Consider the following 71,788-nt stretch of genomic DNA (forward strand, 5'->3'; position numbering starts at 1 on the left):
GACGGTTTTGCCGAACCACGTAAAATATTATGTCAGTGTGCTTCTCCTCTATATGAGCAAATATCAATATATCACCTGACGCAATTCCCAACAGTTCTCCTCAAACTCTGGTCAATAATTAAGAAATTCAGTTGTTGCAGTCAACACTGTTAGCAGATAAGGGAGAATACAGAGGAATTAGAGTCACCGGCAGCTTATCATCGAGAACAATTTGCACTTTCTAACAACGTGTAAAAGGCCAGGAACGTTCCATAGGAGATTTTGCTATAAGCATTGGCCCACAGCCCGCTTCACAGGCAACATAGCTCAATTGCAGGCTTTCAACATGTTGGGCCTGGTCATGGGCCTAAAGATACAGCTGTACCCTACACTTCATTTTCATTTCACACCTCTCTCTCATTCCGCAAAAACCGTTTCACGTTTTCTGCTCTCTAATGGCTTGGCGCAGTGGAGGATCACTCTCGCGGTCGCTCATGTCCGCCGCCAGGGCGCCGACCCCCCGCTCCCCCGCACCGCTCCCTCGCCTCCGTCCGCCGCCTATCTCCTCCCCCCGTTTCCAATCTCGCCGCTTATCCTTCGCTCCTTCTAGGTAGCCGTTCCTCTTAGATTTTTCTTCTCGATTTCTTAGATTAAAACATCATTACCCATTTCTTCTCACTGCATGTGGCTTAATGAGCTCGTTTGAGATGGAAGGTTAAGCATTGTGGATCCTTAATTTAGAAAATTGTCAATGCTAATTCTAGATTTTGTAAGAAATCAAGAAAATTTCATTTTTCCTAAACAATTTTTGCGTATTGTTCATCAATGGGCAGTTTTCTTTGTATTGTGTTTGTGTAGGAACTTGGGAGAACTGGGATGCACGCAGTCGTTGTTGCCTTTGGTGGCCTCGGGGCACTTGACATCACGTCTCAATGCTAATGTGCGGGCTTTCTGTGAGCTGTCTCATGGTACCTTCTGCCGTACTTGTCCGGATCGCTAATAGTTTCTTTGTGAGTCTTACTGTTTCTAGGGCACACAACAAAGCAAAAGTTGTTAGTGAACTGCTGCCCTGAATAACTTTGATTGGGAAGAGTAAAATTTTTTGAGTTTCTTTCCTCAAGTTTGTCAAAATTACTTTATGAAGTAGATTTGCTTTTGTTGGTTTCATGAAACCTGGTTAATGAGAGGAATTGGGATTGGGGTTGATAGGGAGGAATGGAAAAGATGGGTGATGCACGTGGACTTACTGTCAGCTAAAGGCGCAGAATTGATGCCACAATTGTAGGTTTCTCGTTTTGTTCTTGTTTCTTGTTCGTAGAAAACATAAATGTAGTGCATCTGTACTGAGTCCAAAGAGAAACCAGAGCCTTAAAGCTAAGTTTTGAGGCATATAGTCAATTGCTTCATACATTTCAAAATGATCATTTGCAAGGTTTTTATGTTTCTAGATTCTTATACTGGGAGATATATCTCTCCTGATCATTTAGTTGTTCATATTGAAAGGTTTCTGTACAAATCTGTTAATATTACTTGGGCTGAAACTTGTCTCCATTTGCTTCTAAGATAACAAACACATTGCTATTAGTAGCATTTTTCTTCATTTATTGTTATTGTTGTGTTTTTTTTTTAATATTGTCATCATAAGTTGGTTTGCAACCCACTTGTGCATATTCTTTTTTCTTTACTGCTGATAGAAAAAATAATGAGAAATCCTTTTAGTGTGTTAGTTTTCTCAGTATGGTTGAATGTAAGAGTCATTGCTTGATCCCATGAGAGACACATCTCAAGTGATGCATTTGGAAGTTAGAATTCAATGGATTCTCTTCTATCGACATGATAGGCCAGATTCAGATTTTGTCTTCCATTTTCTTCCTTTATTGTGTATAGTTTCCTGCAAATTACAAGCAAAAACCAAGGTGTATTCCTTTTCTGTTTTTATTACTTGACAGCTCCATCACAATGAAAATTGAATGTCCCTATAAGCCACTAGATTCTGTAATCTGTACTGGAAAGGCTGACTTCAAATCAATTAGCCAGTTTTCATGTGGTTATTAGCAACAAAGATTATTCCAAATTTCAGATTAAGATCTGAAATTAGAAATCTTTGAATTCAATACTTTGCTGCTATTGAACTCAAGTTTCTTGCTGCTTGAAGGAATTATGCCCCAAAAAACTACGCTTTTCTGATGCAGAATTCCTGCACGGATTTTGAACCATTTATGCTGTTGTTGCAGGTACTTGAAGAGCCTTTAGATTAGCACAACCAAGTGCAACATTGTTTGAAGGAAGTCGGTGAATGGAGTACCCTTTGGGATGTTAGGATGTTAGGCTTTTTGGCATGCATATTTAATAAAGATGTCATGTTCTATGCTACATCTGAGATCATTGTTAGATTTCCTATGCTCTTGGGACAATCAAATTTTATGGTTTTATAGGCAACTATATTTGCGTATAAGTTTATTTGCCTGTTCCTCTGATTTATACCTTGTTTCCGCAAGGTCCTGCTGTTGATGTTTCATTATCACTATCACTATCGGACCTCCTTTAGTTTCTGGAATTTATGTCCTTGTTTATTAAATGAAAGGGTTTTCAAGGGCTATCCGCTGCCCCTCTGTAAGTGCTCGATGATGTGTGGTGCTATCATGGAGTAGCCAAAAGTGCAGGGGAATTCTTGGGACGTGGCTTTAACATGGTTAAAAAAAAGCTTGGAGTTTTAACTGGACATTCCAGCATCCGTTTTCTTAAAACTAGATACTAGATCTTTTAAGTATGGTTTCTAGAACTTGCATTGGTATTGGTGAGATTTTGTTCCATGCAATGGCTGGGTTGCCCTCCAAGGAGAGGAGTATGAATTTCCCAAAAGTTATTGATGGTGACGAGCAAGGTACAGTCAAGTAGCATAAGGTTGAGATGCTGCATCTGAATTATGTTTACCTTTTGACTCTCTTGTGGAGGAACACCTGGTGAACGCATGGGATGCCACACCTGGCTAGTGTCTCATATTAGGAGCGTGTTTGGCAGTGTAGTTGCGAGTGCTTTTCAAATAACTTTTGCTAAAATGCATGCCAACGATGTTTTTTTATTTTTTAAAAATTATTTTTGACATCAGCATATCAAAACGATCCAAAACATACAAACCATATTAAATTTTAGCAAAAAAAAAAAAATCAAATTTTTTGGGAACGCGGCCGCAGCCGCGTTCCCAAACGGTGCCTAGTTGTAATCTATGAACAAACAGCACGAGGGCTGTCGTTTTCAGCTCGTGCACCAGGACCCCGCTCCATATTGGTGGTGTCAATCGTGTAGCACACTGTGCATCCATATTTTGGCTTTAATGTCATTGCATTTTGTGAGGATCTGAGAAGGTGCCACCTCCAAACACCTTCATTTTAATGTGACTAATGCTAGTCTAGAAGCTGAAAAGAGAGCTCTACTATCTTGAGATCAAATGCACGCCAGCTCCGTACAAGCATAGCTTTCCAGTCAGACTGTTGGTAGCTTTTGATTCATGGGAATAGATTGGGATAATACAATCTTACTCGTACTGGTGTTTTAGTGGATGGAGCCCACGTGGAATGCAACGAAAGACAGTTTTAATCATGTCTCGTGTCCTGTTTTTTTTCCCATTAGACAGTCTTATGATGCTCAGTTTCATTTGCTTATCAAATACATTATTGGGGTCATTAAATCCTATGGGCTTGCTGAGAAAAGTCAAGAAGTTTGACGAATTTGAATGTTAATGAGGAAGCTCAGAACCCGTCCTGTGCAACAAAGAAACAACCGAATAAACTCTTCAGATGATAACCACTCGTTCTCCTTTGTACAGGAAGCTTGTGCCATTCTGCAACAGCCCATTGGCTAAATAAAAGCTTTGAATCGATACTCGGTAAAAGGGTGGAATTCGGGGCCACATTCAACTTGTTAAACGTCCATATTCTGCATGAACTGATCCCAGGAAAAGGCAAGTCATGAATGAACATCAAGTGGTTGGTTGGCATTTTATGTTATAAGTAAGCCCTATTTCTTCAGGTTTTTTTTTTTGTGTTTTAAAAATATTTTTGAATTTTTTTAAATTAATATATTTTTATATTTTCAGGTTATTTCGATACGTGGAAAGTTAAAAATAAATTTTAAAAAGTTGAAGTTAAAAATAAATTTTAAAAAATAAATGATAGACATTTTAAAAAAGAACACAACATTTTCATTTCCAAACACACACCATGTGGTCCATGGAAGCAAGCCATCGGCCCATGAATAGTGATGGATCTCCTGATTGTCCCAATTACGTAAGAACCTTGCCTTCCAACAACAGAAACTTGTTCCCAGAAAATTTGCTTCTCTCTTTTTACACCGACAGCACATGAAATGAAAAGAACTTGCATCACAGCTGGAAGTGACACACAAGAGTAGCCAAGCGGAGCTTTAACCACGGAGATCCTTGTGTCCATCCTTTTCCACCTCCGAGCTAGTTCTTCCAAGAGAAACTAACGTGAGTCGAGTTTCTAAAAGAGATGGAGGTCACTTTGCATCACCACTATTCGTATTCCATTTTTATTTTTTTATGCACTTACAGTGGTACATTGATTAAAACCATTTTGTGTCGTTCTCGTTTGACCAATCGTACTGTTGAAGCCAATTCAACCATTTTCAATTGCTCTCCAATTAACGGATGTGATGTGTCACCAAATGATGCATGCTGGCATCCTCTTATATCACAAACAGATTTGATTCCTTTTTATTTTTGTGTTTTAAAAATATTTTAAAAAAATTAAATAAATTTTTTTTTAATTATTTTAATATACTAATATCAAAAATATTTTTTAAAAAATAATTACCCAGAACACCTTTGACCTAGCTATCAAGCGAAGCAGTGTTTCACAGGGGAGACGCCCAGATACAGCTATTAAAGTCCCAAAGCGAAGGAGAATTCTAGTCTCAGAAAGTCTAGAAAAGAGAGTGTTGTACGAAATCCCTTTGGCCGTTTATGTTTGAGTCTTCTCCGGACAAACCCTTCTTCCCACTTGACGTAACATCAAACGGGAAAATTTAAACCTGAAAAACTCCATTAAAAAAACAGTTCAAAAGGACTCAAAAGCAGTGTCCTGTGTAATATCAAGTGCCACATGAATAATGGGTAAGGAATCAGAAATGGACAGAATGAGAAGGTTGTGCGTTGGTTAGGAGTCAGAGATGATCCTGATTGTGAATGATAGAAAGTTGACTAGAGCAGTGTGCTAAACATCAAACAATAGACCTAACTCCAAAATTGTCTTTACCCAACTGTTCATTTCTACATCCTCGTGACGTTAGTGGAGCATGTAATTATGCATCGAAGGATAATATTCAGCACCGCATGTAGCTACAAGAAAAAACCAAGTTGCAAGCTTCATAGACCAAAAAACAATATACCTTTTCAAGTGCTCCAAATCCAAGGAGTATGGGACAATTCTCAGTCTATGCCTACTCATTTTAACTGTCAACGACACAACCCCTTATCCTCGGCCGGTTCCCACAGGTCTCTAACCTCTCTTAGGGCACGCTTCTCTCTAAGAAAGGGAGAACAAAAAATTGTTATATTATAACATTCCAAGCTCCACAATAAGTACAAATGGCTGGTAATGCACTTCTCTGTTTGTACATGAACATTGGCCACCAAGCGTTTAAAAAATCAGCCCGAGAAACTCCTAGACGAAGACCCCCACATGGATACTCTTGTCTAAAGGAAAACAATATTAAAATGGCAAGAGACCACTCTATCTTATTCTTGCTTTAAACACAATTATTGGCATTTCCCTGGGTCCCATCACGATTCAGCCCCCACCAACATTAAATCAAAAGGCAATTAGAAAACAAAGGAACCCTACCACCACTGAAATCAATATTTCCATAGAGCTTTGAAGCTTATCTCTTACTCACTTCTCCGAATAGGAAATGCATCTTTTCAATGTCGTTATCACATAACATACCGACTTGACAGCATTGAACACTACAAATGTCCCTCTTGGTAACTTGTGCCCACCATTATAGAAATATAGTGTTTACCTTAGATACGCTGAAGCAGAAAAGCATTGAAACAGATAGTTATTGTGAATAAGAATCATTTACTGGTGATCCTATCTGCAGAGGTGGATGGCTTGCTATCAACAAGGGGATCCAACTGTAATCAAAATCACTTGATAAATGGACACTTCTGCATGTTCACATTTATCTACGAAGGTGAGTAGATCCACCCATCCACCCATCATCTACATAAATAAACCCGAATCTTGGAACCTTTATACTGAAGACAGATAAGTAAAGCAATTTTATATGTTTACGTGATATAAGAAGCACTGAAGGCAGAATCAACTAATTGTAAGATCATGAGTTTGACGACGGATGGAATTATTGTTGATTGTCAACCATGAGTTTCCATAGCTACTCCAAAAGAGAACCATGTAAAGTTGGCTTGATTTGAGGAGTGAAAAGGTAAAGAAGGTGGAAGAAAGTGGGGAATCCTAAGCTTGACAAGGGCAACGGTAAAATGACATAAGCATTGTCCCATGTACACCAAGCCACTAGTGGGGTTGCTGAATTGAGACCAAATAAACTTATCTTCATTTCCATTGTTAAATCTATCTCCGTTTGTTTCCCCTCTCCTACTTCGATCTAAACCTTCAAGTCTGCCACGATTCTTCCACCCTTTCCCTATTCATCTCCCCTCCACACACCTCTAAGAAAGTTCAGATTGGTGAAGATATGATCTTCCAGGAAGAAGCAATTGAAATAAAAACCCTCAAACACCAAAATGAGATGTTGAACAGCAACAATAGCAATGAAGGCTATGATGATAACAATCCAGGAGAGTGGCTGAATCTGAGCCTAGGTGGAAATTCACCCTCAACAGCAGGAGATTATGACTCACAATCAAGACCTACTTCTAGCAAGGTTTTCTCATGTAACTTCTGTAGAAGGAAGTTCTTCAGCTCACAGGCACTCGGGGGTCATCAGAACGCCCACAAAAGGGAGAGGGGTGCAGCGAGAAGATACCACTCCCAGAGGATGATGACAATTATGGGTTTGCCAGTGAATTCTCCGATGGCTAGATCACTTGGGGTCAGGCCCCACACCCTTGTGCACAAGCCAAATAGAGATGGAACTGCTATTGCAGGGAGATTTAATGAAGCCAGTTCAGGATTTGATATGTCATGGATGCCCTTCACAGTTGATGATACAACGGATTTGACATGGCCAGGCAGCTTTCGCTTGGATCCACAACCACCAGAGACATCATCAGAGCCACTCAAGCTTGACTTGAACCTTCGACTCTAATCAATCCCTTTGTTGTGGTTCCAAATTTTCTTCTCGCAGAACAGTTTTTGACGAACCATCTAATACAGAAACTAATACAGGCGGGCAACCAACCTTATGAAGTGTTAAACATCATACAGATTCTGCCTGGTTCTAGAAGAAACATGGAAAATGTTCTGCCAAGTGTGCATGTCATGTACGAGAAACCTAGAAAATACCCCTACTCTTCAGTTCAATTTCTGGAAAAATAAATGCCAGATAACCATATTTATATGGCAGCTAACTATGGGGATTCCTTCAATCCTAATCATCAACTTCCAGTTTTGAGCCACTGTACATTTCTTTTTTAAGTGATCATTAAGTTTTTCTGGTACAATAATCATATCATTTCACGCCATCAGTTATTAAGCTATCTTTTTTAAAAATAATGATAATGCAGTTTAACATTATTAGACATTTTTACTTATTTTAATTAGAAGTTGTATATGCAGTTTTTTTTTTTGGTGCAATAATTATCCATTTTACACCACAGGTAATTATTCTTTTACACATATAAGTTATCTTAACGTACAAACATTGATTGGAACATCTTAACACAAACCAGATAAAATGCAAAGAAGGGAAGGATGATAATGGAAGGAAAACAATAACATCCTAACAATATGGCTCTCCATGTGGCATCTTGCATTTCACATTACCTTTTTTTTTCTGCTTTTATGTTCCAAAATTAGTAAAATATCACAAAGATCCATTTCGCTGACCCAACTAATTTGGGATTAAGGTTTGGTTGATATTTTTTTTGTATATGACCTAAAGATAACCTGGCATAGACAAAGTTAAACTGGCCATAAGAAAACAGCAACTACCTGAAGAAAGGTGAACCTGAATCTAACCTCTGTACAATACACCAATACTCTAGTCCATGGAATTGTACTACCCAAGAAGCAAAGTAAATTTGATATAATACATAAACTCTTCTGCTATTCATAATGGCACACTTTTCCTTGCCTTTATGGCCCATATCTTCTTGCGTAGCATGTTTAGCTTGTATCAGTTTCTCCAATGTTGCATACAACTCTTTCATCCAGTGCTCAAGTGTTTCGTTTGCAAATTCCATTCCAACATGCTCAGTTAACCATACTCGCTCATAGGCATATTTTTTCAAATACAACTCTATTTTATAGGTGTTAATCAGTTGAAAATGTCGATCTTCTAAGGCCCAACTTGATTTTCTCCATGAATATGGTCGGGAAACACCAAGTAGCAATGTCATATATAAGGGGATATTATCTATCATTGATGGTGGCTTGGTTTTCTTCACCCTTGTAAAGAGTTCTGTGAACTCTTCGCTTCCCTATTCTCTTGCCATCTGTGCACTTCTTATCCTCCTTCATTCACTTAACAGTTGTGATGCATTTCAGTTGACAGAAACACTAAAAAAGCTTTGTGGCCTTCTTATTGTGCTTCTTTTCTACACTCTAAACATGGCTCATATGTTCTCCTAGTGCTTATATATCTCAGTTTATCCTAGTCGCAATGTCATGTTCATGTATTCCAATTAGTTTCTACATCATATTCTCACCTGATTCATGGAAACAATTAGACAAACATGTACAGAGAATATCTTAAACTAATATCTTTGTTTATCCAGAGGATATTGTTTTTTTTTTCCTCTTTCCACAAATAAATCCATAAGATAGCTTGTTGATGTAACAAGAGTGACTTAAAAACCCACTAGGAGAACTGAATCCACCAGAAAGGACTTGATTTCTATATGACCTCAACATAGTAAACAATTCAAATCTTCATGCACATAGAAAATTTACAGCCTTACAAGTTACTGTGGACCACAAGCTTTTGAGTCTTATGCATGATGACAGGAAGCTTTTGGCTGATGATGCTTGGATCACTATATGAAGCAGCATCAGTAGGATATCCTTTCTGCAAAATAACATTACAGAAATAAAATGCATTAGGAAAACAGTTGTTACATGTTACACAAGTCAACCATGCAACAGTTAGAAATATATCTATGCAAGGCTCTAAATACCTACAGAAAAAAGAAAAAATAAAAGCTGATATCTTTCTGAGAACAGGAAGACAAATAAAATTCAATATTAGCTGATTTAGATAGCCTATGTGGATGCATCTTAAGAGATCTATATCCAAAAACATAATGAATTTCAGTATAATACTGTGATATTATATCAATGCAATATATTTACATGTGCACCAGGCCACACACTTCCAAGTAGAACCAACTTATGTGGAACTTTTGTAGAAATACCCAATAGTGCAGAAATTACAAGATTCAAAGATGTGTAAAGAACAGAAACATGTATTTTAGACAGCAGCATGTCCTGTGCCTAAAGTTTCGCAGGACATGCTAGAGAGCTTATTCAGTTCATCCTCTAGGGAATATTCTGTATCTGTCTTTTCTATCCAGATTTGCTTGCCTTTTCGCTCCTCACTCTTTTAGATACATTTTTTGAAAGCTATTTGCACACTACTGCTATTTTTATAACAAAAAAACAGGTGATCATTCCCATGATGACACTCAGAAAAGAATACATCTCTATCATGAAAGAGTATAAACTTGGAAAATAAAGCTAATGAAATAGTCATTCTCATGAACACATACAAGCAAGCATGTTCAAAGACACACATCTAGCCATACATGTGCTCATTATTATGGTTGTGTGTGTGTGTGTGTGTGTGTGTGGAGAGAGAGAGAGAGGTTACGGCAGCCAGAGCTTGAAAGGTGGCTTCTCTCCAGCAGCTTTCTCGAAGAATGACAGGATTTGCACTATCACTAAAAGCACAATGCATACGAGTATCCCTTAATCTCATTAACACTCCATCAACTCTAAGCTGTAACAGGGGGTGAAAAAGAGAGATTGATTTGGTGAAACAATGTAAAAAGTGAAGAAAAATATGTCCCCTTTCAGGAGAAAAAAATTGTTTAGAGCTTCTTTATACTAAGCATTGATGCATGCACACATGCAGATGCATAGAAATAGAGCTGTTTTTACTGCAATGGATGAGAAAATTGAGTAAATAATGACGATTAACTCACCCAGAAGCGCAAAAGAAGAAACCAACAACTTGGCATGACTCTCTACAAAATTCAAAGAGGACACAAACAGTTCTTTAGCAACTGATTATCAGCAGCATATCATATCAGTGCTTGGAACAATTAGTAAATATTTTAGCATTTACCACTTTTACAGTTAAAAGTGAAACCCCATTATCAGCCAGTTCATCTTCATACAAAACTACCTGTGGAATTAAACAGATTATTTCATCAAGATACACCCACAAATGCCAGGAAGAGAAAATGAATATGGTTTTATGAATTTATGATCCTAGTGTAGCACAAGGAGTCAACCTCATCATAGAAAAGAATAGGTTCTTTTGATGCAAGTGCAACCACATCAATTTGCTCTTCGCAGTCTTCCCAACAGGGGCTGCAGCTAGCCTCCAAAATTTCCCCACTGTCTTTCTGATCACAAAACCAAGGATATGATCGAATATTGGCATGAGGAAGAGGATAGCCATTTTTTTATATTTAACAAAAGCTTAATTACACTATATCTGAGCCAACTTATGACTGCTATTCATCAGAGATCAATCTCAGCCATAAATAACATAATTGTTTTATAAAAAAAAAAAAAAAACCCATCATTTCATAGCCTTTACAGTAAACCCAAACATCCTAAAAAAAGTTTTAATCAGGAACTATTTTAGAAGCTATCAACGTTTTGAAGGGAAAAAATGACGAAAAACAGAAAATTTAACATTAAAATAAAAAATTCAAACATAAAAATTCTCAATGAGGACATGAATTAATCCATCAAGTCCGCAAGTTGTGTTGAACATGGCCTCAACAAAATATTTTATTCCCCTCCAAACACGACACAACAAAAAAGTTTTTTGAGTAAAAGAACAAACCTTCTCCATATCTAATCCAATTGTTTCAGAACCACAATAAGGCGTCGTGAATGTATAATCATAATCCAATATCACCTGCTGGAATGGTTTGCTGCAAATTAAATTCAAAAGTGTTAACACAAGCCAAAAACAATCTCTCTTAGCTAAACTCTCACACATTACTAATCAAAAATTCAAACAATTCAACTGTCTATTACCGCAGTGCACTTCAGGATGCCGTACATTTGGATGTAATTAAATCCAAACAAAATGAAACAAATACTTAAAATTACCTTCTAAATTTCCATTGTGCAGCAGCAGGAACTTCAACCGGCGGTAAAGCCTCTTTTTTCCAGCCAGTCAGGGCATCAAATGCATTAAAATGAATTTTTGCACCACTAATTACATGTTTAAGCACCAAACAACTTTCTCCAAAAACCATCTCTGGTAAATGAGAAGTTTCTAGCTTCTCTTCCCATCTGCAGCGTTCACAGCAGGCATCAAAGACTCAAAAATTAACAATTTGTACTCAGGTGCTCATGAGAAACTTAAAATGATTGCAAATTTGAAACTAATTTAAAGAGAAAGAGAGAGAATACGTGATCACAGAGGAGGACTTGAGAATGGAGCCCTTGTAGGATACGATTTCCCATCCGTGGATGCGTAGTCCATGGTGGCCGTCGGTTAAAATCTCGGCGCCGGCGGCTTTAAGGTCTTTGTCATCTACTTCCAACTCCATTGCGGTGATTTTTTCGGTTGCTTTGCAGCTTTTCTGCTTTGCTTTGGCCTTTCTGTGTTTAAAGTTTTAGGCATTTCGGGTACGAGATTTGGCGGGTTCGGGTTGGGCCGAAAAAGAACATCCAATTTGGTAATATTTTTTAAAAGAATAAATTAGGCAGTTCATGTATGATTACTTTTCTTTAACTTAATTTCTTTAGTCACTTAGACTGTTTTTTTTTCTTTTTCTTTTTTCTTTTTTGAGAATTATATTTGCTTGACTTGGCATCAGTCCTTAACCCAATATGTAATTTGAAATAATATAATTAAAAATAGAAAAAATTGTACAATGAATAATGTCATAGAAAGAGTAAAAATTGCATGAAATGTTGTTTTGTTTTTATTGTTATTTTAATAAAATTGATTTTGATATTAACAAAATAAAGAAATGAAATAACAGTTAAGGGAGGCATTAGCTGGATCCGAGACGATAATATGAAAACTAATCTGCTTACTAATTCCACTCTTTTTTTTTTTTTTTTTTTTTTGGTAACCACTCTTATTCCATGGAACTTCGGGTTTGTCAACAGTGGTTCATGGTCTTAAAAACACTAGTTCAATCAGACTGGAAAGGCGAAGCCCTTGTCTAAATGATCTTCACCCAGGAATCAACATGTTTTTTAATCAGTGGGTAAGAATAACAATTCGAGGATGGAGAATGGAAAAGAAACATCAGTTTTTGTCGTCCAACTCAAGACTTCAGTAGGCCGAACTAGTCCTTTGGCACACGGCAGCTATACTACGGGCGGGCTAAATTAATTTTTTAAAAAAATATAAAAAAACACTAAGAAATGTTTTTTTGGCAATGCTATTAAAAAACAAGTAAATCTTCAAATCTTTTAATTTGGCTTCTTGTTTAGAGCGAGTTTTTCAGGGTAATTATTTTCGGTTTAGTTTGGTTTTTATTAAAAAAAATAACCAAATTAAAATTTTTTTTAAAAAAAAAACCAAAACTGGTTCAAACAGACTGATTTCGGTTCGGTTCGATTTTTTGAACAAAAACCGGTCAAACCAGTTTGGCTCAGTTTGACTCAGTTTTTTTCCGGTTTGGCTCTATTTTTTTAATCGGTTTTTTTCACGGTTCGGTTTTTTCGGTTATTTTTTTCCGATTTTCTCGGTTTTCTTAGTTTTTTTGGTTTTTTTTCTCACCCCTAGAATTTCCAATTAAATCATATAAAAACTAACTTTGTGTGAATTAGTTGATTTAATGGGTTCAAAGAAAATCTGAATAACTGGAAAAAAACATTGGTAAACTTATATAAAAAACCAAGAAATTTTTAAAAAAAAATATTAAGAGAATGGCATTTTAAATAACTCCGATCATATGCAACTCGCTTCATGAATATAGTTGAGTTTAATAATTTTTTAAAAAAAAAACCATTAATTTTTACTTAATTAAATAAATTTAAAGATTTATTAAGAGTTTTTTCAAGAACAAAACTATCAATTTACTATTAAAATACGCAATAAACATAGATTTATATACAGTGTTTTTCCACCAGAGAACTGTAGAATTACATCGAGCCAAAGCATTTATTTGTTTATTTTTGTATATTTGGGTTATCTCCGAAAGAATAATACTATTTCATAGGAAAAGAAAAACAAGACAGGAAAGTTATAAATCATTTGATCAGTAAAACCCACCAATAACTACTGCATTGATCACCTGGTTGGATAGCTGCTTACACATCTCCTCTTGTCACTCTTGCCAAAATGGGCATGCATTCTTCGACTTCGATCAGAGACAATAATCAAAACACCTTCCTTCATGTCCCCAGTTCAGGAAATAAAAGACCACTGATTAGCTGTTAATTGCCAAACATGACATTTCTAGGATGTTGTTTCTCTATGTTCTAGGTTGCATACCAAATTGCAAACTTGAAGCAATGCGATATCGAACTAGATGCAAAGAAATTGTGCATAAATTGGTGACTTAGAGATTTAACATAAGAGAACAAATTATAATCTCATTAAAAAATGAAAAATAAAGGTATTGATGATGAGCTGGACTCGCTCAACATTTTTTTATTGTAAAATTCCTTGTGAATGGAGTTGAATTAAAATAAGGCAACTTACTAATAAATGAAAACAGCAGTGAGCGAATCACCAATTACAGCACAACAGTAGCGTCTTGGGGTCACCTTCATGGCAGAGTTCGTCGTTGGCAATAAAACCAGTATATTATCTCCTAGCATCTTGTTCTTGCAGAAGGTAAATGGTCAGTTCGTCTACTAGGATCATAGAATAAAATGGATTTCCCGACCAACAATTTGCACAAGAGCTTTGTGCAAATCGAAAGGAGACCTCGGCTTCCTCAATTCTTGATTCAATAAAATATTTTTGAAGATCTACTTCACACTATCTCCTAGATTTTGGGGTGCTAGTTTTTTGTTTATTGCTCTTTTGGTTCTTCGATTCACTATCCCTCACATGCCCATCACAGCTACCCTTTCCTGAAGCACTTTTAGCTTTACTTGTACCTTCAGGTGATGAATGGTTGAAGCTCCAACGAGCATTCATGAACCACTTGTTAACCTGCATAATACAACTTCTATATTAGGAAAACCTGAAACTATGTTCTCTTATCTTTCACCCAAATGAAAGTTAATTTTAAAAAGAACAAAACAATTTTCCAGTTGTATGACCTGCTCAAAAGTAATTCCTAGCTCTTCTGCCAAACTTGCCTTTGCGGCTTGGTCAGGATACTGATTTTCCTTGAAGAAACTGTACAGTTTCTGCATACAAGAATGATCATCGCCTTAACCTTTGTCATCCTTTGTGTGTGTGTGTGTCAGAAAGAGAAGGAGTTGGGGGGGACCAAAAATGAAGTTGCAAGATATATTATTGTTCCAAAGAGAACACTGACAAGGGTATAACACCATGATATCAAAAAAATCTTGAAATCAGAAGCTGGCAAAGACTTGATTTCAACATTTTTCACATAGAAAATAAATAATAATCTCTCCAGTCTCCATATCAATCTTTGATATTTTTCTTTCTTCAACAACTAAATAAGCAGCTTTTGCAAAGCACTTCAAAAGTTTCTTATGTAATCGGATCATTTCTGAACCTTGCATGCACAAGTATAATTTGTTAAAGCAAACTTCGAAGCCTAAAAATAATGCCAACTCAACACAGACCAGCATGCAATTGAAGGATTAAAGAATAATATGAAACACGGAGGACTAAAAAAAATATTATTCATTTCGTTTTTTTGCTAAAAAGAGGACAAATAAATCATACTGCACATTTTCAATAATACCCAGCACCATGATGAGGAGATGATACCGAATAATGGCATGATATCTTCAACTCACATGAGGTTTTATGAGTTATCAGGTACTGTTGAGCATATTAAATAAATAACTCACAAAAACATACCTGAGTTACAGCTTCTCCAAGTTTTTTGTAAGCAGAGGGCCTAACTCTTTTACTGCTAGAACCAGAGAGAGATTCGCCTACATGTGTTTTTGCTGGGGAAACATTTGTATCTTGAAAGCTTGAGTTTTGGCGAGTTCTTCCAGAAGTATGTTCATTCTTCTTTAATTCCTGATTCATATTCTTGCTATTCATTCCATTCTCAGTAACAGAAGCATCTCCATTTGCTATCCCCATAGCAACATCTCCAGTGTTTTTCCTCCTCTTCCTTGGTGCAACAGTATCAGTGTAATCATCATCACTTGAAGTAGAAATGTTTCCATATGTTTCCTTCACAAATAGAGAACAGAAACAAGAAATCGAACTATTGAGAGAAAAAATCATATGATTAAAAAGTTGCATCATATCAAGAATAAAATCTTAATATTTGAAACTAAGTTTATACCTCTATGGGGACAGAAGGTGAACAAAATTTAATGTGAAATAATTCCAAGAAAGTTTTCGCCTGAGAAGCTTTATCTTTTTGGTTTAGGAAAAGAAAAAATTGCTGAAGATTTTGATATATGTAGCATTATCTATGATGTGGCACAAACTATTTTGTACACAAATGTGTGGGCACTACATTCGTACATTCATATGGAAGCATTACCGTTATATTTGCTTCCAAGAATCATCCATATTTGCATTAACATGTGACAAAGAATGGAAAATTCTGCTTTTATAATTATTGTAATTCCATGAGAGTATATAGTGCATGACATCTATCAATAATTCCTTCCCTATATTTGATGCTCTTCTCTGAAAAGGAGTGGAACAGACACTAGTCAGGTTAAAAATAGTTTTATTTATATGGAAAGAATCACAATGTCTTCGCTTCTCAACAAGAAGCAGGCAAAACACCTATTTGAAACAAAAGACCAGGATTAACTCTAATTATATGATCATGCTTGAAATAATAGCGTGTTAAGCAACAACTTAAAAAAGCGCCAAGACCATTTAATAGGAATCCTGTTTCATATGCTATAAGATCAGAGGCACTCACATCATAGAGCTTCTTGTAGTCCAATCTTTCAATATTTCTTTTTCCAGAAACAGGTGCAGACTTTTCTTGGTGAGAATCTGGTTCTAGCATGGATAAAAGCTTGCTGTTTAAAGAATGATTCTTCTTTCCACCAAATCTCGATCTTCGCCCATTAGAATCTTCATGAGGTTCAATAGGCATGTGGTATTCATCTCCTAAAGACAACCCATCACCATTAAGAGTGGCATCAAGATCCTCAGAGTCTGAAGTAAAATCAGAACTGGAACTTTCCTGCTTCAGCTTCTCCTCGAGAACTGGAGCATCAGGATCATAGTCATCATCCTCTGAATCATCAGAAGGGAGCCCCAAGTACTGTTTATCATCAGGTGGAGCCTCAAATTCATCAGACGCAGAACTGAAGCTGTATTCGTCAGAGCTTGATTCCTCCTGACTCTTCTCGTCAATATCTGGACCATCAGGATCATAATCATTATCATCAGAATCATCAGAAGACAATCCAAAGTTGTAGTCGAGTTTGTGTCCAGATGCTACTGCAGCTGCCTCGGGGAAAACATTCTGCACAAGGGATGGGAGTACAATAAGGAACAAACTCAAGTTTCTAAAAAATATATGTTAAGGCTGGGGCCGCATAATTACCTCCCAGCTGTCACTGATAGATATATTTGTTCCTTGAGAGTCATTAAGCAAGTCAATGCAGTCAACTTTGCAATCACATCCAGGGCATAACCAGCCCTCATCACCAGGAGGAACTATATGAAAAATGCAAAAAAGCAATCAGGAAAGTAGAAATCACCAAAGAGGAACCATTATTCAACTCAGGGCCATCAAACAAGTGGATAGATCATTACTGTCTTCTCTTAACAATGGTGGTACCAAACAGAATTGATGAAACCCTCGGTCGCAAGCACCATCACATAGTATAATATCATTATCAGCAGTCAAATCTTTGGATCCACATTTTGCACAGAATATCTGCAACAAATGGATTTAGTCTAAGTAATTACATTCCAAGAGATATTCAATGCTACAAAAACCATCCTAAACAGCAACAATTATGGATATAAGAAATTTTTTAACAAGAGAAGATGACAAAAAAAAAATATAATCCTACATCCTCACTGTCAATTTGTCCTTCAGAATCAAACAAAGATGCTGGGAACCTTCCTTCACCGCATAGTGAATCAATATGTTGAAATAAATCCCTTATTTTCACTTTGCGTCTGATGATTTCAGATGTGGCCCGTTGCAACTCCTTCTCAGGCTTTAACTTTTCTAGGCTGGAAAATTACATTAGTGGTCAAAGAAACAATTACAGATAAGCTCTCCAGTGGAGAACAGATCAATACACAAATAATGTAAAGAAACAGCTTGAGATCGCATCATTTTAAAGGGCAGGTCAAACTGGATTTCATTTATAAACAAAAGGGTTTTCTTCTATTTCTCATAATCATACATGTAAATTCAATTCCTTAGATCCCTCAAATTAGCCTCCTTGATGAAGATATTGATATATTTAGTCATGTACACCATAATATAGGCAATGAAAAATTTTTGGAGAAAAAAAAATTGGCTCGAGCGAGAAACTATGAGCCCACAGAGAAAGATGCACTAGAGAAGAGGGATATTACTTGGCAATAACACTAAAAGTTGAACTAATATCATCTTCAATTCCTTGTTTCAAAAAAATTAAATCGGCATCCTTTAAAAATCCCACTGCTCATTTATTAAACACTTCTTGTTATGGAATCAATTAACAATGATGATCATCTGGTTCAAAGGCCAGGCATCACATATGTTATCCAATGCGAATAACTTTTGCACTCCTTGCAAGTTTATCTAAAAAAAATCCCTGTTCTAAATTTTTGTTCTGACATTGGCTTCGCAAATTAACTTGTATTCAATTTCCAAATGCAATAAATCCTCGGTGGATAGCCAGCACTTAAATTTGGATTTAACTTTCTATACTGTAAAATTTAGTACTAAAATCAAAACAAAAACATTATGTGATGACAAAATTAACTGAAAACAAAGCACAAGAAAAGGCTATAGAAAAGTGAATAGTACACACCTAAGTCCTTTCCAGCCTTCCCCGGAATAAGCTGTGATCAAGCTTTGCTCATAGCTCATCCGATTCAACAAGTACCTAAGACGTGCCCTGATTCTGGAATATTCATCAGCCACTATACTTTTCCCTCTTCTCTTTTTCCTCCTCTTCCCTTTTTCCTCACCAGTGGAATTAACATTAGTAGAATTATAACTCGACTCAGGAGCTTTAGGTTTCTCTTGTGAGTTTGACCGGAGAACTCTATCGCTTTTTCTCGAAGAACTTATATTTTTCTTCCCTGACAATTTTGGAGTTTTCTTAACACTGGGTACACCTTGGCTAGTAATACCAATCACAATTCCAGATAGTTTTTCCAAATGTTCACAATCAGGGTATTTGGACTCCTTATCATGAGTAGGTCTTATTTGTTCATTTGCAGGAATGCTGATGTCATCACCAGGAGGCAAGCCTATATGTTTGATAGGACAACTCTTGTTCACAAGTTCAGTAAGCGGCTCCAAATTCTCGATAGAAATACCACTGGATAATCCAGTGCCAATTTCCATTGATTCATTTTCTGCAAGTTCAGAGCCGGGCTTCCGTCTTTCTTCCAATGGTTTACAACAAGCTCTGTCAGAATGAAACTCACGTGTCTGTCCAGACGTAGTTTGTTGAGAGTATGAACTTTCATCAATCAGGTCACTATTGCTTGCCTCTACAAGTGACAGTCCTGCATCTTCAGCACGAGAATCATTGGCTAGATCTTCAAGTGATGCTTGTGAGGTTTCATTTGCAATGCAGCTTGACAATTCTGTGTTGCTATTCCTAGGTTCATCCAGTAGAATACTAGAGTCAATTGCTTTTGATGATTCACTATGCACACAAGCAGTATTCACACTTGTAGCACCTGGCTCGAGTTTCTGATCCATAGCGGTTGATATAAGTCTTGGACTATTATCAAACGGAGCACTCCTTGCATTGTCAGGAGGTGGGTCCAAATCAATAAGAGAACTTTTTGTTAAATCGTCAGTAGATGGTTGCACAACTTCACCAGAACAAGATTGGAGAACTGCAGCACTGCTATCTCCAGCTTCAGTTTGTATGATTTCACACTCAAGCTTATGCCTCTCTTCCGGATATCCACCAAAATTGTATTCAGCACTGGGTTCGTGCGTATTTTCCAGTGTAGTTTGTGCAGGGCATGAATAACTTTTAGTATGAGAAACTTTTGATGGAGAAACACCCATGTGCTCAGCCTTGGACATAGGCTTTAAGTAAAATATATCAGCTCTCTAGAATTCAAAATCCAAATTTGTATTTGAAGGGTCTTCCCTCAAAACTACTGTGAAAAGAACAAGTCCCAGTCACTACAAATAGCATGGATATTATTCTCCTATCTATTTTCCATACACTTGCAGCATACATTAAACATCAGGAAATTTCATTGAGGGAGAGAGAGGATCAGATCTCAAAAAAATAGTCCAAATAAACAAGCATGGACAAAGCAAGGCAGTGAGCTATATATGACTAGACAATTAAGGAATAATAGTTACACCAGATTTTTACTTCGTCTTCACATGAGTAGATTCAAGCAAATCTTCTCAAGAACTCAAGTCTGTCATCGTCCCTTCAGTTGCACTAATTGTTCACTAATAGACTGCTATTAAGCAAGTTCACCACTATAATAGAAAGAAATGGTTATCTGGAAGCTTTGAACTCTCTCCCTCGCCTCGAATGGCAACATATGCATTCCCGCGTAAACGACATGAGTCAGTAAAAGAAAACTTAGCAGTGCACTTGCAACACTTTGCATCAAACACGTGCATCTTTTCTTTTTTTTTTTCCAATTATTAAAGTTGTGCAAACCTAGCTAGCATCAATTAACAGGATAAGTGATAAATTCTTGAATATAATAAATTCTAGCCTCCATGGTCCAAAACCTCTACTCTCACTCCATGGCAATTATTCAGCACTAAGCTGATAGGACCTTAAAAACATATTCCCCTGCTCTCTCTCTTTTTTTCTTTTTAATGCATAATTTACTTGGCATAAACTAAATTATATGTAGCTAACTTAAGCATTAGATTGCAAGGCTACACTTTTTAAAAAAATATATATCAATTTAATTCTTCTTTTCTCTCTCTTTCTTTTTTTTTTAAGAGAGAGAGAAATCTATCAAAGAGCTTCTTCTTCACTCGGGCGACATTTCTACGCAACATTCCTTTTAAAGCTCAAACAAAACAAAAGCATGGAACACCAAAACAGGTTATATCTTCTCTCTAAACTTAACTTTTATCGAAGATTTTAGTTTATCTTCTGCAGTTTTCTAGAGAAAAGGCGAATAAAAAGGGGACATAGAAAAATGAAACTGATATAATTGTAGTTTAGAGAACTGACCTTAGCATTTTATTTTTGCTGCATATAGTAGCAGTTTCTGCACAGTAGTTTTGATTTGGAAAGAGAGAGGGAGAATTTGTGACGAGCGAACAAGAAGAAGAAAAAAGCGGTTGATTGTGGTGGTGGTGGAGAGTAAAAGAAGCCTCTAAATCAGGGCCACCGTCGCTAAGAAAAAAAGAGGGCTCTCCGTTCCTGCTATTGTGCGCTTTCGGTGATATTTGTTTTGTGTTTCCCGGTGTTCCCTTTTATGGGCTGGGCCTTTGTTTTTAATATTTGGACTCTTATACAGAAGGCCAACTGTGGGCTGATCTGTATTTCTGTATTAGGCCAAAAGCAGATAAAAGAAATATGGCAATTTTTACTCTGCTAAAAGTCTGCGCCTCTTCGATAGCCTGCATGGGTGGACTCACGCCTGTTCTGCTAAGTTTATCTGTTTGTTTATTTCTTTTAAAAATATTTTAAAAAACAATTAAAAAAATTTTTTATTTTAAATGAATATATTTTTAATATTTTCTAATTATTTTGATATGTTGATATTAAAAATAATTTTTAAATAATTAAAAAAATATTATCTTAATATATTTTTAAATAAAAAATATTTTAAAAACTACACTTTCAAATAAACCTATAAACCTATAATTAGTAAACATTGCCTAAAAATTTGGGTTCCAGCCTTTAGTTGGAAATCGTGAATTCAGCATCCCCACTTTGTCAGAATCTCTGTTTAAATTCTCTGTATGCGGATTCTATATGTGCACTTGCTTAGAAATTGATTCCAGCCTTTAACTATTTAAGATTGGATTCCAATTCCCATTTTTCTATGCCATATGGGTTGTTTTTTAATCCTATAAAAAGATAAAAGGAAGCTCAACCTTGAATTTCTTACCTGTTGAATTATCATCCAATTGGTTTTTTTTTTAATCATAAATGTTCAGGTCAATTTATACGTATCTTAATTAATCCTTCAAAACCTTGAAGTTAATGACCATATAAACCTTCAGCGGTTCTAAGATTTGTGATACTCAAACTGATAATCTCTAAAAAATAAATTTAAAACTTGACCAATTGGGTTATATCCATTATGGTTCCAATCGGTTTTTATCATTGGATTATAGCCTAAGAGTGTTTGTTATTATTATTATCATTGCAAGTTAGTTGAATTGTTATAGGTTATAGCATAGGTTTTTTTTTTTTTTGAGCTTTCTAGTTAGGATATATGGTGTTTGAGGGTTCTGATAGTGCTTTTCCACTCTCACCAGTTTTAGCAAAGGTGCCAATGATAAATTAGCAAAGTTTGGAATTAAAAGTAGGAACTAGGAAATAGCTACTTGGGTTTTGTATCTCCCTACCGTCTGGATTGAACTTGCTTCTGTGAACAAATATAGCTGGCACTCTCTTTGAGTTTTTTTTTTTTTCCTCCTCCTCTTTCTTTTACCCTCAGAAAAACTTATCCACTCTCGAATATTCTTTCATTAGAAAATTAAGTGAAAAAATTAAAGCATGCCAGTCTTGATGCCTTAATGGTTCCGAAATAGGGTCACATGACTTGCATACGCATGCATGTATCACATGAAACTAACTTATAGGCTCACGCTACGCTACAAATCGAAGCAAGTTATTTTTCAAGCATTAACAAAAATTTAGATATTGTTATTGTGTCCTCTATATATATATATATATATATATATATATATATATATATATATATATATATATATATATATATATATATATAAATCACATGTATATTGAATTATATTTTTTTAATATTGAGATAGAAACACATTAGATTTACATAAGTCAATCCAGGTTGATATACAATACATGTAGGGATAATCTTGAAGAAAATAAACTAGAAATCAAAATCTTCAACTAACTCAATATTGAAAAATAAAATTAATTAAAAAAAACAAAACTCTTTAAAAAAACCACGTGATCTCAAGTCAATCAACCAATCTCGCGACGCAATTCATGCATATTATCGGATTCAAAAAAAAGTTTATCCCATAAATTATTTTGCATTAGATAGATTTATATGACAATAAAGCGCATGAGAATTTTTTATATGAAATATTTTTTAAAAGAAAAAAAAACCATTACAGTTGTGTTGGGACTGAGATAACAAAAGCAAATTATTGATAACAAAATGGTCAGACTATATTTTTTTGGTTTTAAGTTAAATAAAAAAAAGATAATCGATAACAAAATGATGAAATTGTATTTTTTTTCTTTTAAATTAAAACTGCATTAAAAAAATAGACTAGATGTTGTGGCTTAACTCGTCGAACTCACATTCCGTCATATAAACTCTATTAGATTCAATATTTTATTTTTATAAATTTACAGTTAACCTAAATATACTAAAAAACAAAAACAATCAAAAAAATCCCAACACCCTCAGCCTAGGAAAGGAAGAGCCCATACATGTCCGCTTTTCATTTCATGATTTGGTGTGAATTACACTCTGCCTTCATAGTTTGAAAAATTATACTTTACCTCTTGTAGTTTATAATTTGAATAATACTTTACATCCATTTAAAAAAATCAACAAAATTTGTCTATATATTTATAAGATTGCTATTATTTTTTAAAAAAATAAAATATAGTGAAAATTATCACTCTAATTCCCCGTACTTTTACCGGCAACAATAAGCATCACATTTTCATAACCAACAAACACTCTTTCATTTCAATCCACTGCTAACAAAAAATTATAACCATTCCCCAACCTTTGCCAATCTTTTTCACCAACAAATTTTAGTCATTCCCAAACCTTTTTCGGCTATGATCACAAATAATTCCCAAACCTTTTCTAGCTAATATGTAACAACCTCAACAATTTCATACATTTTAAGCTTTGTTTCCTATAAAAAAATCTCTAATATTTTTGGTGAATTTTTTTATATAAGCTTAGTTCTATGAGAATTTTATTGAAATTTTGACAGAACCTCCTCTATACTAAGAGATCTCAAGTTATCAATAAAATACCCATAACACTTTGACATACTCATCACACACGCAGCTCAATCATTGTCCAACCATCCTGGACTCACCATTTCACTACACATGTAATCACAATCATTGCGATTCATTTTAATATCATATCATGCATTTAATTATAATGTTCAAGATTCAATTCAAAGATCTATAATTATAAGTTATATGGTACTATTAGTCTAAGCAACGACAAAAAGGTATAAATACATCAGTATATACTACCACAAATAAGTTGGAGTTATAATTACATCATTTAAGAGAAATTGATATTCAGTTACTAAAAGATAATTATTACAATCATTTACAAAATTAACAAAAGATCCCTAGATATCTATTACGTTGCTCGAGGCTAAAAAGGACATGTAATTATTATACAAGTGACCAATTACGTATTATAACAATATATTACTTAAACAATTAAGATAATTGCAGTGGTATGTTTAAAAACAACTTATTCTACAGTCTTATTTTATTACTATTCACACAATTCATCTTTAATTTACATGGTTTATTTTTTTTGTCAATATTTCTTATTTATCATCATTTCTAATACACATTCTCTTTTCTAAATTAAAAATCTCAATATTAAGCTCTTTTCAACTACTACTCAATATGGGGTAATTCCTGTTTCTCCCAAGTCTATATGGTATTTCCTCTTACAAAAATCTAAATTCTCTACCCATTACTAGGTTAAACTCCCACATCCAGGAATCTAATTTTCATTCCTTCATACCAAAAATTAATCCCAATACCAGAAAGGATTAATTCCTTATATCCATTACCAGACTTCGTTTCTATTATCAAGAACAAATTTCTTCTACCCTTTTACCGGGCATTAATCCCATCACCATGACCAGTTTCACTACCCCTTACCGGGCATTAATCTCATCAACAAGAAATTACTTTCTTCCTCAATATATACTTTATAGATTAAATATACAAAATAACATAACATATCAAAAACATTATAACAACAATCTAACAAAAACAAATGTTAATGTATTGGACACTTACCTGCAATTGAAGATTTCAGAGTGTCTCCTTGTTGTTGCATAACTCTCAATGCCTCTCATGTATCAACAAGCATATAAAATTTTCTTATTATATTCATTACCAAATAAATTCTTATTTCTAGACATTTATCTAACAATTTAAACCTCACGAATTTTTGTTCAATGAATAATCGACTCTTAACATTGTTTTATGTTTTAATCATAATTGAAATTGTAAAACTCTATTTTATGCATGTTTTATTTATATGGAAAGATAAAAACATATTTATAAAACTTTGATGAGAACATTAAACTCAGTTCTGTCATCTAGACACCTAAAATCACAAATTATAGCAGTATATGGAAATTGCCATGTAAATCTCAGTTTACACCTTTCTTTGATTTTTATTTCATATTTGGAGTTTCATAACTCCAATTTAAATGAGACCAATACTTAATACTAATTGTCCTCTGGGTTCTTAATTAATTTCTTCTTTCCATTTATCAAGTGTCTCGTCACTTTTATTTCTTTTCAATTTCATTTTTAAAATACCCTCCCTATTTTTTTATATTAAAAATTCCCTAAATCTTAATTTAATCCACTTTATTTCCGATTAATTTTATTTACTATTTTATTCCTTTATGTTTTTAGTCGGGATTTTACACACTATTACAAACAATTTGTAGACATTTCCCTTATAATTTCAACCATTTCTCCCAAAATTTTCAACCATTGCAATTAAACAACTCATCAAAATCATTTACAGCAACAAGTTCTTGTCACTTTCATCAATATTCTCAACCATAATCTAACATTTTATTTCAATCATTTTTTGTAAACATTTTCAACTATAACAATCAAAAAACTCATCAACATCATTCAGAGCCAACAAATCCCAACCATTTCACTCAATATTTTCAAATGTGTTCCTCAAACATATCCTTTAAGACATTATAAAAGCATTTAAAATTGAATAAAAGCATGTTTTCTTGACATATAAAAGCATGTCTTCTTGACATATAAAAGCATGCATAATCATTTAAAATTAACATATAAATAACATAAGCATGCACACAATAAGTATCCATAATAAAAATCTACAAACATGGTATTTTAAATGGCTAAATTATTGTAGTCTTGCCTACAAAATATTCTTCACTGAAATGGTATTTTTTTAGTTTTTTATTTTTAATTTCACCCTTTAACAATCCAATCTTTTTTTAATTATTATTTTTTTCCATTTTATCCTTCAATATTAGTTGTTTGGAAATTATGCTATGTAATGTTTTCTTTATTTCTATTTGGTTATATATCGGTCATATTTTTTTTTCTCTTGATTTCAATTTTTAACATTAGATATGTTGAAAGTGGGGTTTTATAATTTTTGTATATTAACACTAAAAGGTGTGGCTAAATCAATATAGCCACACTCATAAATAATGTTTCATGTTTTTTTTTTTAATTTCATCACTCAATATTAGTTGTTTTGGGAATTGTGTTTCGTATTTTTTTTTTGTTGGGTTTTTTTCGTAACACAAAGGACCTGTAATTAAATATTTAATGCATCAAATTAAATTACAATTGTCGCACCCAATATCGTGGCAGCCTTAAAAATAAATAAAATAAAAAGAACAGATATCTGGCATCTTGTTCTTTTATTAAAAAAGTTCTGGTTTAAGGAGTCGCTACCTAGTATTATGGTCCCTAAAAACCCTAACTAGTCAACAGAGATTTTATGGTACGAGACTGGTTTGTGACTAGAGAATGTATTAACACCCCTAGCACACCTTATATGAGGTAAACTGCATTGCTGGTTTTAAATTGCTAAGAGTTTGTTGATTTATGCTATGATGGTTTATCTATAATATTACTGACTCTGGCGTTAGTGAATATTCGATTACGGATACTTCCAACTCTAGCATTGGTAAATATTACGTAGCTAAAAACAAAAATAAATGGTATTCCTGACTCTGGCGTCAGTGAATAAACCAATAAAATGAATTTAAATCTATTCATGCATATTGTTTTTTAAAAAAAGGTATAGTACACCAAATTTACATTTCACAGTAAAAATCCACAGATTAATTACACAGTGAAATACTTAAAAAAATACAAGAGACTTATAAAAAAATTCAAAAGGGCCCACAAATATTTTTGGAATTATATATATAAAGTTTTTGGCCAAATATCAAAACAAAAAGAGAATAAAATAAAGGGGATTAGGCCAGTTGGGCCTGAGACCCAACCGAACTTTTCTTTTTTATTTTCTTATTTATTTTTATTTTTTATTTTTTTGGGGTCAGGTCCAGCTCGGCCTATATGGCGGGGCTGGACCTAGTTCTGGAGAAAGGAAGCTGATGGTGATGCTGACCTCCTATGCTGGTTTCCTGGTTCTGGAAAAGAGGAAGCCGATGGTGACTTAGCTCCTCTGTTCTCTGTGTTCTTTGCTTTGCCGTTTGGTTTCTCTTGTTTTTGTTCCTTTACTCCTCTGTTACTGTCTCCCTGTGCTGCCCAATTCTCCTTAACGTCTCCCTTTGTTTCTTTTTATTCTCCTTTTCTTTGTCCTTTAGCTCCCTTCTCTGCTCCTCCCCTGTTCTTTCTTTCTTTTTCTTTTTTATGTACTCTCTCCTCTCTCTTTTTTTCGTCCATTCTCAGCTCATGTGTTGTTCGTCTCTCTGTGGTTCTTCCTTTTCTTCTGGTTTTCTATCTGTTTTCTGTTTCCCGATGTTATGTCCTCTCTTCGTTTACTCCCCTGTTCTCCTTTGCATCCGTCTGTTCAGGGGGTGTTACAATCGGAGACAAGGCTAGTTGGTGCTCATTCGTTGGCCGGCAATGCTTCTCTCTGTTTTTATCTCATTTGCTTCTCCAGTCTTCCACTAGTTTTTTTTTGTGTTCTTCCCTGGGTTACTCCTCTAGTTTTTTTTCTTTGGTTTGTGTTTTCGGCCCCCTCTCTCTCCTACCTCTTTTCTCCTGTCTTTTTTTTATCCCTCTTAATTGTTCGGTCCCTTCGCTGGCATTTATAGCCAGGGAATGCATGCATTTTCCCTGATAATAAAAACATTTAAGACCATTATTGCAAGAGTAATGGTAACAGTCGGCGATGGCAAGGGCATCCGTTTTTTTTCCTAGCTTTATAGCCAAATGAATGCCATACATTTTAGTAACGTATTGCATTATGGGCAACTGAGGCTAATTGTTTCTTCTTCTTCTTGCTGAAACGGCTTCCCTGGTGCAATTAAAAAGGTGATGAACATTGTCCTTTGAAACGGTGTTGTTCTAAAATGTGAAATGGTCATTTTCAGTTTGGTCACTCAAGTTCTGAAATTTTGTAGTTAAGTCCTTGGATAAATTGTAATTGGACCCCTGAACTTTAATTTCTTTCAAATAAAATCTAAATTGACTTAAAAAATAATTTTTCTTACAATCAAACCCTCCATAAATTCAATTAAACCTTCAATAAAATTTAATTGAGTCTATAAACATCTGATTTTGGACTTTTCTTCCTCAAATTGAATTTTTCTTGTCAACATGGCTCTCATCAGTCAAAAATATACTGTCAAATTTCAATCCTTGTATTTATGAACCTCCTCAACTAATTTCTAGCCATTTTTTAGACACTCTAGCATCCACTTCTCGCTGCTACTATATTTTTTTTTGTTTTCTTTCGAATATTTTTTTTATTTTCTTCTTTTTTTCTTTTTTGTAAGGGGATCTAAAAATGAGTAACAACAACAATATTCAATATTTATTATTGAATTACAATATTCAGTACAAATTCTCTTGTTCATCTTTAATATAGTCATGGTGTCAGCGTCATTAATTTCCATATTTACCAATAATTCATCTGGCAATCAAACTAATGCCACTACTCTAGTAACACATCAATCTGGCAAGAAATGTGATTGCTAATAATCTGGTAACCCCTCATAGTTACCAATATTTTCGGCAATCCATTTGATTGCCATTGAACCGATAACTCCTCACGGTTACCTATAAATCCAGCAATTCCTATTATTGTTAATATTCTGGTAACTCCTCATGGTCACCAATAATTTTGGCAATCAATCTGATAGCTATTAATCCAATAACCCTTCATGGTTACCAATAATTCCTACAATGCATTTGATTGCCAATATTTCGGTAACTCCTCACAGTTACCTATAAATCTGGCAATTCCTATGTTTCATTATTCTAGTAACTCCTCATGATTGCCTATAAATTCAGCAATTCCTCTGATTGCAAATAATTTTTTAACCCCTCATGGTTATCCATAAATCCTGTAATTTCTCTAATTGTCAATAATTCGGTAATCCCTCATGGTTATCCATAAATCTGTTACTATTTTTATCCTCTTAGTTTCTTGTGTGTGTGTGTGACAACTAGGGGTGTTCAAAAAAACTAAAATACCGATTAAACTGAGAAAACCAGAAAAAAATAACTAAAAAAACCGAACCGTGAAAAAAACCGATTAAACCAATTAAAATATTGAAAAAACCGACTGGTTCGGTTCGATTTAAGTTTTTTAAGCCTGGAACCAAAAAAACCGAACCCGAATCGAACCGAAAAAACCCGGAAACAAACCAAGCCAAACCAAGCCAAAGCGAAAAAACCGAGCCAAACCAAAAAAACCGAGCCAAACCGAAAAAACCGAGCCAAACCAGTTTTTGTTCTAAAAAACCAAACCAAACCGAATCAAAACCGGTTGGTTTGAACCGATTTCGGTTGCGTTTCGGTTTTTTTTTAAATCGGTTTGGTTACTTTTTTTGATAAAAACCGAATCGAACGGAAAATAAACACCCCTAGTGACAACACATCTAATAACTGTAAAATTTAAAAATACAATTATAAACATGAATTCCAAAATTTAAATGAGGTGAAAAACACCTATTTCCTGCTCGCGACGGTCCAACTCCTCCTACCCGAGATCCTATCCTAGCAACCTCTCCTGGAATAATAGAATTCTGACTTATTATAAACTTCTTCATAAACTCAATGTGCTTAATTTCAAGGCACGATAAATTATTTAATAAAATTATCGCCTCAAATAGTCCAATTACTTATAAACCATATCAAAAAGACCATTTCATTATCAATCAACATATACTAATTCATTCTAAATTCTAGTAAATTTCAAAACATCATCAACATGTTTACATTAACAAAATAAACATGATTTCACCATATTCATATAATTTTGCCTTGGTTAGTTCATCATTCATCATACAACAATTCACTTAACTATTTAAGTTCTCATTTCTTCTTCTTCTTTTTTTTTCCTTTGAGTAACCCTTATTTTTTAGTAACAACTTCTCTTCATCACATTACGTAAACTATTTCTTCCTCTAATACAACTTCATCTCTTGCTATAATTCACTCACATTTTTGTCATATACAAATTTATATCAAATGTTTTCTATTTTCACCTACCATGATCCTCCCCCTTCCAATAACCTTAATTTTTTCTTTAACTTTTTTAGATTTACACATGTGTACACATTCAAGACATACTAATTTAATTCACTCCTAAATTTCTTCGTTCATGGTCGGCTATACACCATAAGACACAACGATGAGTTTTGTCAAAGTTTGTTATAATTTCATTGGTAGCAAAACTATATACAAACCAATAGTCCTAATTCAAACTCATTTTTTAGAAACCTCAATTCATCCATAACAAACCTTAAAGACAACTTGAGAATTTCAACTCAATTTATTTACTTTTCATGTAAATTTGTTAAAATTAAAGGAGAATACCTTACCAAAAACTTGTACACGCCTTAAATATGCTCTAAATAACTTCATAGATTTTCCTTTCTCTCCTCCTTCCTTGTTTGGCCTTCTTTTCCCATTTTCTTTTACCTCCTTTTACTTTATTTCATCTTAATTTAGTGTTTAACACACTTAATTTCTACTAATCTTCAAGATTTTCTCTCTAATTTTCACTTTCTCCTAAGTTTCCCTAGAATTCTATAGAGTTCTCTCTTTTTCTCTCTTTCTATGTTGGCCGGCCAAGCCTCCTCTCTCTCTCTCTCTCTCTCTCTTTACACACACATCATAATTTGATTAATTCCCTTTATGTCCCACTTTTCAACCTTTTATTTTCTGGGTAAACTTTTATCCATTCAAAATGTTGTTTACACTAAATTCATTTTCTTAAAACCCTTTCACCATAATTTTGTTTAATTTCTCCCATCAATAATTATTCCCACAAGGTAAATATTTATTTCCATCATTTAACTTATTGTTTCCTTTCTTAATTTTATTAGTTTATTCACAAGGGTTTACATAATCCATGTCTAATGGATTAATTTTTTTTTCTTGATTTCAAAGATTGGATCTGTTGAAAATGAAGTTTCATATATATTTTTTTAAAAAAGTTATTCCGGACTCAAGATCCAGATCATGAGTTTAACAAGTTAGTTAGGTTGACTCGAATTTTTTTTCTTTTTACTTTTTAATTGATCTTTCTTTTGATTTCATCATTTATTGAAAATTGTGCTTCATAATGTTTTTGGATTTACTTTCTATAGGGATGTCTAGATCTCATGACCCGGGTCACGGGTTTGGCTAACACCCAGGTTGACTTAGGTAGTTTTTTTTATCATTTTTAATTTCATCCTTTAATATTGGAATAATTAGAAGTTGATCTTTATAATTTATTTTGATTTTTTTCTAAAAGGTTATCGCAGTCTCATCGCTCGGGTTATAGATTTAGTAGGTTAACTCAAGTCAATCCAATATATTGTTGTCTCAATATTTAAAAAAAGTATCATTTAATATATTACTATATTAATATTTAATAAAGATTTTATTCAATATATGTTATTTTGAGTTCATGATTTTAATGTCAAAGAATCATCTCAACCCAATAGCTTAAGCTGTTAAGTGAGGTTCCATGATATGATTTATATTATTCTCTAACACATTTCCTCAAGTGAAAACATTTTAGGGTTGAAACTTGCACAGTCTCACAATATCTTATGCTTAATTTTTATCAAATAAATAAGGATGGTGAGATTCGAACTCGTGACCGCTTAGTGATCAAGGCTTTAATACTATGTCAAAGAACAAATTTAACCCAACAACTTAAATTTTTAAGTAAGATTTCAAGATATAATTTATATTATTCTCTCACATTTAAATTATTTTTAAAAATAATATGGCTAATGACACAACACAAAAAATAATATAATAATCATACTTATTATGCGAACTCATAATCCCTGATTGATATCAAAAACTTTATGCCAAAAAGGAAATGCGAGGAGCAAACCCCACTTCTAGGTCAAGAACTTTTGTAGCCGAACTTTTCAATCTATCACGAATATGATTTTGAAAAAACAAAAAGAAAAATTATTCATCTTTATCGTTTGATGAATTGACTACTATGCTTGCTAATTACAATGCACCTACTTTTGCAATGAATAATAATAATACAACATGCATACATTGAAAACACTAAAAAAATGCCATAAATTGAATAAACTCAAGAGATTGGATCGCACAGGAGCAGGTGTGATTTCAAAGATGGCTGGCTAATGAGGAGGGTCCGTTGTGTGATCACTACGTTGGACAAACAATGAATTGTTTCATGACAAACCCAAGTGTACCTGGACTCCTACAAGCGTAAATAGTATGTGCCCGTTTGTCTTTGTCTTTAAAAAAAAAATTAAATTTTTTTATTTTTTCATTTTAAATTTATTTTTATAGTATTTTCATATTATTTTAATTTACTAATATCAAAAATAAATTTTAAAATATAAAATAATATTATTTTAATATAATTTAAAACAAAACATATTTTAAAAAACAGTCACTAATATAATTTAACCACGTGATAAATATGAAGCAGGTGAGAAATGTAGGGATCGTTTTGAAAAGGCGGTCCAACCTGTGATTTTTAAAATTTTAATTTTTTTTGTTAAAAAACCTTTTTTTATGTTTTTGAATCGTTTTGATGTGCTGATCTCAAAAATAATTTTTTAAAAATAAAAAATATATTATTTTAATATATTTTTAAATAAAAAAATATTTTAAACCACAACTATAATTATAATATCAATCAAGTCCATAGAGGGAGTGGTCCAGGTTCTCACCAACTGCCGATTAGAGTAATATTGGTCTTGTTTAGGAAAGGTCCGACATATTTTAGGAGTTCTAGCCATCGGATCGATGAAGGTAGAGAATATGATAGTTGTAATTTAAATATTTTTTATTTTAAATTGTATTAAAATAATATATTTTTTATTTTTTAAAAATTACTTTTTAGATTAGCACATCAAAATAATCTAAAAATATATATATATATAAAAAAATTTTAACAAAAAAAATTAAATTTTAAGGGAATGTAGTTTCAACCGCATTCCCAAACAAGATCTAATACACTAATAGTTATCGACCAGCAAAATAGTTGGGAAAACATGGAGCAAGGTGCTGCAAATTTTTTTTATTATTAACGTGGAAATCTGGGTCGGTTTACACGCACCTCGACTAATCTCACGAGCTCTGAAGTTAACGATCATGTAAGTCACCCGTAGCCATCATATTAGTAACCACAGGGCTCGAACTTGAGATCACAAAAAAATACATCTCTTAATTCTAAGCTCTTATCACTAGTTCATCTACTAAATGGTTAGGTATTGTAATTTTTTGTTAATATGGGCTGTTATAGTTCATGTATTAACTAGCTTGCCTTGGCTTAGAGCAGGTGCGTGTGTTTTTTCCTTCTTTTTTTTTTCTTTTTTTTTAGTGTGGTAGTAAGAGAGAAAGGCAACAGTATCCATTTATATTACTTGCTTGGTATGATCAAGGGGCCTTAAATCTTAGATTTATTGATTCTCTAAGCTGTCATCCACCTCATTTCCATGGCCAATCTATTGGCAGACAGTCTTGATAATTCACTGACAAAGGCAAGGAAAGAAAAGTTGAATATAAAGTGAATGTTTAATAATGCAGTGTTTCTGTAAAAGTATATTTTAGTTAAAAAATATATTTTTATAAATTTTTTATTTTTGTTATTAACACATTAAAACCATTAAAAATAAATTAATTTTTTTTTGACAAAAAAGCATGTTGAATTGAAAAAACAAACACATCTCATATATATAATGGTAACTTTCTCGGCAATTTTCTTAGTAGAAATATCACGTTATCGTATAATTTGTCTTTTTGAATCTCACTGTAATACCTTCTGTAATGTCGTCAGTATATATCGACACATGTTTTTCATCGGCATATTTATGCATTAATTTTACTGTTTGGTTAATTTTATTGGTGATGTTATTTGTAAAATTTACATGTCATTGAATATATACCGTAATAATATTTTTGTTGGTTTTTATTGATGAATTTAATGATGAAAAATTCCGTTAATAAATATCACTATAATATATTAAAATAAATTATTAATATTTTTGTTTATATTTATTAAATTTATAGTAATGATGGAGAGAACAAGTGATTAGGTTAAAGTCTGCCTCGTGAATTTTAAGAGCTGCCTCCTGAATTTTAGTGCCGTTGAACATCTATCCAATTATCCTAAAGCAGACAGAAAAAAAAAAAAAAAAAAGTGGACATCATAAACTTTTTATCTTGACCTGGCTATAATGTGCAGCTGCTGTCGTGAAGCAGGGTTTTCATTAAAAGTAAAGTAAATATCCTCTTCTAAAAGTTTAATAATACAAAACATAAATCAAAATAAAATTATAAATAATTCCTAATTTCCTAAAAATCAGCTGTCTTATTGAATGAAGCTAACGAAATCCTAAAAATATATTGACAATTAAATAAATATTATAATAAAAATAATTAAACATAATTTTATTTTTCTTTTTTTTATTACTTTCTCAAAACCAAATTCTCTCAATAATTAGTGGTTATTTTTAATTTTTCATACAATCTTATAAAAAATTAATGATTATTTTTCACATTTTTTTTATTATTCAAAAATGGTGATTCTCCATATAACTAGTTTACAAAAAGTAATGATCGTTTATCAAGAAATTTTACTATAATAGAGGTTTTGATGATTGATAATTAATAATTCACCATGTAATTAGATGCATTACCACGTTCTTTTTTAGCTGGTATAATACTTGTCATCGATGGTTGGATGATTTGTCACTAATGAGTCTCTTTTTTTAATTCTTTTTTTTTCTTTTTTTTTCTCTCTCTCCACTCCTAAAAATCACAAATTGGTCTTCTTCTTCTTCTTCTTCTTCTTCTTTATATGTGATTAAATCATTTTTTTTATTTCTTATTTTTATCCTTGACTCTTTAATAAAAGTTTTATTTTTTTTTAATTTAGTCATTCAATTCCAATTTTTAATATATTATACATTTCAATTTGAACCTTATTATTTTGATTTTTTAATTTCTTTAGTCTACCCTTTTATAAAAGTTTTTTTTTCTCAATTTCACCATTCAATCCAAGTTTATTTAATGATATTGTTTTCAATTTGATCCTCAATTTTTATTATTTTTTGTTTGAGTTATTTTTCTCTTCAATTTAACACTGCAAACAAAAACTTGTGTCCTTTTTTCTTGTAATTTCTTTTTTTATCATTTTTCCTTTTGTATAAGTGTTATTTCTTTTCAATTTAATTCTTCAATTTTAATTTTTCAAATATTCGTTTTTTTATTTGGTACTTAACCTTCGGATTTCTTATTTTTTTTCCTTATTTCTTTTATAAAAGTTTTATTGGTTTTTAATCTTACCCTTTAATCCAAGTTTATGGTGTGTTATTTGTTTTTTCAATATTACCCTCATTCTTATTTTTTTTAGTTATTTTTATTTTCAATTTAACCTTACAATAAAAAAAATTAGTTGCCCTCTAATTTACTTTTTATTTTGATTTTCATCCCATTCTTTTAATTACTATTTTTTTATTTTAGATTCTTTTTAGTAGTTAATTCTTTTTTTCTCATTATATTCTTTAGAGTTTGTTGACCTTGCCAATTTTTTTTTAATCCAATTTCATGCTCCCATTGTTTTTTTCCAACGTATCATGATTTTTGTAAAAACATTTATCCAACTAATATCATTGTCTTTTCTTTTATTATCTAATTAAAATAAAATCAACTTATTAATCACAGTCGGTGTTATAAATCGAATAGTTAATATCTCTTATTTCTTTAAAATGTGTTTTCATTGTAGCAATACACTATTTATAGTGTAGAGTGAATTGCTATAATGAAATTATTTATTTACCTTTAAGGGAGAAAAAATTAGGCCTTGAGGCTTGGGTTTTTTTGGCTTTTTTTACCAGGGCATTGGTCATTGAAAGATTAGGGGTGTATGTATCTTTTTCTTTTTTCTAAACAATAAAAATATTCTTTTACCCCTAAAGTGAACAAAATTTAAAATTGTTGACCAAGGGCTTTCTTGATGTTTTGAAAATTTCTTAACAGTAAAAATACTTATTTGCCCTCAAGATCAAAAAATTATTGGGCTACTGAACAAGTGGTTTTTCCGGTTTTCTCATTGTCTATGTACAGTACAAGTACAAGTACGAATTTAACCTTAGATTAGACAAAATAAAAGTAGCTTTGCATTTGAGGGTATTTTTATAATTTTTCATGAGTATTTTGTGTAATTAACAAGGTCATGAAAGGGTGTTTTGGTATTTCTCACATTTACTTTTGATTATTTCAATTAGAAAATTGTTGGCAAGTATTGATAATGCGTCAGCGAGTGGATGACATCTGTATCATTTAGGCGGCACATGTTACACCATCCAGTGACCAAATTTAGCCTTCTGTCATCTTCTTGGATGCGCAATTGGGTCCTCTTCCACACGGAATAACGCGTGTCGGTTTATGGTGGTCGGATTTTCACCAACGATCGTTTGTTTTTTTCTCCTTCTTTTCTCTCTCCTTACAAATAAAGTAAACATTTATCCTCTTTGTTTTTAATTTTTCAATTTTAGTCCTCATTCTTTTAATTTCTTATTCAATTCTTATTCCATTTATAGTTTTAGTTCTCATTCTTTAAATTTCTTATTTCATTCTTATTCTTTTTAAAGAAGTTTTTTTTTTTAATTTAGTCCTTCAATTATAATTTATTATTTTTTTTAATTTCAGTCTTCATTCTTTTAATCTCTTATTTTGTTTTTATTCTTTTTATATAAGTTTTTTCTTTCTTTTCAACTTAGTCCTTCAATTATAATTTCTCAAATGTTTTGTTTTTCATTTCAATTCTTATTTTTTTATTTGTAATTTTTTTTCATGTGCCCTTTTTTTGAATTTTTTTTTGCTTTCAATTTCATCCTTCAATCAAAGTTTTTTTTTCAATGTAACCCTTATTCTTTTAATTTTCTTTTTTTTGTTAAATCTATTTTTCAATTCAATTCAACCCTCCAATTGAAAATGTTTATTTGACCTCTAACTAATGTTCTTTTTTTTCACCCTTAATTTTTTTTATATCCTTTTGTATAATTAATTTTTTTTTCTGGTTTCATCTTTCGATATTTGTTTTGTCGAGGATTCGACTTTGTGCAATATTATCATTCTGCATTAGTTTTTTTTTTAAAAAAAAATCTATTGGTTTTGTGATTATCTTTAATTTTGCTTTCCAATAGATTTATCACAGTTTTATGGTTTATATCACAAATTTTGCATATTATTTTTTAATATAAGTTTTTTGAGAATTTTTTTGTTTGTGTTTGTGTTTGATTTTTCAAGATATTATTTCTAAAAAAAAACATTCTTTTTTAAATAATATTGTTGATGTGTTGGGCCTTGCATGATATTTTTTAAGGGCATGAGTTTATTTAATTAGTCTTATTTGTGATTATCTTTGATTAGGTCATGAGTTTTTTAGTATATAGATTTATTTTTTTATTGATTTAAATAAACAAGTTAAGTAAACCTAATCAAATGTATATTCATCTCTCATTTTTCTCAATTTTCTTTTGATTATTATTATTATTTTTTGTTTATTTATATAAATAATTATTAATTTATTTAATTAGATGTTTGCATATGTTTTTTTATTTATACTTTCAAATTTTTTATATAAGAAAACACATCGAAACAGTATGCATACTTATTATTATTTTTTTTTAAAAATATAATCCACTGATAAGCGCGGATTAGACAACTAATATTATTATATTATTATGATTAATTAATAATACTCATCCAACGCCCGAATCTCTACAGATGAAATGGTGATTTTGTAACTTCTTGCTGTAATATTTCAGACCTTTCCTTTTTATCTTTTCACTTCACTTTCTTGGGAGACCCACAGAACATTGAAGAAATTACCCAGAAGAGGACCATATATATTATGGTCTATGCTCTTTTGCTTTAATCTCTGTACTCTAATAGTCTTCTATGCAATCCGTTCCTGTCGGCATTTACTGAATCGATCATCGGCATGTTTTCGCCCGCACGAAAATGATATAAACATGTCAAAAACGACAAAAAAATAAAAAAAAATACACGGTCCACCGCATCTGAAAGAAACATTTCATGCACTAGACAAACATCTCAGTCAAGGTCAGATCATTTCCACAGGTTAGCTGAACCAAAACACAAAACCTGACCCTGACACATCCTAATCAAAATGCCCTTTAACCTTTTGTCACAAAAGCTACTCCTCATTCAAATGAAAAAAAAACACGCGCGCACACACACACACATTAAGGATTAATCTAACATTAATAAGTACTCTAATATTATTATTCTACACACCAATGGAGACTTGATTTTGGTTGGTGCCCAAAGAAATCACCTTCTTCTTTCCGGTGTCCAGTATGGCAAAGCTGGGCTGAAATGCTTGGATACAACCCTTGAATCAAGCAACTCCATGATTGGAGTAAAATTGACGCACCTTGGAACCTTATACTGATTGATGGATGCCCCTCTTGAAATTGCATAATCCATCAGCTCCTCAAATGTACCATTTTTTACCACACGTATCTCGAGTGGTCCAATCGAGTAATCTGCAACTCGGCCTTGTCGATACACTGAGTTCAAACATTCTTCCATAGCAAGGCAACATTGGTTTAGCACTTCGTCACTAGGAGAGTTGGCTGAGTCTTTGACCAATAATTCCCAGTAAATCACATAGTGTCCAGGAATTGTCTTTGTATCAGCATAGCTAGTGTATTCAACAACACTTGTGTTGAATTCACGTAGAAGTTGTGATGCGTTCTCAACTGCCTTTTGTAACTCAGCTTCATCTGTTTTGTCCGAGTCAATACTAAGCAATACATTCTTCCTCCTTACGAAATGAAATTGAGGGGCTGAGTTGTGGAACCCGGTAACTCGAAGGATGTCACCAACTTGGTACCTGTATAAACCGGCATAGGTTGTGATAACAAGCTCGTATTCCTTACCCAACTCAACATCAGCAAGGTCAACAAGTTTTGGAGTTGAATCATGAGTGAACCCAGCAGGATCGTGGGGTAAAAACTCGAAGTAAGCCATATTTGGCATGATTGTGTAACAAACTTCTGATGGCTTGCACATTGGATTCAGGTTTAACCCAAAGTAACATTCTGATGAGGCATACATAGTGCACGCCAAAGGTAAACCACCACTATAGTAGTCGAGGGTAGGGATATATTGGGCCATGGCTCCAGTGACAATCACATCAAGATATTTGGTGTTAGGCCAAATTCTTGTAATGATCCCTTCCCAGTTTTCCTTACTACACTCCATTCTGACAAACTCTGCAAGCTTTGGGTTTGGCTTCAGAATCTTTACCATGCAAACTTTGACGGAAGGGTCAGTTATTTCCTTGTTTAGCATTCCTGACTTGATATCATCAGCAAGTTCCCGCCAATGAAGTTGGAGAAATCTTATGGCACGGAGAAGGCCGGAAGCAAAGACTGCACCGACCCTGAGCACTTGTTCACGCTCTAGAAGGCCACAGAGCATCTGAGTGTACATGCTCTGGAATGAATCTGCACAAAGAATGGCCTCATTTGGGCTGGTGTACACATTGTAAGGATCATATGGACGTGTCTTGAAGTGGTCACTCTTGTAATAGCTCGTAAGCACCGGACGAGCCAGGAGACCTCCTGGGGTTCTTGTTTCAGATTTCACGAACAAGAAGTATAAGCCTTTGCCTTTGTCTAAGCCAGGCACGTAACTGGTGCATAAAAATTGCAATTTTATAAGTAAGACTCACACATGCATGTGAGCTGGAATTAAATGAAGCCCGCATAATTAACTTGAACGCGTTTATTGGGATTTTGTTTTTGGAACTTACAGGTTCATTACTGGCATGAGTAAACTATACAGTAATTGGCGACGATCCAGCTCTTGCTTAATTGTTGGCATGAGCTTTCTTTCGCCAGCAGATGTCCCAGAACTATAAAATTTCAAGAAGACAAAAACTTAGGCCAATAATCACAGTAGACTTTTTTAAAACCCAAACAGGCCAATTAATCAAGGAAACTTTATAGTATTATACTTGTATAAAACTCACCTAGTAAGGAATTCTGAGATGGGGTGAGTTGATAAGATGGAAGAGCGATCACCATTAGCAATTCGTTGGATTTCAGGCTGAAGATCCTCGTATCTGATCATGGGTAATTTAGACTTAAAAGTCTCACGGTCAGTTGCACCATCAAGGTTGAACCGTTTTAAGTACTCGACCTCAGCGTTTTGGATCAGGATTTTAGCCAAAACATCCTCTTGAACCGAGTCAGTATTTCTAGTTATTTCCTCAATGAATTGAAGAGCTTTAGCATCTTTCTCACACGCTGGAGGACCCAAAGGTGATGAAAGAGCATTATCAACAGCCATATAGAAAAAAATGAAAGATTTTTGACGAAGAAAAAAATTTGTCTTTGAAGAGAGGGATGGGGTGTGCTGCAGTAGATTTAAGAAATTGAGAGATGAGGAGTGAGGAGGGAGGGTGGGTTTGTTGGGCTTTATGTATGGGAAGCAAGTCAGTCAGCACTGGCATTACGTGAAGGAAAATGGTATGCCACGTCATGAGCCATGTAAGAGTGGGACCTAGTGGTGCAAAAGAGAGCTTGGAAGGAAGCTGACGGGTCTGTGTGGGACGGGAAATTTGGACACAAACAAACACTTGTGCCTTGACAAAATGTAGGGGTAATAGGAGACAAAGCGGGTCCTACAACTCGTAGACATGGCTAGAAATAAGGCAGGCATGTGGGGTTAGGTGACCGCCATGTCAGCGAAGAGTTGTGGGGCAAAATGGTATACGCGTCACCTACCACGCGGCTGCTTTGGGGGCATGGATGTGGGTCATTGATGGTGACGCAGTGCCGGCGTGAGAGACAGTTTTCACCGTTATATTGGCCTTGCCACATGAGACATGCTTATAATTTTCTTCAGTCCGCGGTCTTCTAACCACGTACCGTACATGTTACTATAAGTTTTGTTTAAGGTTATTCTCTAATTATTTTTTATTTATTATTAAATTCCGAGTTGTTAATCTATTCACAAGACTTTTATGTTAATATATATATATAGATTTAGATTTTAGCTAGGCAAGTAATTCATTGACCTTCAAATTATAACATTTCATGTCAGAATTTTTTAACATGTCAAAACATTATAATATTGAAATTGAAACGATCAACGTTAATTGCAAACTCCAATTTCTAAAACTTGAAACAATAAAATTAATTACTAGAGATATTTGTGTGCACTTATTGTATTTATTGTATTTGAGGTTGAAAAGTTTGTAAATAAATTTAAATTTATATATATATATATATATATATATTTTAGATTAGTGAGCAATGATATTTAATTTTTTATAATAAAACATGTTAAATATAAAAAAGCTTTTAAAAAAAGTCTACAGCTCATATAATTTTAAATCTATAAGCATATAAAATAATAACTCATGATGAGAAACATGTTTTCAATATAAATATAATACTAGTATATATACGAGACATATATTCAAACTTATAATTTATATTAATTTAAAGTTCTAGCATATATTCCAATAATAAAAATGTATATGCTAAAATTAAAATACAGAAGAGTATTTACCTCGTTGAAACACTTTAAAGCAATAAGACTTTTATTGTTGGTAAGGATGAATTTTTTATTTTTAAAATTTTAATATTCTTTACTTATACACCTAATATGTTTGTAATGTATCTCTCAAGATTTCAATAACATCAATTATATTGGTTTAGATACACTTCTAAATAATATTTTTCTGAATCAAATATTATATAACTCAAAAAATTTTAACAAGATAATTTTAAGTTCTAAATTAAAAAAATGATTGTTACATTAGTTGTTCAATTAAAAAAACAGTAAGCGGCATATACCTGTGGCCCTGCTGCTTATTTGGTAGACAAGACATCCTATTTTTAATTTTGTGTGACTAAGAACATGCTCTTTTTATTAATCCAGCTTGAACGGAAGAGTAACAAAAAAAAAAAAAAATCCTCAATTACGGTACCGTGTTGAGCAATACACAAGTTCTTAGTGTTTGAAGCATATTTATCAATCCAGGTACGGCAGACAAAGAGCTCATTGAGACATGGCAGAGATTTAATTAGGAATAGAACACCGACTCCACGAGACTCCCATGATTCCCATATTGTAATACAACAGGGGCAGCCACGTGTGTCTTATTTCCTCTTAACTTCCCTGGCTTCTTGTTTGAATTTTTTGTTTCTAACACGGCGACGAGGAATTGTTTTTTTTTAAAAAGCTACACACATGTTGTTTAATTTGATAAATTTTAAATTATTATGCAATTATAATTAATAAATCTTACATGTTATAGGATGAAGTTGAAGAACATTGCAGCACTGGGATAATATTCATTGAGGGTTTTATTTTCCCAATATTAGAAAATGAATTCAATTATAACTTGGACGTCCATATCAAAGTCTACATATCAGTTGGTCATCACATGCGTGCTTTTAATTTTATTATTTTAGTGTTTTTAAATTTTTTATATGCTAATATCAAAATTAAAGTTTTAAAAATAAAAAATATATATTATTTTAATATATTTTTAAACAAAAAATACTTTAAAAAACAATAACCACCATAATACCAAACACTATAATTGTCAAAGAACTATCTCAACCCAATAGTTTAAGTTTGTTAGGTAAGGTTTTAAGATATGATTTATATTATTCTCTAACACATCCTCTCAAGTGAAAGTCCTTTGAGCTTAAAACTTGTATAAGCCTACATTATCTTGTGCTTAATTTTTATCAAATAAATAAAGATAGTGAGATTCAAACTTGTGACCGCTTGATTATCAAGACTCTGATATCACATCAAAAAAATTATTTCAACCTAATATTTTAAATTCATTAGATAATATTTTAAAATATAATTTATATTATTCTTTATCAATAACTAATATTCCTAGCTCGCCAAGCAAAACTTGCGTTGCATATGGCATATCCATCTATATACGGTGACCAGTTGCCTAAATTAAAATTGATAGGTGTAAATATTGCCGTGTATCATTAAGCAAAGGATAAGTAAAGGATAGAGTGTGTTTCTTTTGGAACCACAGGAAGGATTGGAATTATTATTATTATTATTTTTTTTGTCCTTCTAATATGGATAGATTTAACTTATATTCGATCCCTTCGGTCAGCTAAATAACTTATAAATGTTGAGATAATATTTAATGATTCTTCTCTCTCTCTCTCTCTCTACACACACAAACACACATTTATCCATTAGTTTAAAAATATTCATCCTGTCTCTTATCCATTCTACCTGATAAAACATACCCTTTCACAGTTTTTATGATTTTGAAGTGGGTAATTGAAAAACTCAACTTCCCACCCAGCTCGTACTGGACAGGCAAGAACACAGCTTGCATAATTGTCATTTAATATATGTAATTAAAAAGAGTTGTATCAATTTATAAGGACAACTGCTACGACTGTACGTAGCATCTGACAACCATCCCAGGATGTGAAACATTAAGAAATATGATGAATCTGATATATAATAACACCGCCAAATTAAGCTGCATCATACCGATAGTTAATTTCCTATATATAATGCATGATTCCTCTTTGGCGAGGTCACCGTATGCCAATTAATTCTTAATTCATATGAATTGTATTTATTTATTTTTCAACTTTGAAATATGCTTATGCTGGAATGACTTGTATTGCGCGTAAGAAACTCTCCTTTTCTTAGATAATCCTACTTAAATCTTCCACTTGGTGTAACACGACACGACATTATGGAATAATGCTCCACAAAAGCTATACAATGTTAAAATATACAAATCTAAGAAAGGGGTGTTCGATTTTTAGATGCAACTGGATGAGAATGGACTAGAAAGATTAGCTAGGATTGGACGAATAATTAAGTTGTTCCATGAGAATAGTCGGAGCAACAATTTAAACATGGAATTAATTAATAATAAAAAAAGGGAAATTAATTCCCAGTTGTTTTATTCTTAATTTCTTGTGTCAACATCAAATATTGGTACAAATAAACTTGTTATATATCATGCGTATGCAATCAATTATCTAAAAATAGTAGAGTTAGTTTCTTGTCAAGTCATCTCCAAAACGAATTCTCCCACACCATCAACCAACGTATTTATCTGTAATTAATTGTTTGTGAAATTCATGGTAACGTGTGCCGCCTGCTACGACATAATTTCTTTTGTTATTATGACTACGACCCGAGTTCTTGTTGGTTTTGAAGAGTTCATTGTCAATGGTCAAATGGAGACCGAAGAGTTTGGATAGGAAGGGGGAGCATAGTAGGTATCGCTCCTTGTTCTCTGCTTAGGTTTTTGTGGAAAATTTCGCTTTAGAGACCTTGACTTCTAACAATAATCCAAAGCAATGAGTGGTATGTAAATGTTTTTTTTTTAATTATTTTTTTTATTTTTTTTGCCTCCCTTCCCTCCGTCTTCAACATTACACTGGTCTACTGGTAAATTTATAGGGGCTTGCATGCGTAAAGCTCGCGTCATTTTCCTAAACTATTGATTAGTACTGTTGCCAACATATAAATTTTATATCACTGTAAAATAAAATACTTGTAATTATTTGATTAGAGAGACGTCGGATGCAAGCAGAGAGTGGATTAAAAAAAAAAGTTAAAGTGAAAACATTCCATTCATTTTAAATGTGGTCAAACATCATGCTTTATTCATCTTTATATTTATATATTTATTCAAAGTAAATCTATAAAATAAACACTAATGATTACACCTCAAACAATATAAAATTTCTCAAATAAAGATACAACTAAATACATAACTGATTGATTAAAATGCCATATAATAATAATAATAACAATATATGTTTGCTGATGAGGAGCTTGATTGAATTTACATTAATTTAATGACTCGTATATATAATTATATAATACAATTATAAATAAAAAATTTTATTTTAGTGGACGATCATCTTCATCAGCATAAATAAATGGAAATCATTACCTGGTTTCGTCTGTAATTAAGAAAATAAACAATTTTTGTGTAAAAAAAATAATAAATACCTCCAAGATTCAATATGATACTTATATATTTGCACAAGTCTTTAATATATTTCTACATTTTTAATTATATCTACTACATCTTTATATAGTTCTGATTCTTTAATATATTTTTTTGTCAATTTTTTTTAACCAAAATTGATATAACTATTTTTAATTTCTTTTAAAAATATTCTTGAGTTAATATAAGAACATGATAAATTAAAATTTTGTAAAATAACTGAGTTTTTTTAAGAAATAAAAAGTTTAAGAACTACTCAACCATTAAAATTTAAAAAAAAATAAGTTTTGAATTTTTAAAAAATAAAATTATATTATTGTATAGCTAAGGATAATTTAAAAAAAACATAACTATATCAATTTGAATGGAAGAATTTAAAAGAGGGATATATTAAAGAATCTAATATTGTGCAAGAACATAATAGACACAATTAAAAGTATAAGAGAATATTAAGGATTCGATCAAATCATATAAAAATAAATTGAGTTATTTAATCTCTCTTTCAATAAACTCACTAAAACGTGGAGCTAATTCGGAAGGCTGGCGGAAAGGGAAAACCGACCTTCAATTTGCCTCACGTTTTTTAAGTCAAAAACACATGCATGCCTTGCTAATATACATGATAGATACAAGGTGCTGCGGTCTCGTCTAAGATTTTGCACGTGAAGGTGGATCAGAGGGGACATCTTGCACCCCATGGGAATCAAGATTCAAGGATGGTTCCTGACTCCCTGTTTGCTAATTCACGTTATACAAAACTGGCAAGACCTGTTACGTGCACGCATGGTGTTTTATATAGCTTATGAGTTCTTAAAAAATTCAACTAGTTTTTTTTAAGATGTCCAATTAGACCTTATAGCCCATCATTATTACTCTTTGATGGAGGGGAGAACTAAAAAGTCATCTTTTTCTCATAACCTTAAAACCACTTATGTGTAAAAAAGAGAGAATATTTTTGACTCATTAAAAAAAAAATATCTCGTGGTTTAAAATGGAGCCTAACAAGATTGCTAGAGCCTCATGTATTTGGGCTTGGCATTTAGCTGAGCCCGAGGTAATGGGTCCGACAGCTCTCCAAATCCATTTGTGTGTGGGCTTGACACTTGGCTGATCCCAAGGATGCTAGGTCTGACAGCTCTCCAAATCCATTTATATGTCGGCTCAATACTTGGTTGAGTTCAAAGATATTAAGTCTGACAGCTTGTTAGACCCATATATATTTGGACTCAATGTTCACCAAACCTGTATATGTTTGGTCCCGGTGCTTGACTAAGCTCAAGGATGTTGGGTTATTACTCTGCCTTTGATTCCTTTAAACAAGGACACAAGTAAAAATAAAACACATTGATTCATCAGTAGCCCCTAAAGTCTTTGTGTATTTTTTACACAAAGATTTTGAAAGGTTATCAGTAGTAAATGAGGGTTTTTTTACCTTCCCCATTGATTTTATATATGAATCAAGTCGAAAGACTTTGTTTTGGGGTTCCCCGAAGCCCCTGAATTGTTTTTGCCAACGAAATGAATGCTTCGGACCTGGAAAATGTGTAACGTTGGGTCGAGGTTTAAGATTTGGTTGTCCTATAAAGAACTATTAGGATTCTTGTGGCTAGGTAGGTGTCTCTTAGGAAACAAAACAACGACTTACATTTAATGCAGTAATTGAGTAGATCTCTGGAAATCTAAGATAACATGAAAAGTTATTCATCCAATAGTGAGGATGGAAAAAAGTTTCCTCTATAACCCTAGTCGTTCTTACCTCTACCTTTTCTTATACTTTCTGTAATTTCTAAAAAAACTACTCTATTGAAAACCCTAGACTATTTTTGTTCTAATCCAAGAAGAAAAACTCTTTTTAGGTTCTTTTCACTTTAAGCTTTTTTTCCTTTTCTACTTTAAATAGAAATATAGACGCAAAAAGAGTCAAATCTATTTCTAAAAAGTGGGATGTCACTACCTCTAAAAAGGAGTTCAATTTCTAACCTGAGACTGGAAGAAGCATCAAAGGGTAGGGTTCCATTAGACTGGGCTATAGAACTAAAGGGGGTGACATCCTGATGTCCAGTTTTAGCAGAGGGAAAGTAGTTCTTCTCACAAGATTCCTTCTCTTGCCATTACTAGGGAATCCCAGGAAAGAGGAAGCTTACCTCAAACCCTTTAGGATGATGTTCTTAGCAGTTTAGGTATAGAGGACATAAAGTTTGTTTCCATTACTGAAGGATTCCTCCCCTTGATATAAACAACAAAGCTCGTCTAAACTCGAATGAAGAGAACACATGTGTTGTATTAGCCTCAACTTTGACTGAGTATAAAGTCAATAGGATGACGAAAGGATATTATCAAGTTATATTACAAAGTATACCGCTTTTTTAATCTTTGTTTTCTTTTTAGGTAAGTTTATTGCTTACTTCTATTTTTTTGACAAGACTAACAACTGAAGGAGAATAAGAAACTTCAGCAAGGTCTATAAAGGAGAGTTCATAAATGAAGTCCTTTTCTCATATCGTGGGCGGAGGTAAGGCTGAAGAAGTGATGAAAGGCTACCCTATCATTATTGTAAACTCTTTATTCCTAAGAAAACAGTGAAGGGAGTCAGAACTCTCGTAGAAAAAAAAGTTAAGGGCGGTTGTACTCTCTCAGCCAGGGGTCAAAAAGCTTTGAGTCCTCCTAAATTGATTATAGGCATTATTATTCATTTTAAGAAGAAAAGGGTCTTTACCTCTATGTAGTTCGATGTTCTAGTCTCAACTATAAAGGCTTTTTTATGGCATTTTGTCTACCTCAACTTTCAGCTTTGCTAGTAGTAGTTGCAACAATTGGGCCCTCTACTTGGGCTATTCCCAAGAAGGCTAAGTTCGAGGATGCTTTCACTAACCTAACTCTAGGTTAAACTCTTTTTATTTTTTTTACCCTAACCAAGGATAAGAGTTAACCTATAGAGGATGTTGTTAGTGTAAGGTTTAGCGTTAGGAGGCTGACCTTAAGGTGATGAGACTGCTAGAGAAGATCCTCACCATCCTATCAATCATCACAATGTTTTCTGATGAGAGCTACAACTATTTTTTGGCTTTAACTAGTCAAATGACATTTAATGTAAGGAACTTTCTCGTTTTACCTTTTTATTTGGTTTTATGATTGTTATTTTTAACACCTGTTTTTCGTATACTTTCATGATATGTGCCTATCCGAAGAGACGCTAGATAGCCAAAATGAACCATGTAAGGGAGGTCATTGCAAAAAATACAACAAACCAAGCTGGCTTTAAGCAGCTAAAGGAGAAAAAAGTTATTGTAAAGGCCAAACTGAAGAGCTTTAAAGTGACTTACTCATCACTGAAGGAATAAATACAAGGCATTCTTCTTTAGTTGGGCTTCACTGACAAACTACTTCAGACAATCTATAACCAAGTGGATACCCTGAAGCAAGATATCCTTGAGGTGAAGACCACCCAAGATGGTTTAAGGGTTAAGCTTCTCGCGGCCATGGATGAAGCTCAAAGTTCTCAAGCTCAGTTGGAGGCTTTGATGAACTCTGTTAAAGAGTTCCAAGAATGTTTTAAGGGGTTCGTAGTTTTAACCAAAACAGTTAGGGACAAGTTCTTTCTTTCCATGTCCAACCTGTATTCTTTAAATTAATTAAAGGAAATGCAAGTAGACTTTAGTGTTGCCTTCTATTAAATCATGGTGCTTGATTTTACATATGTCTAACTTGTATTTTTTTGTCATGTTCAACCTGTATTTTTTCAATCAATAAAGGTGGAATGTAGGTACACTTTAGTGTTGCCTTTCATCAATCCCAATGCCTGATTTTGTGGACATGTTTCCCGTTAAGGTTTCTATTGCCCAACATGATGAATAACTAGCTGAAGAGTCTAAGCTAGATATCTAAGCTTTTTTCCCTTTATCCCCTTATTCATGTACACAACCTATGTCTTGTGGGGTTTATTCATGTAACATATATCTTTTATTTAAAAAAAAATTGATTTTTTTTACTCATGTGTATGGATCCGGTGCCTATAGTAAATGTTTCATGCATGGTTTAAGACGTTTAGAAAAAAAAAATTTGAAGTTTTATATAAGTCCAATGCCCATACTTGGAAAAACATTATAGGAATTTCCTAAACAATCAGTATAGGTGTGACACCCATATTAAAAATTTCCATGCAGGGTCCAAAAACCTTTAGAAAATTATTGAAAATTTATGTATGGGTTTGACGCCTATACTTAGATTTTTTTTTATATCAATTTTGGACTTTGAACTTTGTCTAACCTTAATCAATATTTAAGAAGTATCTGCCCCCTACAAGGAACTAAAAAGAAATATTAGTTTCGAGTATATTCATGTCAGTCAAGATGAATTTGCAGTGGATTGTTAAAAAGCCTCTAAGCAGGTATCAGGTTAATTTATTAGTTTTGAGAATTTGATCCATTCTTCTTAGTCAAATTGGCTGGTGGTTGGTATCTGATATCAATAAAAGGTCTTCTTTGGTGAATTTAGGGATTCTCTGATGTTTAAGTAAGTATCTTTTTTAAAGAGAAAACAATGATATTTTAGAGAGAGATTCTGAAAATAAATATGTAATTGAGAAAAGAGATTGAAAGCCTTTTTTTTATGGATCTTATTGGTCTTTATAGCCCATCATTCTTACCTTTTGATGAAGGGCAGAACTAAAAGTCATCTTCTTCCATAGCTTTAAAACACCTTATGTGTAAAAAAGAGAAAATATCTCTGACTCATCAGAGGGAAAATATCTCACGGTTTATAATGGAACCTGACAAGATTTTTAAAGTCACATGTATTTGGGCTCAACGCTTAGTTGAGCTCGAGTGTAATGCGTTTGGCGGCTTACCATACCTATTTATGTGGGGTGTTATCGTTTGGCTAAGCCCAATGATATTGATTTTGGCATCTTGTCAGACTTATTTGGGTGTGGGCTCAATATTTGGTTGATTTGAAGGATGTTGAGTCTGGCAGGTCATTGGACCTATATATATATGGGTTAGGTTAATCTATTGGTTCTGGAAAGCAGATCCATTCTTCCTAGTCAAATTGGCTAGTGGTTGGTACCTGATACCTGCAAAAAGTCTTCTTTAGTGAATTTAGGGACTCTCTGATGTTTAAATAAGTATCTTTTTTAGAGAAAAAAACAATAATATTTTAGAGAGAGATTCTAAAAATAAATATGTAATTGAGAAAAGAGATTGGGAACCTCTTTTATTTTTTTTTTTATCTTATGGGTCTTTATAGCCCATCATTTTTACCTTTTGATAGAGGGCAGAACTAAAAAGTCATCTTCTTCCACAGCCTTAAAACACCTTATGTGTAAAAGATAGAAGATATCTCTGACTCATTAGAGGGAAAATATCTCGTGGTTTACAAAGAAACTTGACAAAATTGTTAAAGTCACATGTACTTGAACTCAACGTTTAGCTGAGCCCGAGGGTAATGCGTTTGGCGGCTCACTATACCTATTTGTGTGGGGTCTCAACGCTTGGATAAGTCCAAGGATGTTGGTTATAGTAGCTTGTCAGACTTATTTGGGGCTTAACGCTTGGTTGATCCGAAGAATGTTGAGTTTGGCACGTTGTCAGACCTATATATACTTGGGCTAAACGTTTAGCTAAGACTAAGAATGTTGGATTTGGCAGTTCACCAAACCCATATATGTTTGGACTCAATGTTTAGCTGAGCCCAATGATTTAAGGTCTGACAGTTCGTTAGACCCATATATGCTTGGAATCAATGTTTGACTAAGCCTAAGGATATTGGGTTATTACCCTTCCTCTGGTTCCTTTAAATGAGAACCCAGTAAAAATAAATCATGATGATACATACAATAATCTTTGTATCATTTAGCATTTTGATTACTCATCTATTTTTTCAGTCAACTAAGCATTAATGTTTTGGTAGTTTTAACCAAATCTATTTTTGACAAAGTCTTTTAGTGTGTAACATCAGAAGAGTGAGATTTTAGTTTTTAGCTTCTTGCTCTGAAGTTTCCCTCCTTCACTCTAGTTAAATATTAGATAACAAAGAAGTTGTTGATGGGATATCATCACTATCATTGTTTTTCTTTCCTTTTGTTTTGTTACAAAGTAATCAACATTTGGTATGGGAATTTAAAATTATACTTAGCATTTTTTATAGAGTAATTAGAATCTTGAATTTGAGATCTTTTTAGCAAAAATAAAGCATTTGGTTATTATCCTAGGATAGAAAAGATGAAGACAATAAAGATAGAGAAGACAAGATAAAAAAGGAGACGAAGATAGAATTGTATTTGGTAGTGATATATAAGAAAAAATGATTGTCTGAGTATCTTGTTTGATTATGGTGGACAAGAAAAAATAAATATAAAAATTTTATTTTACCCTTAATATGTATTGTTATCAAACTTAAATATTTTTAAAAAATAAATAGATATTATTTTTATCACTTTAGTTTATATTAAGTGTTGAAATTAATAACATTATAATAATCCTAGTTATAAAACTAGAACTAGCCTGACGGGTTGACCTAACACTTGAATTGGTCTAAGTTGAAGAAAAATAGAGTAAGAATCGACTTGACCTGACCTAGTCAAAAACCTAGGTTAACTCAGGATAAAACTTATGTAAAAAACCCATAGACTTTTATGAGGAAAAAAAGGGTCAAAACAAGCTTGTTTTGATTATTTTTTTAAATTTTTTTGGATCAATCGGTTTGACCTTCCTAATCCGTGACTTGAACCTTATCTGAGGCTGAACTCTGAGTTAGTTTTTAATTATAATAATAATTATTTTTATACATACGTTGACTCAGGTCAACCCGTGTTGACCCTCCTGACCTATGATATGGACCTTGCCCCGGTCGACTCCCGAGACGAGTTTTAAAATTATAATAATAAATTTTTTTATTTTTATATTAACCTGGGTCAACCTGGGTTGACCCTTCCAATCCGTGACTCGGTTCTTGTCTAGATCGACCCTCAAATCAAGTTTTAAGACTATGATAAAAATATTATATATAAAGACACGTCCCATTTATACCATTTATTTTGGAAATACAAAAACTCATTTTAAAATAATTCCATATATATATAGTCAACAAAATACATTTCAGTCTCCATTATCTTTGTATTTTTATCACAGAACATAAACAAAACTTTAAGAAAGGGAGATGAATGATAATTAAGTTTATTTGCAACTCTAAACTCTGTTAACAGAGGACGTAAGACAGTACAAGAATAGATAACGGGAGTTACAGGCTGGTAAAAGCTAAATGGTATGCTGCTAAGAAGGTGGCGTTACTTTAAGGTTTTCCGGAATAAGTTTAACGTGGAATATGGTAATCGAGCATGTGAATTTGCTATGATAATATTTTTTTTGTTCAACTAAAATATTAGTTTCACTATATGGTCAATTGGCTCATGAGATATAATATATTAAAGAGCATGCTCCAGTGAAGCAGAGTCAAGTTTGGGTAGACACAAGGGTGGGTGGCTGATGGTAACTCACCATACAGCCCAATAACCTTTACAAAAAGATAGAACCTTTTCACTTTTGTTTGTCGCCATTTTCTACACGCGTTTTTCCTCTCATCTTTTCGGTATACTTTTCTTATTGAAATATCGGTGCTAAACTGAAACTTCTGGAGAAGGGACGAGTCGAGTATATGAATATAAGCTAAGCTGTAATTTATTTGCGTTTCAGTATACCTTAGCTTAAAACTAAGTTTAAACAAGCATTATTAGATGATTATCTAATTATATGATAGTGTAAGAGAATTTTAAGAAAAGAAACTGGGTTTCAATGAGCTTGGAGGAAGGAGAGCGGAAAGAACAAGAAGAGCAATGTGTGATAGAGGGGCAAAGGGCATGTTACTACTATACAGGTATAGTGGCAAATGGCAGTGCGTCGGACCTTAACTTCGGCGGAAAATTCTCCTAAAGCAGAAACAAGCTTGCTGGGGCGACTTCAGCGCAGCACTTTGGCAATGTCTGTGCTTTTGTTGATGCATTGAACCTTTCCCCCGTATTTCTTTGACTGCTTTTTAATTTTCATCCAGATATGGTTATAAGAACTTGTATGATCGCCGCTATCTTTCATCTTCTTTGGCTTCAGGAAAGAATATCATAAATTCTCACTAGCAACAGCAGTAATTCATCATTAGCTACAGCAGTTCATTATTAGTCTTTGTGGTAAATTATTGGATATCTAATAGCTTAATTTTCCTGGTTCGGAACCAGTCAAACTCGGTGAATCAGCAGGATTAGGGAGGAGGGAGAGGAAAAATTTGCACCCTACTAGATTCAAACATTATCGTCTAGGTCAAGTTTTTCTGCTACCATACCCTTGTTGCACTTGTGATTGAAATCCACATACAATTTATTTATACTATATTAATTATTATTTTTATACCCTGCTGATTTGATGTCTTGCCTCACGGTTAAATTGGTAATTTAACGATCCAAAGTCTTGGTCAGATCAAACTCGAATTGGATTTGTTGGCTTCTGATCGCTTTTCTTTAGTCAGCTTTGAATCGATTGCAATAATGTTAAAAATAATTTCTTTTTATAACTAATTCAAAACATGGAGTGATGGATGATCTTCCTAAACCTTTCGAAGTTTGAATTCGATTATGTTTGATGAAATTTTAAGACTTGGTTTAAGTTGGTTTTTAATTATTAACTTTAATAAAAGTAATAAATATATTTGGTTAAAAATAACTTTTGATCTAAATAAAAAATTCATAAAATTTACTATAAAAAATTTCTGAATTTTAAATCAAATAGTGCATCTTTTTCTACAAAAAAAAAGTTATTATTAATATATTTTTAATTTTTATCACAATTTATTTATTTATAAAAAATAAATTTTAATTTTGAAATGTGATTCAAAATGAAAAATTATTTTTCATCTAAAAGTATAATTAATTATGGTTCAAAAATAAAAATAAAAAAACAAAAACACATCATACGACAACCACGTATCTTGTTGTGGGCCTTGGAAAGAAATAGGCATTCACTCGCAATATTTTTTTTTAATCCAAAGGATGGAAATAAAGTATGTGAAAGAATACAAAGTAGGTGTTAATTTGGAACAACGCATAAATTATCTTTTAAAATATTTTTTATTTAAAAATATATTAAAATATTTTGTTAAAAACATCTTTATACACACACACACACACACACACACACACACACACACACACAATAATCCAAAAATACTAAAAACATTAATTTAAAATAAAAGAATAATTGTTTTAAAAAATACAGTGTAACCGTAACATCAAATATCTCCAAATATGATTCAAAATAAAGAATTATTTTTCATTCAAGAATATAATTATTGTTAAAAAATAAAAACAAAAACATATTACACAACAACCAAGTATCCCTTTATGGGCCTCGACTCGAAATAAACATTAACAAACAATAGATTATTTTTTTAATTGAAAGGAAGAAAATGAAGCAATTGAAAAAAATATAAAGGGGGTGTTTGGAATAATAGTAAAAATTATTTTTTAAAGTATTTTTACTTAGAAATACATAAAAATAATATTTATTTTAATTTTAAAAATTTATTTTTTGATATCAGTATATCAAAATGATTGAAAAACATAAAAATAAATTTATTTTTTAAAAAACAATACAATCCTACCACAACACCAAACACCTCTAAAAATATGGAATGAAACACACACAAAAAAAAAACTACTAAAACGGCTAAATTCTCCATCTCCAATGATGTACTGAGCTCTCTCCAAAACATGCTTTCAATGAACACAAATACCTTTCCAAATAACTAAACATAATCGAATCAGCATTATTTTTTTTTATTAATATGGATGTTCAAGTCAGTTTATGCGCATCTTGACTAATCTCATGAATCTTGAAGTTAATAACCATTTAAATCTCTAGTGACTCTAAGAATTATAGGACTCGAACCGGTGATCTTTAAAAAGCATTATTATATTTACATATAGATGTTGGAACCATTACATTCCCTACTTTATATTTTATCTGTAGAACCTGAACCATAGAGAATTCAACTTTCAGATAATATATGAGTGTTCGTGGATATTGTACCAATTTTAATTAATTCATAATTATATTCAACTATGCTTTTAATACTTTACAAAATATAAATATGACTAATTTAATTTTTTTTTAGATTCGGATAGATTGGATATATCAAATTTAATTAATTTTTTTAATATTATATATATTCATAGGTTAAACATATTAATTCTCTTCGACAATTCTAAAAATATGTCCGGTTGCAACCTTCTTTAGAACAATTTAGATACTGATGAATACCCGCAATGTCAACTATCAATCTTCTTTTACGCCCAAAGTTATTCCCAAAAACATGTCTATTCCATTCTTTAACCTTTTCTGCAAATCTTTGAAGTCGAAAAAGTTTTTGGATTCTATTCTGGAATAAAGAAGCCCTAGAACAGAACAAAAGAGGACGGTGATAAGAATTCAGATAAGGAAGGTGAAAAACTTCGGTGCAAGGGAAAGAATTATTCCAAGCAACATTACTCGAGACTCTGTCTAGCCTCCCATGCACACACCTCCACGAACCCTAAATCTAACAAGTTGCAGTGATGAACGCATTCGACAAACTCCTGAGTTGTTAGGTGCACCACGCTTTCTTTTCATCAGCTACAAGTAAGGCATTAAAATCACCAGCAACAACCCATGCTTCTTTTGTCTGATAAGCAATCTTCCTTCAAAGTTTCAATGAAAACCGACGCAATTTCATTTGTGGACTACCATACACGGCTGTAGTCTAAAAATTTAAACAATTAATCAAGATTGTTTAGTTTATCGAAAGAAAGAGATGATTAACATAGAAATATTTCAAGAAAAGTTTTAGCATGCAATAAACTTGTTAATTTATATAACATGACAATCATCATGCTATCAAAGATTAAATTATATAGAAGTTCTAACAAATATTTTAGCATATATTCAAAGAAGTATAAGAGACTGAAAAACAATTCTAACATACATACTAAAAAAAATTTAAGGATTAAATAAAATAATAGGGGTGAGCAAAAAAACCGAAAAACCGATTAAACCGAGAAAACCGGAAAAAAAAAACCGAAAAAACCGAACCGAAAAAAAAAACCGATTAAACCGATTAGAATTTTTAAAAAACAGGCCGGTTCGGTTCGGTTTCGGTTTGATAAGCCTGAAACCGAAAAAACCGAACCGAACCGAACCGGTTCAGTAAAAAAAAAACTATAAAAGCCATTTCTAAACTTTTAACCCTAGCATTCCCTTGCATCCATCCAGCCCCCCCCCCCCCCCCAAGCCCTCAAATCTAAACCTCTCTCTCAAATCTCTCAAATCTTCTCACATCTAAACCTCTCTTCTCAAATCTTCTCAAATCTAAACTTTTAACCCTAGCATTCCCTTGCATCCAGCCGCCCCCCCAGCCCTCAAATCTAAACCTCTCTCTCAAATCTCTCAAATCTTCTCAAATCTAAACCTCTCTCACTCTCGACCTGATAAAAAATTAATTCTCCATCACTTTACAAAACTTCATGGCCAGATCTAGACTTCTAGTCATCTAACAAAACTTCAACAAGGCTTCAATCTTCATCTTCAAATCTAACGACCCAGGGACTGGTTTAGTGTATGCTTCAAATCTTCATCTTCACGGCTTCAATGTTCGTTTCCTCTCATCGCGGTTTTGGGTCCTTTTTTTTTCTTTTTTAAGGTTGACGCAGCTCCTGATGTAATTCCTGCTAAGGTCGTTTAGTTTCTTTCATAACCATTTTGTAATGCGTGGAGACGATTTTATGGTTACTGAAGATGGATTTAGAATAATGGAATGGTTCTTTGTTGTATTTTATCTGCTTGCAGTTATTACATGTTTGAGATTTGTTGTTTGTTGAGTAATTGGACTTCTGAAATTGTAGGGTTTGTACTTTGTAGGGAAGAACAAGAGGGAAGCTGGAGAAGCTATAGAGAAGATTGTTAAAAAAAACCCGGTCGGTTTGAATATAGGTTTTTCCGGTTTTTATGTTAAAAAAACCGAACCGAACCGAACCGAAATTAATCGGTTTGAACCGGTTTTCGGTTCGGTTCGGTTCAAAAAATTAAAAAAAAATAAAATCGGTTTGGTTGTTTATTTTGGTTCAAAACCGGACCGAACCGGAAATGCTCAGCCCTATAAAATAAAAAAATTATTTACTTGTTGATGCACTTTAAAATTAATAAAGTTTTATTGTTGTCAAAGATGAATTTTTTATCTTTATAACTATATTGCTTATTTTTTAGAGCACACAATATTTGCAATAAGCCTCACAAGATTTCAACAACACTATTTTAGTTTATATACACTTCTAAACAATTGATATGAACTAAAAATTAACTCAAATATCTCTTAACAAGATGAATCTAAACTTTAAATCTGAGAGGAAACCAAAGCATAAAAAGAGAAGGAAAGTACTAAAAACATTGTGTCAAACTCTTCTTCCATCCTTTTTATTTATTTATAGTGAATTTTGAAAGTTAAAAGATTAAAAATTAATTTTGATAATAATCAGAATTAATTCTCATCATTATTAACCTTTGATTAACCATTATAAATCAAGAATTAAATATGAAGTTTAGAGTTGGAAAAACTATTTAGATTTGTAGAAAAAGCTTTTGGAAGAGATTGTTAATATTTATGGGCCGGATTGGACAAATCAATGGGCTTAAAGATGGAATAGGACCAAATTCAAATTTTCATTGGTAAAAAAATAATTTTTATGGCCTAAAATAATATTGTATAATAAACTCAAATCAGGGCTTAGACCCAACTTGTGTTGTCGTCTCAAGTTTAAGCCAAAAATCACTTTGTTTGGGATTTCTCCCCTCTAAAAGCTTAGATATTCTTTGAGTTCAATTTTAACTTTTAAACTTTACACTTTATCAACACCTAGAAAATTTTGTATCTTTCATATACGGGATATAGTTTTTTTAGAGGGTTTTAAGTTTCACCAAAATATGACAATCAAGAGTTCTTTGAGATCAATTTCCCATTCACCCATAATCTATTTAAATCATATTAATATCTCTTGTTAAAAAGATTATGTTAAAAGTTAAATTCCAACAAAGTTTTAATCCAAAAAAGTAAATGGATTCTATTTTTAATATGACATCAAATGTACAAATTAATCGTGTTTTAATAAAAAAAAATTCAAGCAGTTGTTGTGACAATAAAAGAGATGTCATTCCAGGAAACTCTAAAGTATAAAAGTTGTTTCTGGTCCACCAAAATTATCACGTCTACAAAATCATACCAAAACACCCCATATCCAACCAAAGATTCTAGTCATTTCTACACGGTATGAATGTGGGAAACCTAGGTTCTTAACTATATAATCAGCCATTCTTCTACTAATTTTAATTTCCAATAAAATAACCATGAAATGCTTATACATCTACATAATTCATTCAGAGAAAATTAATATTCTTGAGTTTCAACACCTTGGCAATTCCATACTAAAATAGATATAAAAATTGAGGCTAATAAAAGAAAAGCATACCATATTAAGAAATGTTATACTTGTCTGTAGTATTGTTGTCACTTTTAAATATGATGTTCAACACCATATTTACCTCATCATGAGATATTATCCAAGCTAATGGCCTTTTGATGTGGATAAAAGAGATTTGAAGATTAAGTAATAAGCTAATAATAAGAAGCCAAAGAAAGAAGAAGAAAGCTGAATAAGAGAAAGAATGAGGGTTGGAAAAGTCTGCAACTTTATAATTTTTATTCAATTCATCAATAATTGTCTAACATTTAGCAAAAAAAAAAAGAAGGTATAAATACTAAAATTCTAAATAAAACAAACAATTAGGCTTATAGCCTACTAAATAAAATACACAACAATAATTAAATCAAGTCCAACAAATAAAATCTAATTAATAAATCTCAACTAAAAGTTTAAATAAGTTAAACCAAAATATAAGCTAAAGCACAATCTCTTAATAGTTTGGGCTACCTTCAATTGCTTATGATCATACGAGTGTGTAAACAATATCTTAGGTTCGGTGTCTCCATCAACTCTCCCAGGGTTGGAGAAACTCAACCCCATCGAGTGTAATTCATGGAGAATCTAATAAAGATTTCAAAGATTATGATCAAGTTGTTATGATGTTTCTCCAATAATTCAAGTATAGTCTGAATCTAGTCATCTATCTTATATACTGGGATTTTCTAAGGTTCTTCATCCCTAGTAAAAATAACTTGTGTATCCAAAGTAATAATAATATGTTCCTTTTGTGCAAAATATAAGGATAATATGGTAGAGGTTTCAAAAGGATTGTCAGGTGTAGAATGTTATGTTTTATATATAATGAGGTCCTAATATCAAAGTTTAGTGATAGTTTAATGACATAATTTTTTGTTCAATCATTTCCAACACTTTCAATAGTCTAACACTACTCACTTGCAATTTATGATTGGTTTTTAAAGGACAACATTCAGGTTTAATCTATATCATGAAATGATTTTCAACATTAAATGCATCTTGATACTTAGATAAATCATCTTAAAATTTATTTTGTTTATTTCTTTCTTGAATATATTTTATGATCTTGACATGCAAATTATGAACTCTACTTACAAAAGACACAGTCGAATTAAACATTTTAGAGTGAGGAGACAAAGAAAAAAGATTTATAGGTTTTCTAGGTTCATAACTATGAACACTATATGAATAAAGGTTGTCGATACACGATGTCGGGCGACGGCTCCCGCTTTTTTTGTTTATTTAACAAAAAGGGTTTTTTTTCTCAATTGGGGGAATAAAGATTTTATTGGAGTCGCCATCTAGTAATTTGAGGGAACTAGAAATCCCAAATTAGACACTGGTCCTAGAGATTCGGGTACGGGGTTAATTATGATTAAGGAAAGGTAGACACCACCCTTAAAACATCCTTTCAATAGAAAGGTTACCCTTACTTGTGTGTTTTCTATTTGATTCAAATGCGATTATATTTTGGGCTTATTTGTAAATTTTTTAATGATTAATGTCGGTCCCTAAAAATAGGAGACACATTAAAAATGACATCAGTCCCTAAAAATTAGGAGACTCGTCTAAAATATTGACGTTTGTCCCTAAAAAGGAGAATTACGTCTGGATTACCAAAAGAAATAATGGATATAATCCATTATATTTTGGGTTTATTGGTAACTTGTTTTTTTTTTAAAATGGTTAACGTCGGTCCCTAAAAATAGGAGACGCGTTAAAAATGACATCAGTCCCTAAAAATTAGGAGACTTGTCGACTTTGGTTTTTGTATTTTTTTTTACAACATGCAAGAAAATTTACAAGCATTTATATATAAAAAATATCAAAAATACCAGTTGAAACCCAAAAAATTACCTGAGTGTCAATGTATAGGTAAAAGACTGAAATACCCTCGGATTTCTCGAAAAATTACGAAAATGCCACTGGCGGCGCGTGTGGCACACGCGCGGTTACTGTGGGCGGCGGCGAGATTTCCCGGCGAGATTTCTGTCCAACCGACGGTCGATCCTGGTAGATCTGAGGACGAGGATTCTGATGGCGGTGGTATCGTCGGTCGTTGATGGCTGACGAAGGAGAATCGACGACTTGAAGCTTCGGTGGTCGCCGACAATCGCGGCCCTTTTCCGGCCAAATGAGGCGGCGAAAACAATGAAAACCACCGGGGTTTTTCTTTACATCAGGGGAGAAACCTTTCTGTGGTGGTGCGGAGGCTGGAGACGGCCGGAGATGGGAGATCGGGGGAGAGAGAGAGAGTCGCCGGCGAGAGGAGAGAGAGGCTCTGAGATGTGCTATGGTGTAAACGCGCACACGGTTCACCGGTGCAGCTGAAGGCTGTGAACCGTTGGATCTTCGTTGAACTGATCCTGCGGCTGCGATTGGATAGATCTGCAAGTTGATCGGACGGTCCGGATGGGCTAAGGTATGATCAGATGTGTCGCGGTGTACCGAAAGCTCGGTACACCATGTGACGTGGCGCCACCGGATCTAAGGGAGAATTGTTTTAAGGGCTGAGATTGATTTGGGTTTTAATTGGGTGTGGTAAGCCCTATTGTACCCTATTAAATCAACGGTTCAGATCCGAATACTATAGATCTAACGGTTATGATATATTTGGTATTTTTCAAATTGTTTTTTTTTTTTAAATCAATATCCTACTCGCATGAAGAAATAGTAAAAAAAAAAGTGAATAGTAAAGATTTCTTTTTTTTTTCTTTCTTTCTTTTTTTTCCTCCCCTTTCTCCTGGCGAACTATCACTGGCTATTTATAGCCAATGACAGGAGACATGCAAATCTTCAAATCTTATTTTTTAAATCACCGTTTGCTTTCGGCATTTGTTTAATCGCCGTTTGCTTTCGGCGCGTTGCGCCGTTTGACAATTTATTTTATTATTTTTTTTATTATGTATAATAATATATATTTCTATAGGTAAAATTAAAAACTCTATTTAGTATTAGAAAAAACCTGATTCAACCACTAAAAATCCATTTTAATGACCGAAAATTATGTTGAAACACTGGGAAAAAAATTTTTGATGGGTATCAACCCAGTGAACCGGGTTTTGGTCGAAAATGATGGTTTTTGACCCGAAACAGCTCGAAACTCATTTTTTTACCCTGGTCGACATGGTTTGACCCGTATTGACCCAGTGGACTCAGTTTTGGTTGGAAATGATGGTTTTGACCCGAAACAACCTGAAATTCATTTTTTACCCTAGTCGACACGGTTTGACCCGTATTGACCCGGTGGACTCGGTTTTGGTCAAAAATGACGGTTTTGACCCGAAACGGCCCGAAACTCATTTTTTACCCTGGTCGACATGGTTTGACCCGTATTGACCCGGTGGACTCGGTTTTGACCAAAAATGACGGTTTTGACCCGAAACGGTCCGAAACTCATTTTTACCCTGGTCGACATGGTTTGACCCGTATTGACCTGGTGGACTCGGTTTTGACCAAAAATGACGGTTTTGACCCGAAACGGTCCGAAACTCATTTTTCCCTGGTCGACATGGTTTGACCTGTATTGACCCGGTGGACTCGGTTTTGATGGAAAGATGCGGTTGACTCGAAAAAAGTATATTTTTGAATTTTTAAACTTTTTTTCTTATTTTTTTTTATTTTTATAAATAATAATAGAAATAAAATAACATTCGAGAAAATCTTGGTGGATCCAAAATTGTGTTACAACAGTTGCCCCCTCTTTACAATGCTTACGGTGCCAAGGCATTGGAAAATTCATTTTCTTTTGACTTTGCATAGTAAGTTTTGTAAAGAAAAACGATGGAAGTGTTGAAAAATGCACAGATTTTCAGTTGGTCTAATTCTTATGGGCGACCTGCCCAAGTGAAAAACATGAAAGTGTTTTCAATATTGATCTTGTGAAATACATGAAAGTGATTTCAGATTAGCATTGTGAAATACATGAAAGTGATTTCAACAATGGTTTTGTGAAATACATGAAAGTGATTTCAAAATTGATTTTTTTTTTTGTGAAATACATAAAAGTGATTTCAACCTTAGTCTTGTGAAATACATGAAAGTGATTTCAAAAATTGATTTTTTTATGAAATACATGAAAGTGATTTCAACATTGGTCCTATTTTCCAAGTGACCACCCTGATGATAAAATGCAAGGAAACTCGCAAGTGGTCTAATTGTTCCAGGCGACCTGCCCGATAGCGAAGATGAAAGCAAAAGAATTTTGAGTGGTCTAATTGTTCCAGGCGACCTGCCCGATGATAAAATGCGAAGAAACTCGCAAGTGGTCTAATTGTTCCAGGCGACCTGCCTGATGGTGAAAATGTGAGGAAACTCGCAAGTGGTCTAATTGTTCCAGGCGACCTGCCCAATGATAAAATACGAAGAAACTCGCGAGTGGTCTAATTGTTCCAGGCGACCTGCCCGATGGTGAAAATACGAGGAAACTCGCAAGTGGTCTAATTGTTCCAGGCGACCTGCCCGATAGTAAAATACGAGGAAACTCGCAAGTGGTCTAATTGTTCCAGGCGACCTGCCCGATGATAAAATGCGAGGAAACTCGCAAGTGGTCTAATTGTTCCAGGCGACATGCCCGATAGTGAAATGCGAGGAAACTCGCAAGTGAAAATACGAGGAAACTCGCAAGTGGTCTAATTGAAAATACTTGAAAGTGATTTCAATATAATTTTGTGAAATACATGAAAGTGATTTCAGCAATGAGCTTCAGTGTTGATGAAAAATTCTAAAGGAAGTCATACCTGTATGGTTGAAATCTGATTTGTAAATCGATCTCAGAGATGATGAAATCTTCTCAAGAAAGTCTTGTATGTACGGTTGAGATCTGATTTGTAGATCCCAAAAATGAGGAAAGCTTCTCAAGAAAGTCTTGTATGTACGGTTGAGATCTGATTAGTAAATCCCAAAAATGAGGAAAGCTTCTCAAGGAAGTCATGTATGTATGGTTGGGATTCGATTTGTGGATCCCAAAAATGAGGAAAGCTTCTCAAGGAAGTCATGTATGTATGGTTGGGATTCGATTTGTAAATCCCAAAAATGAGGAAAGCTTCTCAAGGAAGTCATGTATGTATGGTTAGGATTCGATTTGTGGATCCCAAAAATGAGGAAAGCTTCCCAAGGAAGTACTGTATGTACAGTTGAGATTTGAGCTGCCGTTCAAAACGATGGTAGGAGTAAATTCCTTATAAATCACGCAGTATTTGGCAAAAGACATCATCAACTTCTTGCATTTTCAATACTCTCAAAGTTCTTAACTTTTGAAGCTTTAACCATGTCTTCCTCTTCTTCCAATGCTAACCCAAACCCTGTTCCTGCAGTAGAGCCTGCAGTTTGGCGTACTAGCTTTGAAGTGAATGGTCGTCCAGTTATAATAGAGGATACTGTAATGGACAACGAAGATATTGCTGTAACCGTGGCTAGAGATATGATCCTTCCTCGTGATGAAATAATGCTGGCAGCCAGGACCGATATCGAAGCAGTGAATCAGTCACTTGCTCTTAGTATCAGAGCTACTTCGTCTTTGGTTAACGTTGCAGAGCGTCTTCATGCCAGAAGACTTGAGTTGAATACTCAGGTTCCTGATCTCCAACATCAGATCGAGAATTTAAGGAATAGACTCCGTGATGAGAGACGTCACAGAAACAGCTTGGAGAGGAGAAACCAAGAGTTAAATACACGTGTTGACTTTTGGAGGGACTATGTTAACACACGACACCTCGAGTTCGAGGAAGAGATGGAGCGCATGCATAAACAATTTGAGGAATTCCGAGGCATGATTAACCATCAAGATGAAAATATCCCTGATCGTCCTCGCACTGTTTAGCATTTGTACTTGTAAACCCCTTTTCCATGAATAAAAATCCATCTTTCTTGTCTTCATTTATGAAATTTGCTTTTGTGGAATTGCCATTATTTGATGTGATTTACAAGAACTTCAATTCATGTGAGTCTCGTTGGATCCCAGTGGGAATTTTGTTTCGTGAAATATCTGCAAAACAAATATGCAATGCTCGTGAAGTTAGATGATATGCAATGCATCTTACCTGTTTTTGAAATATAGGTTCCCCCTCTTTGATGCTTCATCGTCATAGGGTGGCTTTGTTTGCATTCCAAAACCTTATTTGTTTTTCGATGCATTGGCTCATTCATGTGCTAGCCATCCGCTCAATTGTAAATGCAGTGCCCATCTTGGGTTGTCCGTGATGATTACTGCTCTCGCTGTTTATCAAGCTTGACAATGCCCCCAAGTGTGGTGTTGCTTGATTTATCATTAAGAAGCTTAACAAATCGTTCATCTCTTGGATTCTTTCAAGAATTGTTCTCTGATTGATTGTGCGCATCGTGCCAACACCCATCAAGATTGTCAATCAGCTATGAACTCACCTCCAGTTGAAACATACCCTTCAAGGATATGCGGTCATCCACTTTCATGGAACTGTCATGTTATTCAGACCTGCATTTCATACTTTTCAGTACAAAGCTCATCATTGTATGCTCAGCTTCTTTCTCAATAAGTTTTTCTCAACTCATCTAACCAGATTGTGAAAAGAAGTGTCTCAGCCTCATCAATGATGTTGCTTTTATCTTTATCACCCATACTCATGTGGTGCAATGCGCATTTGAGCTTTAAATCAGATGGTCCCACGGTCAGTCTAGGTGGGTGCGGTGCATCCTTCCAACATTCATTCAAAAAGCAATCGTGTGATAACATCTTTCAATAGTCATAGCCATATTGGAGACGATAAACCAAGATGAAGATATGAAGATGTCCTTCAGGTACATCTTTGCTCTCAATTGTTGTCGGGGTTTACTGGATCATAAATTGTTCTTGAACATCATTGGCCTTAATTGATCTGAATGTGCTCATTCACTGATTATCTTTCTTTGAACCAATGTCCTCAGTTCATTGATTCATCATTTGATCATCTCTACCCCCCAGCTGATTTAAAAACTATTTGTTTTCCTTCTCAGAGGTCCATTGTATTGCCCCCAGCAGTGTCGAGGAGAATTGATGTCATTTCTGTCAGGAATTTGCAAACTTGGTCGGTGTTTTTCTTGTTTGAAAATCTTTCTTATTTTGGAATCAAATCTCACATTTCAAAGGTCATGTCTATTCAAGTCTGATGGTTGAAATGAAATCAGAGAGATGTCAATTTTTGAAAGTATTTTTGGAAATCAAGCTTTGTTGGTCAAAGATCCAACACACGCTATTCAATGTAGTCCTTTGATTGTCTTGTATTTTTTAGAGAAAAGAAATTGACTCGTTGTAAGATTAAAATGGCTTTTTCCATGGTTCTTTGTATCCATTTTGAACTCTAATTTTGGGTATATCTTTTGATTGTTTGTGATGAGGTGACCTTTTATGAATTTCAAGAAAAACAAGGTACCCGAGTCAAAACTTGAGGCTTAATCAAGAAAGATTGTTTCTTTTTCTTAGCACCAATTTTATCAGCATGCATAATAATCAGTAGCTTGATTCATGAAGTCACGACCTGTATGAAACAACTCTTCAAGTTTTGAGATCGCCATTTATCGGTTCAGATTGCTTACTTGATTAAAAAGGACTTTCTAGAGCACGTAATGTAGGCTATGGTTCCTGGCTATGAAAGAAAGGAATTTCACAATCTCAAAAGGTGTTTGAGGGTTTCAAGAACCTAGGATCACCATTAATTACTCATTAATCTCTTTTCCTCACGTTGTCTTTGTAGAGATAGTGACATATAACCTTGTTAATCTCAAAAATCAACATTTGTTTAACATAGGTCATAACGCAAATCCAACTTTTCTTTGATGAATAACCAATCTAAACTTTTGAGGATTATAGAGGCTTTACCATAGACACACCGAAAGACATAACGCTTGATTTTTCGTGTTGACTTTTGGTATTTGTTGTGTTTTTATCAATCTTGGGCTTTCTTCTTCTAGCCCTTTCTCAATTATTGGACTTTTGTTCTAAGCCTCCCCTTTATCCATCGACTCTAACATTGTCTTCGTCTTTTCTAGGAAAAGACTCTCATTGCCCCTAGTGTGGGGTGTGATCCTAGTCAGGGTTTTTTATGAAAAAAATATTCTATCAGCTCAAAATGGGACTGCAAGGGATATATATTTCAAGCATTGTGAAAGGATGAAACAAAAATAGCCTTTTCTCATTTCAAGCAAGGTCGGTTAGAACCGATAAATTTTGACCTCATCCAATGTAATGGTTTAGACTTGTACGAATCATAATTCATGAGTCCATAACTACTGAATCCACTATATGTCATTATGCATACTGCTAAAACTTAGCTACATGGTGTATGGTTCAATTCATGTGTGAGCTCAAAAGTTTCTTGGTCACCTCATGTCATTTCAACAAGCATCGAGTCATTCAAGCAAAATAATTTTAATCTTCAGGATTGACTAATCTTAAACGCATGTTGGAGCTTGATCAAAATATTTTGTAAATAACCTTTGAAAGAAACATCTCATGCGTTCAGAACAACAAAGGGACAAAGAAAAGACATGTTTCGTTAAAAGATGAGATGTGATCCCAAAATAAAATGCAGAATGACAAAACTCATAACAAAAAGGATCGACAGTTTAACACTATTCTTGGACCAACTTTTCTGGCGATATCTGTGTTTTGCCAAGCATTTCGATCACTTGTCATTCTGAGGATGTTGAGGTGACAATATGGCCGATGATGTCATTTTTCACAAACTCAACTCGATTCTTGAAATTCTTGCAACTGTTCAACTGAATGGCACAAAATCCCCCAATGATATTCATGTATCTTTTACTAAGGGATGAGGGCTCAAAGGCGCACTCAAAAAGAGTTGAGGGCTAAAAGGCGCACTCAAAATGGAGGTAGGGTTAGAAAACGTACTACTTAAGGGATGAGGGCTCAAAGGCGTACTCAAAATGAGGTGAGGGCTCAAAGGCGCACTCAAAAGGAGGTAGGGTTAGAAAACGCACTACCAAAGGGATGAGGGCTTAAAGGCGCACCCAAAATGGAGGTGAGGGCTCAGAGATGCACTCAAAAGGAGTTGAGGGCTCAAAGGCGCACTCAAAGGGAGGTGAGGGCTCAGAGACGCACTCAAAAGGAGTTGAGGGCTCAAAGGCGCACTCAAAAGAAGGTTAGGGCTCAAAGGCGCACTCAAAATGAGGTAAATTGGCGGAGTCAAGGCAATAAGTCCAGAGTCTAACGGATGCTGGTAGACAAACTCGAGTGGTCGAGGTATGTCAATCTTAGCAAAGACATTTGAGCAATTGATGCTACAGTGAGACCTGGTTGGACCATATAATTAAGGCTTCCTATCGTCAGGGTCATCCTTTGATTCATCTCTCAGTATTGTTCTAAAATTCTTGGTAGAATCTTCAATCATTCCCCTCTTCATAGCTTGTTCAATTCTTTCGACAATCCTCACAACATCATGTCAATCTTCCCATGTTGTTGTGGTTATTTGTGGATTGGTAGAAACTTTCCAACAACCAGTGATCTTAGTAACGCATAGAAACATGCAGCACCACCACTGCTGACGTGTGGAATCACGTGTTGTCTCAACTGGAAGAGAAACTGATGAATCTGAAAACCCTTTTGTCTCCTCTTTGATTCCTTACTGACAGTGCAACAAACAAACACCTATAGTGGGAATTCTGCTCTGTTAAAGTTTCAATGTCTGCTCTTGTTTTTCTTAGAGCAGCATTCGATGCTGCTGGACCGGAATGGTGTTTACAATAGAGATGTCTGGAAAGAAGGCTAATGCACCAGGAACAGAAAGCTAGCAGCTATTATGTGCTATTGGAATATGTGAAGGCTTTGAACGACTATCAGTGCAGTTGAACGAGAACAAGGGTTGTCGTCATTAATTGATGACTGAAGGCATTGCTGTCATTGTTCATGACGAAAAAGGAGAGGTGCAACTTCAATGGAACGTGGGCAAGTAGTGTTCCCAGCAAGAGACTGTGCAAACGTTCCCTTTCCATTCTTGAAACTCAACACTTATTCAAACAGATTTGTGAGTTGAGCTACTTCACCTTTACTGCTCTCAACTTCCTTTTGATAACGAGCCTCTAGCTAACCCTTAACTTGATTTTCCATCTTCATCAGTCCATTAGACCTCAGGTAGGGGAACGTATGTTTCAACCGTGTGCATGCTTGATAAATGAATGAAATGCACAAATGGATGTAAAATGTCATATGTTTTATGCATGTTTGTTATTTGTTTCAAGGTTTCCTTATGACGAGGAATAGACCAGATCAGATTCTCTTAAGAAAATTCTCACTGAGGACTCCAAACCTACAGGAACTTGAACCGATTTGGGGGAGAAATTTGATGCCATAAATCAGAATCAAAATAAACATTTCTCATAACAAAAAGATGATGAAATTGCCTTTTATTAATTGATAATATTAAAAGTACAATAAGTCAATCTTTCCAAAGCCTTGGACCGTCATATGCTGAGATCTCATTAATTCCATCTCTGATCAACCCAAAAAACTGATGGAATTCATTTCTGGTCATTGGCTCACCATCTGCTACTTGTTGGGCTAGGCCTCGTAATCCTAAAGCATAATTCTTGGCATCATCTGCTTGTACATGATAGCGCATAGCTTCAGAAGCCCAACGTTCTGCTTCTCTTTCTGCATTTTCTTTTTCTGATGATAAGGTTTGCTCAACAGAAAGCAAATGGTCGACATGCTCATCTAAATTGGCAATGACTAAATCTTGATTTTGATGTTGCTCTTGAAGTGATTCATTTTTCTCTTCCAATTTTAATACCATTTTCTCAGCTTTTGATGCTCTTCTCACCCATCTCTTAATGTTGACATCTTGCTTCCTCTTATCTTCTGACAAAAGTACATATTTTTCTTGTAATTGCTGGAACTGAAGTTGTTGATGTTGTAGCTGAGCTGACAAGTCATCCTTTTCTTGTTTTATGATAGCCAAAGTTGTCTCTCGAGTGGCTAGATTAGATTCTAACTTTCTTTTTTAGCCCATAACTCTTCTACTTCAGCATTCAAACTTAGTTTATAAGATTCTTGTTAGGCGCGGACTTCTTCGTGTATGTCTTCCGCATACTGAATCAAAGACCTAAGTGGCCCTTCAAAAGGAGGAACTTTGTACCCTTTCCCTCTCTTCTTTTGCCATATTGGATATCCTTCAGTTGTTTCTCCTTCTACTCTCTTAGCAGAAGTAACCCTACCAGGATGTTTCCATGCCTTTTTCACTGATTCCAATAATTTCTTCGAGGTCTTGAAATCTTCATAAAATGTTCCCAGTTTGGTAGTCTTTGGAATAAACTGCTCAAATCCAAACTGTCGTAAGACCATGTTGGGACAGTAACTAATACAGCAACGGGCTCCTATCAACGGGACCCATAGGTACTCACCACAGTATGCCAGATAAGATTTGAAATAAGAGTATCGACTTCTCCAATGAAATGGAGATTTACTTAGACTCAAGAACATTGCTTCCCATGTGGTTCTTCCTACTTCATGCAAGTGTTTTTCAGCAAAATTCTCCAGCTGAGAATAAAGATGTCATGGGGTACCAACCAAACCTGAAATCTTCCCCTCAATCATATGACTCACAGTCCAAACAAACAATAACTGCAAGCAACATCTTAAACGACCCTTTCCGGCTTTTCTACAATAATTCAAGGATGAGAAAGTTTCTGCCAATATTGTTGTAGCCGGGTTAATTTTAAGGGTCACCATATTTTTAAATACATTGACAGCCTCAAAATCGATCATTCCTTCGGCAGATGGGAAAAGAACCAAACCATATATCCCTAAGGCCAAAATTCTCAATCGAATTTCATTGCTTTCATCATGTAATCTCCTCTTGAATATGGCCTCTAGTTCATTCCAAAACCAACCCTGGCTATTTCCTCGTTTAATTGCATGTGATTTTGCTAGTTGACAGTCTGTCTGGGTAATCCAAGCAAAGTTAGAAAGTGCATGCTCTATAGGTGTGTAAAAGTACACCTTTTCTGACTTGGGACAATAAAGCAGGGACTCATACTCCTCAATAGTAGGAGTCATATCCACAGTATCAAATGTGAAGCACCGATATTCTGGATCCCAAAACCCTATCATGGCCTGAAAACAAGCATGTTGGACCCTAATCTTTAGTAAAGATGATAGATCCCCATATTGTTTCTGAAAAGTGATTCGATCATGAGAGGATAACTTTTCCCAGCAGTCTAGCAGTTGTCCTGTACCAAGTGGTCTGTCATCCAATTTAACATGCTCTGGCAACTGAGACTCAAATTCTGATGGCAAACAATCCCCTTCATCATGTTGGCTCAATTCTGATCTGGTCAAAAATTCCTCAATAGTAATGGGTTTTTCCATCTCACACTTCCTGTAAGGATCGGTGGAGATTTAATGAGCACATGAAATGTATATGAACATGTATGTTCATGCATTGACATTTGTTCGTGTCCTAATGGGTATATCCTACTTGATAGGATCTAGCTCATAAGGTTTGGCTCAGTTTAGTCTATCCTTAAAGATATTCTTTGGTTCTTAGATTGCCCGAATTACTCGTGAAGTAATCGGCCTCTTAACCTTATACAACATGAGTAGGGGAGAAAAACTCCACAATACTAGTTGCATAGGGTGAGTTACAATCCAAGCGAAAGTCCAAATGAGCATCAGTGGACATAAGTCACACTTGCCACTTGAATCTCTCTTTTCTAACCTTAAACAGGACGAGCTCGGGTCCAGAGCTTTTATGGGTTCACAGTGAAGTGTGTGAAGACACAAATAAATAAACATGCATGCATGTGGCAATATGAAAAATGGAAAAGAATCACAGTAGATATTGCATAAAATAAATAATGCAAATAAAATAAATGCCCAAAAATAAATAGCGATAAGAAAGAGCAAATGAAAAGCAAACACAAGCAGTTGGCTCAACCCTAAGTCCCCAGTGGAGTCGCTATTCTGTCGATACACGACGTCGGGCAACGGCTCCCGCTTTTTTTGTTTATTTAACAAAA

The 71,788-nt window shown here is 33.8% G+C and overlaps 5 protein-coding genes and 1 long non-coding RNA gene across 11 annotated transcripts; 3 read left to right on the forward strand and 3 right to left on the reverse strand.

Annotated features, from left to right (window-relative positions):
* Positions 1 to 375: 375 nt before the first annotated feature.
* On the forward strand, positions 376 to 2,456 carry LOC133697037 (uncharacterized). Of its 4 annotated transcripts, none has more exons than XR_009842800.1 (4): positions 376 to 589; positions 838 to 989; positions 1,189 to 1,260; positions 2,214 to 2,456. XR_009842800.1 is itself a non-coding variant. In XM_062119376.1 (4 exons), exons 1-3 carry the CDS (start codon positions 435 to 437, stop codon positions 1,209 to 1,211), a joined length of 288 nt encoding a protein of 95 aa, XP_061975360.1. In that variant the 5' UTR covers positions 377 to 434; the 3' UTR covers positions 1,212 to 1,260; positions 2,214 to 2,456. The 4 variants fall into 4 exon arrangements, 3 of the variants coding, with proteins under 3 accessions (XP_061975360.1, XP_061975349.1, XP_061975366.1); XM_062119376.1 differs by having other exon boundaries at positions 377 to 589; positions 838 to 947; XM_062119365.1 differs by lacking the exon at positions 1,189 to 1,260 and having other exon boundaries at positions 377 to 589.
* A 3,694-nt stretch (positions 2,457 to 6,150) lies between these two features.
* On the forward strand, positions 6,151 to 7,718 carry LOC133680812 (zinc finger protein 4-like). Its single transcript, XM_062103809.1, has one exon. The coding sequence runs from the start codon at positions 6,718 to 6,720 to the stop codon at positions 7,288 to 7,290; it is 573 nt and encodes a 190-aa protein (XP_061959793.1). The 5' UTR covers positions 6,151 to 6,717; the 3' UTR covers positions 7,291 to 7,718.
* A 1,163-nt stretch (positions 7,719 to 8,881) lies between these two features.
* LOC133680811 (TIP41-like protein) lies at positions 8,882 to 12,006 on the reverse strand. Its single transcript, XM_062103808.1, has 8 exons — positions 11,799 to 12,006; positions 11,493 to 11,678; positions 11,221 to 11,311; positions 10,658 to 10,771; positions 10,489 to 10,548; positions 10,346 to 10,387; positions 10,012 to 10,140; positions 8,882 to 9,210 (listed from the first exon to the last, which is right to left on the reverse strand). The coding sequence occupies exons 1-8, from the start codon at positions 11,936 to 11,938 to the stop codon at positions 9,100 to 9,102; spliced, it is 873 nt and encodes a 290-aa protein (XP_061959792.1). The 5' UTR covers positions 11,939 to 12,006; the 3' UTR covers positions 8,882 to 9,099.
* A 1,417-nt stretch (positions 12,007 to 13,423) lies between these two features.
* LOC133676345 (homeobox protein HAT3.1-like) lies at positions 13,424 to 20,976 on the reverse strand. Of its 3 annotated transcripts, XR_009835580.1 has the most exons (10): positions 20,838 to 20,976; positions 18,465 to 19,782; positions 17,508 to 17,673; positions 17,245 to 17,368; positions 17,033 to 17,145; positions 16,397 to 16,951; positions 15,358 to 15,684; positions 14,622 to 14,711; positions 14,053 to 14,511; positions 13,424 to 13,740 (listed from the first exon to the last, which is right to left on the reverse strand). XR_009835580.1 is itself a non-coding variant. In XM_062098013.1 (9 exons), the coding sequence occupies exons 2-9, from the start codon at positions 19,703 to 19,705 to the stop codon at positions 14,335 to 14,337; spliced, it is 2,793 nt and encodes a 930-aa protein (XP_061953997.1). In that variant the 5' UTR covers positions 19,706 to 19,782; positions 20,838 to 20,976; the 3' UTR covers positions 13,917 to 14,334. The 3 variants fall into 3 exon arrangements, 2 of the variants coding, with proteins under 2 accessions (XP_061953997.1, XP_061954009.1); XM_062098013.1 differs by lacking the exon at positions 13,424 to 13,740 and having other exon boundaries at positions 13,917 to 14,511; XM_062098025.1 differs by lacking the exon at positions 13,424 to 13,740 and having other exon boundaries at positions 13,917 to 14,511; positions 18,465 to 19,779; positions 20,838 to 20,958.
* On the forward strand, positions 20,264 to 21,209 carry LOC133676362 (uncharacterized). Its single transcript, XR_009835582.1, has 2 exons — positions 20,264 to 20,705; positions 20,866 to 21,209. It is a non-coding gene; the product is annotated as an uncharacterized LOC133676362 (long non-coding RNA).
* A 17,048-nt stretch (positions 21,210 to 38,257) lies between these two features.
* On the reverse strand, positions 38,258 to 40,672 carry LOC133701443 (probable indole-3-acetic acid-amido synthetase GH3.1). The gene is made up of 3 exons (XM_062125366.1): positions 40,267 to 40,672; positions 40,048 to 40,149; positions 38,258 to 39,927 (listed from the first exon to the last, which is right to left on the reverse strand). Exons 1-3 carry the CDS (start codon positions 40,584 to 40,586, stop codon positions 38,559 to 38,561), a joined length of 1,791 nt encoding a protein of 596 aa, XP_061981350.1. The 5' UTR covers positions 40,587 to 40,672; the 3' UTR covers positions 38,258 to 38,558.
* Positions 40,673 to 71,788: the final 31,116 nt, after the last annotated feature.

This window comes from Populus nigra, chromosome 1 (assembly GCF_951802175.1).
Source record: "Populus nigra chromosome 1, ddPopNigr1.1, whole genome shotgun sequence".
Taxonomy (NCBI): Eukaryota; Viridiplantae; Streptophyta; class Magnoliopsida; order Malpighiales; family Salicaceae; genus Populus; species Populus nigra.

Bases quoted from the DNA above. Each gene is read 5' to 3' on its own strand.
- LOC133680811 (XM_062103808.1), bottom strand. From the start codon at position 11,938: ATGGAGTTGGAAGTAGATGACAAAGACCTTAAAGCCGCCGGCGCCGAG. The intron at 10,549-10,657 runs GTTGACTCCTTG...TTAATTCCACAG, and splicing joins CTATTCTTTTCTATGATGAG to GTAGTTTTGTATGAAGATGA. The intron at 10,388-10,488 runs GTAAATGCTAAA...TGAATTTTGTAG, and splicing joins CACTTTTAACTGTAAAAGTG to AGAGTCATGCCAAGTTGTTG.
- LOC133676345 (XM_062098013.1), bottom strand. From the start codon at position 19,705: ATGTCCAAGGCTGAGCACATGGGTGTTTCTCCATCAAAAGTTTCTCAT. The intron at 16,952-17,032 runs GTAATTATGCGG...TCCCTTGTGCAG, and splicing joins CTATCAGTGACAGCTGGGAG to AATGTTTTCCCCGAGGCAGC. The intron at 15,685-16,396 runs GTGAGTGCCTCT...CTATTTGTGAAG, and splicing joins ACTACAAGAAGCTCTATGAT to GAAACATATGGAAACATTTC.
- LOC133701443 (XM_062125366.1), bottom strand. From the start codon at position 40,586: ATGGCTGTTGATAATGCTCTTTCATCACCTTTGGGTCCTCCAGCGTGT. The intron at 40,150-40,266 runs GTGAGTTTTATA...GAAATTTTATAG, and splicing joins ATCTCAGAATTCCTTACTAG to TTCTGGGACATCTGCTGGCG. The intron at 39,928-40,047 runs GTAAGTTCCAAA...TTTATGCACCAG, and splicing joins CTCATGCCAGTAATGAACCT to TTACGTGCCTGGCTTAGACA.
- LOC133680812 (XM_062103809.1), top strand. From the start codon at position 6,718: ATGATCTTCCAGGAAGAAGCAATTGAAATAAAAACCCTCAAACACCAA.
- LOC133697037 (XM_062119365.1), top strand. From the start codon at position 435: ATGGCTTGGCGCAGTGGAGGATCACTCTCGCGGTCGCTCATGTCCGCC. The intron at 590-837 runs GTAGCCGTTCCT...GTGTTTGTGTAG, and splicing joins TTATCCTTCGCTCCTTCTAG to GAACTTGGGAGAACTGGGAT.